The following is a 72,089-nucleotide window of genomic DNA, read 5'->3' on the forward strand; positions in this document are numbered from 1 at the left end:
ATAAAGATTTGAAGTTAGGGCGAAACGCGGTACGGAGTGCGGCGGGGCGTCGAATTTTTCACGGGAAGCGAAATGTTTTTTTAAATTAACTTCTGCGCTAGCTGATTTAGTTTTTGTTTTTTTAAAACTTTTAATTTATTTTTGTGGAAATTTAAGATGTTTCGTGAGAGTAACTGTTTTAAAATAGCAGTTACCGGGAAGCCAACCCAGAAATCAGGACAACTCGCGGCACAGAACTTGTGACCTTACAGGTGAAATAATTTCATAATTACAAAACTCAAAAAAAGCATAGCGCTGATAATTCGATACATAAAAGTTTTTTTGGTGTGTTTTGATAGTTTGACTAAACTTCCTCATTGGAGTGTGTTTCTCTATTTAGTTTTTATGCCAAACATTAAAAAAATCGTTATTTTACATTGGTAGGATGTGGCAAATGGCACATATATTTTATTTAAAGTTCGTCTTCCCAGCCATGTGGCCTTGTGCCGTAACGAATTCATTTTGTAAATTCATTCGTATCGTATGAGAGAGAACGAGAGCGAAAAATAGTTTTGGTTTTGGTTGCGTTAGAATTAAATAGATATATGGCAAACGAACGAATTTACGAAACTAAATTGTGACAGAACAAGCCTCCTGGATATTTCTTTTCTCTTCACCCAGAAGACGTCATTTTTTTACGAATTAAATACTATTTTGCATACCGTAACCAGCAGGATCTAAAAAAAATATAAAATCTGTGGTTGACGACCCGCGGCATTCGCTTGTACCTTTCACTCAATTTTGAGATTAATAATTATATATGGGCATTACCTATTAAATATAGTTTTAATATAAAGAAAATTAATGATAACCATTATTGTTAACTCGTAAAACCCGTTGTCTCAAAGAAATACGTGCGTGGCGGTGTTGGGTCAAATGAGACTTAGTTTTTGATGTCGCCCTGAAGCTATTTTTTGGGGTTTTATAATATCATCCTTTCAGAACAATATGCTCTGAATAATGAAAAGACGCGTGGTTAAGTTTTATGTAAAATTTTACATGATTTTATTAAGGAAATTACTTTTCACATAGGTAGTCGATCATTTACAATAAGTTTAATCAGACGCGTCTCCGGTAAAATAAATTTATCAAGTAAAAATATTTAATAGCGCAGAGCTAATATTAACATACAAAATTTGTTTTTTTTTTTTTAAAAACAGTACTGAAATAACTAACATAACATAATTGATTTATTTTTAATATTTAAAAAAACCTTTTTTTTTTAAATAAACAAATGGCAAGGAATTAAAAAAATTTTTTTTACGGGAGATAAATAAAATTAATTCTTTAATTTTATTTGTCCTTATGGCGTTCTAAGCATTATTTGTATTCAATGCTTGAACAGGGGTTAATAAATACGCCTTCCTGGAAATTATTGATAAATGAGTAGTATAATAAAATAAGGGTTCATAGAGGTCATTTAATTTTAATAGGTTGGGAACACCGATCTTTATTATATTCTTGTAGATCTTAGCGGAATTTATTCAAAAGTACCTACTCAGAAAACATCATATTTTTGTTATTATATGGACATCCCCGAACACCACTACCAACAGTGAGAAAGAAGAAAAGAAAAATCAGTTTTCAGGTTCACCAACTTAACTACATAATTTCCAACGGATGTCTTCTGGTTTCTCTTTAGCCCGTCGCATATTAATTGTCAAAAAATAAGTAATTTATGCGGTACTACCTGTTCTACCAAGCCATATTTGTATTGAAATGAGTTTCACTCCAATTTCGGATACTTGAATGATATTGTTGAAACACTAAAGGAACAAAAGGATTAAGTTGTTACCAACCGGGTATTTTATAGTGTTTTTAGTTGCTCGGCCTGTAAGTTTTTCATTTTTTACTATTCAAAGTTAAAACTATTACCAGATACCTACCTATTACATATTACACTGTCAATACGGATCGTGGTGCTAGTAACGAGTATGTAAATAATCAATATCATATCGCAGATTTTCTAAACCTTCAAATTCACATCAATACCATCTAAATGGATCGCGATACTTCGTCGCTTCAGTTCGTTCTTGTCCAGCAGACCAAAACAAATCTGCAAAAGTAGAGCTATGAAGCTTTTTTTTACGAAATTGGCATAAATAATGACCACAACTTAAAATGAAAATCATTATAAAAAACCCTTAAACATTTAAAAAAAAATATGTTTTCATTTGAATTTTATAAGTGAAGGCTTTCTCAGAACTCCTGCGCACTCTTAACTCAATTTCGTAAAAAATGGTCTGTTGGACAAAAAAGAACTAAAGTGGCGACTTGTCGATCGCAAACAGTTGTACACACATTTTATAGACTACTATTTTTTTTTTTACAATAGAATGCTTTGCATTTTATATTACAGTAATAAACAAATATGATAATTTTTCTTTTGTCATTTCAGGTGCTAAAAAGTTATTTCTACAATGAGCAAGGACCAGAGGCATAATCGTGCTTTCCAATTTATTTCGAAGGATATAAAGAATATATCGAATGTATCGAGCCAATTAAAATCTTGGGAAGTGACTTCAGATTTTAATAAATATATTGTAACCGAGGTTCCTTATATGCAAAATCATACAAAATTCAAATTTAATTGTTTTTGTAAGCAATGTAATGCCTGTTATCACATGTATTCCTGCACTTGTCCAGATTACAAAAAAGGCAATATAACTTGTAAACATATTCACGCTTGCATTTTAAATTTGGCTAGCAAATTAGGACTGACTCGCGCACCACGCTATAGTTATGATTTTAATTATCGTTGGAGAGGAAGCTATGATGATGATGACTATTATTTTAACAGAGAAATGTACAATACACCTGAGATTGCAACACTCATAAGACATAAAAAAGGACGCTATTTAGATCCCTCAAACATACGCGCTCTTTCTTCAAAATCATGGTTAGTGGATTCCATGTCAGATGACGAAGTGTATTCTATCAAAGAATTTAAAAAGTCTTGTATGCTGGCTCTTCAGTGCGAATTTTATTGCTCGTCATGCAATGCTTGTCCTCACAGATTCAAATGTTCGTGTGACGATTATTCAAATGGCAATATGTGTAGGCATATCCACGCTTGTATTATCTTTTTCAAAGATGGTGGTAAATGCCAAGGTACTAAAAATGATCAGGTAATCACACTGCTCAAACAGTGTACTTCAGTAATAGCGGAGAAAAATTATAGAAAAAGGGACTTAGAAAAAATGAAAACCTTACTCCAAGAAGTTCTCCAAATGGCTTCAAGTTCTCATATTCGGCAAAGTCTTGTTCCACCTTGTGAAATTATAGACATCACAATCGAAGATACAATGTTCACTATAACAAAGATGCCTGTAGCTGATAAAAATGTAATTATTGATGTTTCCGGTCAAGTCAGTGATGTAAATTCTTTAAAAACTGAAGAGCCAATGTCAACTTATGCTAATCTTATCACTATAACCAGAGAGAATTTCAAAATGGAAGCTTCAAATAATGATCAAGTTACTAATGTTGATTCTATAAAAACAGAAGAGATTACGCCTAATTCAGAGATGCCGGAAACTATTTTGAATTTAAAAATGGAAACTTTTGGTACTCTAGTAAGCAATGTAAGAAAAGAAGATAATATGTCTAATGCGGAGATGCCTGAAGTTGGTGAGGTTTTAAAAATCGAAGCTTCAGACAATAATCGGCTTATTTACATAAATTTAATAAAAACAGAAGGGATACCCGGAGCTAATGAGAATTTAAAAATTGAACCATCACATAGTCATGTTTTTTCTACAGAAGGTGAGGTTTTAAAAATTGATGCTTCTTACAATAATTGGCTTAATAACATAAATTCTATAAAAACAGAAGGGATGTCCGGAGCTAATAAGAATTTAAAAATAGAACCATCAAATAGTAATGTTTTTTCTACAGAATCAGAAGAGATTATGTCTAATTCGGAGTTGCCTGTAAATAATGAGAATTTTAAAAAAGAAGCTTTGGATACTACCCAAGTAAGCAACGTAAAGATAGAAGAGGTTATATCGAATGAGAATTTAAAAATTGATGCATTTGATTCTGATTACATTAGAAATACAAATTCTACACCCGCTATCAAAAGGGAGTATGTAGAAGAAATAAAAGTCATGTCATTAAAAAAGGTAAAATTTGAAAACATGTAGTTTTTTTATGCATATTAATTTTATGTTGAGTAATAATGAGCATAAAATTTCTCGAATCTGCGGTCTTATATTTTAGAACTGTGTTCACCAGCTTATGTTTTAGTACTTTGTACACCAACAACGTTTTTTGTTGGATAATATTTTATTTGAAATATTGTTATGTGTAATAATCCAGTTATTACATTAAAATAAAGTTCAACAAAATCTTTAAAAGATAATAATCATGCATAGTATTTAAAGATAAAATAATTATTAAAAACAAGTGTTTTTTTTTAAATGAGTCATTTTATTTATTGAGTTCAAAGGATTCATTCCTGTTATTATATATATTTTAATAAAATTATATAAAATTCATTATTTAATTAAAATTCATTAGTTAGTTTTATTTTATGTTTTCACTTTTAAAATGCATTTTTTTAAAACTTTCTTTAAAAAAAAAATGTTCAATTGCGAACGGTCAGGGGAATATTGTTATTCATCTAATGTATGTACATAACTATAATTTTATTACTGTAGCAACTTACATTTTTTTATTTACAGTTATCACCAAAAATTCTGTTTCAAATTTTTCAAAAATATAAACAATCAATCGTCGTTTCATTATATCAAGCCGTTATCGTCAAAACATGTAACTGAGACAAACAATATTTTGCAGGAGAAAACTCCTTCCTCGCAATTAACAATACTAACAAACAAACCATCACGCTGTTTCCAGGTAGGGATAGGCAGAGATGATATAATGTCATGTCACTCTGTCTATGAATACAGACCTCTCTTCCTCTACATTCCGCGGTCCATCTTATGCACGCATGCCGATTATTGCAACTCTCGACATGCCCATCTTCAAGTATTTGATGGTGCCGTGTCTTCTCCGTTTTCTGCATCCATCAACATTCACATCGTAGATCCTTTTAGCTGTTTTTCCACGGTCCATTCGCTCTACATGTCCAAACTAACTTTCTTGATTTTGTCTATAATGATTGTCTCAGCCTTACAAATTGCACGGATCTCAACGTTGTGCACCTATAATATGTCATTTTACCATACATTCGCCTGAAAGCTCGCATTTCAACCTACTTTCAAAATTATTTTTCCAATTCCACAATTCATTAGGGTCGGCACCAGAACTCCATTGTGAACTGCTACACAAATTATTCTACCTGATTCAGAATATCTCCGTTCACACTGATCTCACATTTAGTTATACTTTCATCCCTCTCAAAAATCATTACTTTAACATTCATTAGCAAATCGCTTTTTCTTGCACACATCGTAGACTTTTGTTACCAAGAAATGCATGTTTTCTTTGCTGCTAGCAAGAAGCATGCCTCTTCCAAACGTTTCCACTCCTTTCTATCACCCGCATTTATCATCCATGTTCTACCGGCTATCAAGGTAATGCCGTCGACCCATCTTCTTAGTGGCCTTCTAACACCTCTTTTGTTTGCCAATGGTCTCCACTTTATTATTTTGGGTATCCACCTGTCATCATTTTGTCAATAAAATAAATAGTTGAAACAGAGCTTGATTATCAAAATATATTCCTTATTAGTTGAGAGATAGAAGTGTTCTGTAAAATATAGTTTTTCTCGGTTACGTTGTGTTGTGGCAATCAATAATTCTTCACTTCCAATAAGTGTTTGTATGTTTGTGTAATATAAGTGTTACTAGGCATAAATAAATATTTAATTGTATTATGTTGCTTTATGTTGAATAAAATTATTTATTAAAAAAAAAAATTAAGTACAAGTTACCCCCGTTAATTCAGATACGTTATAAAGCAATATTTTTCCCAATGTAGTGACGTTCGAAAAGAAACTAAAAATAATCAAAATGATTAATAATGGTGGTATAATTGCAGCCGTAGGTAGGGATTTCAAATTGCCTGAGTCTACAGTGTGTACAATTGAAAAAAAAGAGATGAGAAATTATTTTTATAGCAAGCAATCATTGGGTTGATCGCTTTAAATAATGATCAAACTTGTATTGCCTTAAAAGGATTGGCGGATCGGCTAATGCAAACATAGAATTAGCTGAAAAATATATAATAGAGGTTCGTGGAAAATACCTGGTTGATCGTGAAATATCGCTTATTGCTGCCATGTTCAGAACGTATCCCCTGTGATCAACTAGGGTTACCTGTACTTGGCAAATGTTTTGTTGCACATTTAAAAACAATTTTGATTTATTGTGAATCTTTGTTTTGTTATTCTGTAAGATAAATGTTCTTTCTTATTACTTTTCACTTTTAATAAGATAATATTATTTAATGTTTTTAAGTAGAACTTAAAATTTATTATGCATGTAGTTACCATTAAACTGGATTAAGAGAAATAATTTATTTTGAGTTAGTACACCCGAATGTACAATTATTTTATTTCATGTTGGATTATTAATTTTATATCTATTAAGAAGTTTTGTTGTTTGTCAAATTTATTTACGTATTTTTGAATGTACCAAACATTTATGTTAGTTCTTTTACCGTTTACTTCATTAAATAACTATAAATCAATGGTAAATAATTTGAAACTTTAAGTTTATTTTTTGCGTGATACTGTGTGTGTTGGATTTGTTCTGACATTTCAGCCACCCACAGTGTGACACAGTTTACCCTGAAAATGGCTCCTGCAATGGTAGCCGAAACGTCAGAACAAATCCAACGCACACGGTATCACCCAAAAAAGAAACATATTGATAACAGTGACCGTGAAAACCTTCGCACCTATTTAATTTGAAACTTTGTGTTTTGAGACTATTTGCAACTGGCCCTTCACAGAATTATCCATTGTTAAGTATAATTATTAAAAACTGCAAAATCTTGCCGGTCATGTACCGCACACCTCATCTGGAGTCTTCTTGGCGGAGCCCACATACAAGAAAAATTTCTCGTTGCTAAACAAGGAAAGCTGACGAATGAGCTCTCTGTAATTTGGTAGCCGTGACATCTTTGTGCTGAAAAAAGATAATCCAGAAATACATAATAATGTGTACTTCACTGGATTGTGGAAAAGAAGAAAGTAAATTCTTCACTGATCTGATTGATTGAACATGATCAATTCACCATAATGGCTACAAAACTTTTAATAGAACGAAATTACGTTTAGAAACTACCAGATCTGTATATCCGATGGGACCTTTTAAAAGGCCACCGATAGTAGCGAAAAGCTCCATTCAGTATTTATAGAGAGAGAGAAAGGGAAGAAACTAATTTGGTTAGGATATCCGCAGCAGCACAAAAGGGAATTAACAATATTAAAAACAAATCCTTTTTCATTCAATTTACCATGACCTGATAAAAATCTAGCTAGTCTAGTGATCAGGAATAACCCTAGGAGACTAAGTGCTGACGGGTTGAGGGAAAAAAAAAGGTCACCTACCCCGGAAGGGAAGATTCCCATCGCGATTGCCAAGCATTAAGAAGGAAGAGCATTTAAAAACTTTTTTTTTCTAAATTACACAATACAGTTATGAACTGCTCTTACATCAAATTATTCATCGATAGTTTAGTAGTTATTTTGTAAGTCAAATTATGATTATGGATAGTTGTTTTTATAATTCCTGTAATTATTTTACAATAATGAAGTTTCAAAATGTTTACCATTAATTCAATGAGGTAATTGTGAAGAATATGTGTTTTGTTTTAAATAACACAACATAAATTACCAAATATTTTGTTCCATGTTTATATTTTTAACGAAAATAATTCATAAATAAGTTTATTTTTATGTTCTTTATAACATTCTCAATAAATACATCCTTGGATTTTTGTATTTCAGTTTTTCATTGTAATACATATATTTTTTCCTTGTGTTATCCTGACGCGTTTGTTAAAATGACTTCATTTACAGATATTGCAATTTACACACAAAAGATACTATGAGAAATCAATTCTCGCTTGTTTGTTTCCTTCATATTTACATATGTTATTTATTACCTATGTATAAATTTATTCTGGCAAAAAGCACCTAGTCAGCACCGTGCAAAATAACTACTAAAGGGGTACTTGCAACGGTTTGCTTTCGACCTAATGAAACTTTTCCGAATCCAAGTTAGGGTCAAACCAAGTGAACTCCACGCCCCACCTGTAAGAAGGCTGGCCATATAGTTCCTCTCTCCAACTCATTCATGTATGTTCCAAATTGTTACTATTAACATTGAGTTACTTTTTATAAGTTGTCAATGTGTACATAATATTTTGAACAAAAGGTGAAAAAATAAAACTATTTTATAGTATTGAGTTAAGTCAGACAATTTATTATTATGGATGCTTGTACGGTGTGGAGTGTTGGACACTGAGGGAACCTGAAAAGAAAAAAATCGAAGCTTTCGAGATGTGGTGTTGGCGGCGAGTGCTGCGGATTCCGTGGACGGCCAGACGTACGAATGCATCTATTCTCCAGCAACTGGACATAGGAAAAAGACTGATATCCATGTGCGAGAAAAGAATCCTGCAGTTCTTTGGGCATATTTTCAGGGTAGATTCTGATAGTTTGGAGAAAACTATTCTCCTGGGAAGTGTCGAAGGGACAAGGTCGCGTGGACATCAACCGACAAGATGGAGCGGCACAGTCACTGAGTTATTAGAATCATCACTGACGAATGCCTATAGAAGAGCACAAGACCGTTCCAGATGGAAGGAGACTGTCCACAGACGAGCCATGCCTGGAGTCAGGCATAATCACCATCCTCAGACATGAGGCACGGATTGAAGAGAGATTCTAAACTAAAATATGGGAAAAGTAGTAAGATCATAAAAATTTAGAAAAGTTTAAGAATCTATCTGTGACTCAGAAATGCCCAAATTTATCTATCTGGAACACTACCTGTCGTAATAAATTATTATTAGTGCTAATATATCGAGGACATTATTACTTTAAGTAAACATATTATGTTTGTTTATAAATGCACAACATACAAAATGATAAAAATATATCACTGACCCTCATCTTTCAGAATGAGAATAATACCTATACATATAAAACACGACAAATGGCTTATATGCAGTGGAGTCCTTTGTAAACAGGTTTGGCCGTTCTAGGAACATAATAATATAACAGTGCCCTAGTAATTAAAATAAAAGACTGAATTCATTACGACGCCGCAATCCTAAAAGATATTTTTATTTTAGCCATCACTGCCTGAGTTAAGTAAAAAATTTAACTTCCCTGATTACTGATCCAAAAACATACCTTGACTTTTTGTAAAAACTCTATTTTTTATCATTACTAGGTTCATTGTCCTGTTCTTCCTGAACACCTGTCTTATGTGTCTTCAAATATCCAAGAGGATCCAGGTGAGGGGTGGATGCATGCTACTATCTACCTCTTTCCAACAGTCATTTAATTATAAATAAATTGATAGGTACCCAATAAATTTAGTTTTCCACTCTTCTGGCGCTTGATTGTTTGACTTACGTCATAAAAAAAATCATGTTGACATTTCAAACTTCACTCCCAGCTCTTTTTGAAAACTGCTGTTTTCCATTACATATACATACTCCCAGTTACTTAAAACTCTTACCCTTTCAATGTACTTTACAAAATTGAACAGTTATTTTAGAACAGATATTTTTACGAAACAACTAAGGCAGTTTCACAAAATATTAAACTGTTTCTGAGTGAAAAAATGAAAATTTTCATTTCAAAAACAGCGGTCACAGTGTCATAAGAAAATTAAGCTTTTACTGTAAAGAAAAATTTTAACTGTTTTAAAAAATAAGTTTAAAGGTGCATGGGCAAAACCGTAGTCCCCTTTTTGTGAAAATGTTCCAGATTTTTAGCCCACGCTGATCTAAGCTGTAAATTATAAATAATTTAATTTGTGAAACGATAACTGTTACTGCTACTTCTTATAAATAACCGAAACGCCCATCTCTAATTGGCATACTCTAGGTGGCAAAGTTTTTGAAAGGAAGAGATGGATATCTCTCAATCTAGTGGAATGAGGAAGTTCAGTGTCTTTTTATATTTGTTAATGGAATATTAAACTAAGCCAAAAAAAATATTTTTGGATATCGTATTATCAGTGCTATATTTTAAAGCTTTGTATTTCTGAAATAACTTTGCGTGTGACGTCAGAGGTTGTTCTATGACAGTTCTTCCGATTGGTTCGTTTACGGTGACCAAACCGGATATCCTTCAAAGCTCTCATATCATTGGACAGTTCATATGAACCAGTGATGTCATGCAGAAAGTGAGTTTTTAATAATAAAAAAAAAAATTTTCGTACATTTTTAAGAAATTTCCCCGTACAATTTAATGCTCTAATTTTTATCACGCGCAGAAAACATTTTTTGTATCCAATTTCCCGTAGGGCTGAAGTTCCTCATTGACTTCCGTAGGGTGAAATTCATAAAAATTGGGGAAAAAAACGATGCAAGGACCCCATCAGCCATCAAAAAAACCCTTAAAATTAAAATATGTATTATTTCTTTATCAATTAAATTATATTTTATGTTCCTTCACGAGACAATATTTGATGTTTTAACATTTTTTATACCTACAGTAGATTGCGTCTCTTATTAGTAAAAGTTTCAAAATTATTTTTCCCGTTTTGCAGTTTTTGTTATACCATAGTTTTTTATTTTCGTTTAACTTTTTTTACTGTACAACTTCTGTACAGTAAAGATAAAGCAAATAAAAACGGTAATTATTATTACAATCCACGTCGATCATAATATTATGGGCCACACTTTATATATTTTTAAATTGCAATAATATTTTTGTTTTCAATGTGTGATTTTGTTCCCTGGCAACACAAGAATTGGCGAAATGTCAAATTTTTTGTGTTGAAGTCTCAAAGTAAAAATCAATTTTTTTGACGTTTGATACATAGGCGGTAATTAGCGTAATTTCCTCCATCCTGAGAGTATTTTGCACCGAGAAAATAATCGAAATGAAACACGATAGTTAGTGGTGACATGATTCTAACTTTATTGTTAAACAATAAATTTCGCTTTAAATGTGACGTCGATTGTTAGGGTGATGTCATGTTTTCAAACAAGATGTGCACTACGTAATAGCATCTTCGGCTTCAATGTAACAATTATATATTGTTACCTGTCTTTCTAACCTGATCTCTTAAAACCTATTGCACGTGTCTGAATCTTATTTGTTCAAAATGGATGGCTCAAGTTCTGGAGATTCGCCGGTGGATTCCAATCACGAGATTGCAGAACATCCTTCTGAAATAGGCCTTCGAAGGCGTAAGATGATAGCTAATGTCGCGAAGGATACTATTGATAGTGGTAAGAATTAAATTTATTTGTTCTCCAAAACAAGATTTCGTTTTTGAAAAAAATGTAAACAAAAAAATTCCAATTAATTTTTTTTGGGTAGGTACCTACCAACCTAGACAGTTTTTATTTGGAAAACTTTTTGTTTGAGTGTTCTATTTTCAAATTTTAATTTGGTTTTGTCATTTGTTTCAAGCCGGCCGATTACTGAGAAGAAAATTACCAATAGGAGGCCATTTGCTAACTCCCCGTCGTTTATGGTTGCAGTCAGTCGCCACAAGACAGTGTGATGTTGTTATTACATTTCCTAAAGGTTAGTGTCCCAAGTTTAAAATAATTATCTTCTAAAATTTCTACAGAAAGATGAGAGATGGGCAGCAACTCAATCTTGCATAGTACACAGCAGTGGATCTAACGAGATTAAAGGGATGGGTATAATATATACATATACACCATAGAATTAAGAATAGTCCAGAAGGAGCATAGAATCATATTTGAATACATCAGACTGTGTCCAATAATTCCCCCACTTAGACACACTTTTGCATACATTAAGTCGCCAGGTAATGTTGCTTGATGGGAAAAAAAATTATCATAACTCAAATGTAAGGTAAAAAAAAAGCAATCTGTTAATTTCTCTAAAATTTTATTGTGCACGCGGAAACATTGATTGACACAACAGATTAGATAAATAAAGGGTCATTTAATAAGAGTAATTGAATTTATGAACTTTAAACTTAAAATATAAAACAAATATTATTTTACATAAAACAAATGTTTTTATATCATGTTAAATAATATTTGATGTTTTGAAGGTAATGTCGGTCTAATGTGGTGGAACCACAGAGTTGTTTAATCCGAGGTCTAATTTTCATTAGTTCTTTTATTAAATGAGCAAAGTCGGGTAAAACAAAGTTCTACCCTGGCAACACTAACGAAATTTTAATTTTGTTTCTTTGACAATCTGACAGATGGAAAAATAATTCAATTTTAAGTAATTCCTTTGCTACTTAAACATTCGTTTGTTAATAACACACGAAATGTGATGCCATCCTGTTTCTTTAAGAAAAGGACACAACACGGCATAGTTGAATTCAAATCAGGAGTTGCGTATTGAGCGACGTCTACAAAGAAACTAATGGGGCAAAACGTAAACCTACTCATTTATGAGTAGTTGAGTCGCCTTCTGTTTGATGTGCGTATGCGGTTTCTGGACTATTCTTAATTCTATGATATACACATTTGTAAAACTGTTTCATAATATTTCTAGTTTTCTGCTAAATACATAATTTTGCGAGATATTATAGAGAATACTGTTGCGAGAAGATGCTGTATGACATTGTAATGCTCTCACTGTAACACATTGAACAGTACTTATCTAATGTTGTGTCACCCGTTAGCATGGCGGAACAGTTGGGAGTTGGGTTGGGGAATGTATGTAAAATGTAAAGTTCAAAATCCAGTTTTTTGTGGTTATGGCTGGAATAAAGTGACCAAACAGCAAAAAGTACACATGCAAACTGACCAACATATCAAAGATTATTAAACTGTGAAGGGATGAATTGTAATATTTGCTTTTTTCATGGGGGAAAGCAAAGACAAATGTGAATTATTATTGAAAGAATTCAGTAGAAAAATATTGTAATAATTTTGATGCATTTTGATGATTGACAAAAAAGATATTGAAAAAATATTAAGCCTATTATTAAATCTCAGGTCTGGAAGTTGATACAAGCATATTATTTTCCCTTCCCTTGTAAGCAAGTGTCTGGTTCTTTGTTGCAACTAAAACTGTGTTAAGTTGACATCAGGGGCATGCGGTGAGGTTTTCAATTAGGGAAAAAGTCACTTGGCAGGCAAGCAGGCACAATATAATTAATATAAGTGATGAAACGGATAGTCGTTTGGCCAGATACCGGATACCCGGCAAACCTCTAAGCCTGATAGCCAGATATCCAGCCTGTTGTAAAAAAAAACGTAAAATCACTTGGTACTTGACTTTCTCTCGTAGTTCAAAACAAAACTTTTGATGGGCATAAAATAATAAGGTTTTTACTCTAGAATATTTCATAGTCCCTGTACTGCCACTTGAAGCGTAAGACTGATCATCTTACCTTCACGTAACAAAAAAAAAACAAAAAGGCTTTGATTGGTGTACCAATGCAGTGCCCTATGCACCATTAGGTGCGGAAAGGGAATGATGATGATGATTAAATAAAAAGGGGTTAAAATATTTTTAATAATCGCTTATCGATTAACGAGTTGCATATAAATATGGTTTATAAGTTTATTAATTACTTGATTATAATGGTTCTGGGTAGTAGTTTCACCCCATGCGCTTTATTTTTTTCATGCAAATATTGTTTTAATGAAAAAAAAAATTTTTTTAAACATTTTTTGAGTGTAAACTAAACACTGACAAATGTTTTTTTATGAAATAAAGACAATTCTTCAAATAATGAGGGTTACTTCCTTTTTTCCACACACAGTCAATATCAATAAATCAGTTTAGTGGCATTGATTTAATACAATTTTTGCAGTTTAATGTATATTAGGTATTGTATTATATCGTATCCGTTTCATCTCTAATTAATATATAAAATATAATCACATTTCGCTTATGAATTAAACAGAGAACTAAAAAAATGATCAAATAACAGTGTGTCAAAAAAACGGTAGAAGTGCGACGAAACGAATCGTAAACGGATAGTAATGAATCAATCATTTGACCATTATTTTAATGACTCGTATCGCCATGAACATTTATAAAATGCAATAGTGGGCCGGTATACCAAATATTAGTTGAAAAATGATATCTAGTTTACTAATAGATGTTTATAAAACATGTCCTTGACCTCTTAATTATATTATGAATTTTTAAAAACAACATTTGGTCCATATAAGGGAATCACGATGATTGGTTTATTAACTCTGCTGTGCTGTTTATCACTTAATCTACATATAATATCATTAATAATATATTGGCCTCGAGAGGGGAGACTAAGCTTACGAAGAAATGGAGTCAATGTTAAAAATCTCAAGTCTACAAAACGTAGAAATAACATTGACTCCATATTTATGTTTAATTTACTGAGTGGCTTAATTGATGGACCATCGTTACTGGAACAAATGGCATTCAATGTTCCAATCCGCCATTTGCGAAATAATAATGTGCTGTTCCTCGATCAACACAACACAAACTATGGCTTGCATGTACCAATGTCCCGATTGTGTCGTATTGTAAACTCGAGACAAGATCTGGACTTTTTTGGTGTAAGTCTTTATAGATTTAAAAAATCACTAAGATAGACCGGATCTTGTCTTGAGGTAGTAATTTTTATTTTTTTGTCCTAGCTTTAATTTTATTTAGTTGTATTTTATTTTATTAGTGCCTGTATTTATTATAAGAAATTGTATTTACCATCGTTAGAATGGACTGCATAAGTCCGTAAAATAAATAAAGTATGCAGTAACTCCTTTAAAATGCTTGGATTTGTTCTTAGAAATGCCAAGATATTTTCAAGTTTTCAGGTTCTGAAAACATTGTATAATTCCTTGGTAAGAAGTCGCTTGGAATTTAGTTCCATCATTTGGTCGCCAAATGAAACCACGTATTCCTCAATGATAGAGGGTGGATATCACCCGTGGCTTTTCCCTACTGACTTCTTTACTGGGAATGCTGGGCTACCAATCATTGTTGGGGAGAAGGGATATTTATTTGGGTGTTCACTTTTTCCAACTTATTGGTAGTCGCAAACATAATTCTGATATTCTAAATGGATACGGTCTATTTGTCCTTGATAATTATCTTCGACAAAGGCAACACAGGTTGTTCTACCTACCACGATGCAGAACCAACCTGTCAATGGTTATGCCGGTGGGTAGAGCAATCGTGTTATTCAATCGTATCGCCTCGGATGTCGATATATTTCATGACAGTGGGATTTATCTTAGGAAGGCAATTTCCTAATTGTAATATATATGTCCATTTTACATGTTTTTTTTTTGTCTTTCCTATTTAATAAATCTGATGTGTATATTTTGTATTGTATTGAGAATGAATTGGATACTCTGTAATGTTCTCAATGTAAATAAAAAAGAAATAAATGAAATATAAATAAACGAAATGAAATATTGTAAGTTTTGGAATATTTTTGCAGGTGCCCTGGACTCAACATTACTATGGCTCCTACGTAAACTGCGTTCTGCTACTCCTCGCTTGACTGTTTGTGTCCGTCACCATCCGTCAACACAATCTACTGCTTTTTATCTTACAGCTAGTTTCCAAGTGTAAGTATTCATATCTTTTTGTCGGGATATGAACCGGTGTTTGATTATCCTGATTTAATATTATTTAATTGCAGTTTTTTATAATTATGTAGGTCAATAATTTACAATTTGGACCTTTAGAGATTCAATGTCACGTCACTTCGGAGGCTGTCAATGTGGAAAAGAGAACAGTTTCTCTTGGGTTCTTCTTTTATAATGCTTTTACAGCGCCCTCTGCCAGCCAGTCTCGCATATTGTGCGATGTTCAGGCACAGTAATTTCAAATAGTTTTTCATCTGTAGACTCCTGAAACCGAGTGACTTTTAGAAAGGTTTTTCTTATGCTTAATATCCAGAATACTAAAAATAGCATGACAATATAATTATATTTTTTTAGCTTATTGAGGGCTGCAGAAGAGGTGCATATGTCCAAAACACTCAAACCCGAATTTGGAGGAGGATTGAAGGAATTTTCTCTTAGGGATCTTCACTGTTTTCATAAGGTACTTGCTCTCTTACTTTATTTTTCTTCTTGTCCATTATAAAATCAATAGCACTCGTATTGAAAAAAAAACCCTTCCTCTGGTAAAACGAGTAATGCTTATAATGAGCAAATTCGATCGGTCCCTTTTTTCCTCGTATAACCATGTTTGATTGTAAAAGAATATATTGTTTTTTGGAAATTTGCTAAAGATATTTAACGAGTTGCTAAAAGAGATTAGGGAAGCTGAGTCTATCACATCTTTTCGTGGGATGGCAGTGGTTTCCTTTAAAAAGCAAACATGCATATAGGATAAATGATTAAGACTGACAATTCCCTTCTCAAAAATGTTTTCCCTCTCTGTTGCAACAAATTTAGATCTTAATAACTCCCTAGGGTGGAAATCCAGCCTGTCTACAAACATTTGGAACATATGTAGCTAGAGCGTCATCTGAATGAGTTTGAATTAATAACAATTTTGTAAAACTATATATAAATATAGGAATTAGTTAAGTTTCAACCCTAGAAGTGCACCTATGAAGTGGTATGCCTAAATTGGACATTTTGCAGGAGAGCACAAATAAACTTTTTTTAAATTTATTAATGCTCGTAACTTAAATGTATATTGGAATTATGATGCCCGGTATTTTTTGCGGTATTGTTCATTTGACTATTAAAATATGAGAATAACTCTAGAATTATAATTACTCCAGTGTTCTTCTTGATATTTTACTCAATTGATTTCAAAGAATATTGAAGTATGTGGTACGTGTTCTCCTAAAAAAGATAATTGAAAATTTGGTTTAACTTCATTCGTAACTCAAAACAGCCAAATTTAAACTTACAACAGTAGTAAATAATAAAGGTAAGAAATAACTAGTTGTTAAAATTTATATTAACATTATCTGAAATACAACTATCTAAAAAAAAATACATTTCATTATAAAATACTAGAAAGTAATACTTAGTATTAGCCTAAATATAACGTGGCCTCGAATAAAACGCACCCTTTATATTTGGAGTAAGAATTAAATGAAAAATTCATTAATCTTAACTCAGAATATAACGTGAATGTTGTTTTTTGAAAAATATTTTTATTAAAAAACATTGTTATATGCGAGCTAATACGATATATAACTGTATTTCACAAAATTCCTTTGAATACAAAATAAGGTGAATCTAGTTTTTTTTGTATCATTTGATCTGTGATGGGAAAAATGTTTCAGAGTGATTGCCCTGAAGAGTTCCTGTCATCCCTAGAGAGACAAGAACTTGTTCTCCACCTATTAGAAGCTGTTAGAGCCAGCCCGGGTGAACCAGCTCCTCCGCCATTGAAACTTAGACCAGGGCAGAGTATAGGTAAGTTTTTATAAAAATATTTATTTTTTTAAATATATTTTTTTACCACAACAGGTCTGAGGCCCAATTACAGTGTTAAATTACAGCACAAAACACCAGGGCTTGAGAAAAATTACATTTAATTTTTGTGTTCTCATCCGGAATCAAACCCGGAACCTCCCGTGCGTGAGTCAAATGTCTTAGCCATTATACCACCGAGGCTGCCATTTTTACTCGATTCTGCTACTACTACCATTACACCATGCGTAGGCAGAGAGGATGGACCGCCACACACGTCTATTCTGGCATACATTCTTAGCTTCTTTCACATTTATGCATCTGGTCATATTTGCCCTTCAATTATGTCTGCTTTTGACATGACCAGACTAGAGATTTTGGTTTATCTGATTATGCCATGTCGTTATTGATTGTCTTCGTCCTACGTTACCGGTCGTTCTCCCCATATATATATACTAGCGGACCTGACAGACGTTGTCCTGTCCGAACGTTGACTTGCCTGCTATTAGTTTGGAAAAAGACTTTTTATTGATAATTAGGTACCTAGGCACTTGTTTCTGGTTGAATTCCAAAACATAAAATAATAATTTTTCAAATATGGCATTTTTTTTGCAAACTTCAAACTCCGGTCTTCTCACCAACAGAGTGGTGTACTTATGTGAGAAAACGATTTTATATTTAATATTATTTTAGTATTACCTAAAATCTAGTAAAAAGAAATAAATGGGTAGAAATTATAAGGAATTTAAGGAAAGGATCTGATTAAGATCCCAAAAAAAACTTTTTTCCATTTTTTTGTAAATGCATTCTCTTCAAATGCATCCCTGGTAGATCAATGAATAAAACATTTATGCTTCTTGCTTCTTTTTTACAGATTAGATGAAATATTTTAATATCTACGAACACGCACAGTGCAAAGATATTTCTCTGAAAACCGCACGTAAATCGGTTAAGCCGTCTAGGAGGAGTTCGGTGACATCACACGTACAGAGGAATTATGTATATAAAGATATATATATTATTTTTTACCATTCATTGAAATAAACAATATTTTTTCCTGTCTAATTTTTAAATACAAATGATCGAATTTCAACCCCCGTCATCGCTTACTCTATGCCACAAATACAAAATACTGCAAAGACTTGACTTATTACCTCCATATGTATTTTTAGTTAGACACTGTTGAAATTATAAAATGGGATAATATTCATTACAAAATTAAAGCTTGACACGTAAGCCTTTGTAGTTCAAAGCCAATCAGTAATTTAAAAAAAAATATGCTTTTATTTTAATTATGTACTTTAGTTTAAAATAAAATACAAAATAATTTATTTCAGTTCCTGTTTGCGTAAGTGCTGGACTAATCGAACGAGTTTTTCCGATCCATGAAACTGATAGGCTTCATGAACTACGCGAAAAATGGGTCCGCGCTGTATTCTCCTCACAACCTTTAGGTGAAACATTAACCATTTCATTTATTTATGTACTGACGAATATAAAATACCTTAATCTGTGAAGATCTATTGTGACGGGTCCCCGTAAATAAGTTTTCGCCCTCCAAGACCAGGTCTTTGAAAAGCCTGGCTACTGTGTGGAGGGCGAGAGTTTTCATTTTGCTAAATCTCTCCATCCATTATACTCATATTTTACAATCAAATATTATTTTCATTGCATTTTCTCGTGTGCAATAATGTTTGTTTTCAACAGAAGAAATATGCAGATACTTTGGAGTAAAAGTAGCCATGTACTTTGCATGGCTCGGTCACTATACTTGTGCCCTCACTGTTCCTGCCATTTTGGGATTTATTTTCTGGGTAAGTTCATTATTTAAAATATACACTTTTATAAAAAGATTATGCAAATTTTTGACAGATGTAATAAAAAACATTTAAAGGGGTTCTTAGATAGTTTTTTCCCATGTTCGGGCAAAATGAAAAATATAGTTACGTGTGTAAAATAGAACCAGAACCCTGTTTTTGATTCGACACCTACAGTCCATTTAGATCTTTAATAACCTCTGCTTAATGTGTGCGTAACAATAAGATTTCATATAAATCATTATATTGTGCCTACTGACACAAACAAAATTTGTATGCTAACTTGGTTCAACGACAGGCACCAACACATTAACATAGGGTTGTTGAACATTCAAACGCACTGTACTCTCAAGTAAGAATCCAGAAAAAGGAAATTGAATGGAATTTAGTCTACCTCGTTATTAATTGGTTAGAGCGATTGCCTACCAAGCCAGAGGTCTCGAGTTTGATTCCTATCAGGGTCAGCTTTGATTTATTTTAAAAAGTAATTTTTAGTGTAACATTTCATAGATCTAAAAGTCCGTTTATTTGTGGACAGTACAATATTGTTTTGTCCCAAGACTCGACCATTGTCCACAGCAATTTGTAGGACAAAACATTGTTCCAAGGCATTGTCTCTTAGAGACGGGCAGGCTATCTACGTGGAACATTGATTACCCACACCGCCACGCGCACCCCCATTTTCCTCGGGTGAATGCGTACGGGTAAGACCCTATGACAATAGTGGTTTGACACGTGGGGGTCGTTCCTGCATATTTTTTCTACTGAAAATAGGGGCAGAAAAAAAACCCTTTTATTACCCATTATTTACCCATTATTTAGTTCATTCTTTAACATTTCCAATACATCTTGGTATAAATAAATAGTATTTTTCTAGATCTCGCTCGTAACAAACGCTGTATTTGATTTTGCAGCGCTCACGTGTGAACTGTGGCTGAATTTTCGTATTATCCCTTTGTTTTGTCTTACGCCGTCAAGGCTGTTTAAGGACACGACAATATTGTCATATCCATTGTATTGTCCACACGTGAACGATATTTTAATCAGAATTTTGGAATTGATTTTTGCTGTTGCTTTTACAGGTTTTCATGAGCAGTGTTAGGGATACGTGGCGTGATATGGCCTATACACTATTTTCAATTTTCAATATCCTCTGGGCGTGTATTTATCTTCAGTCGTGGAAAAGGTAAAATAACTATCTGTCTTATTTGATTATTAATGCGCAATTAAAAGTAAATTCCCGACAATGGTGCTTACTGAAATACTCAACTCTTGTCGCCAACGCATGACGATCGTCAATTGTTGAGTATGTCTAGTGGCACTATGTCAGCAAAAAAAAACAGCTGTCTAAAAAACCGCAGAAAGCGTAATTAAACCAATGAGGAAATTCAGTGCTACAGGAAAGTGGATATAATTTTTTTTTCTTACACGCGGTAAGAATTGGAGCATTTAATTGTACAGTGAAGTTCCTCAAAAATGAATGAAAAATGAATAAAAATTAACTACTTTCAACGATGTCACAAGTTCCTGTCCATCAACCAATCAATGATAGCAATGACATGTGACAAAGGTGTATTTTTTCAATGTTTGGTATATTTTTACTGCTACGGGGTTCTACTTTTAAGTGTCAGGACAACTGACTTATGAGAACTAGTGATGTCACGTGCGGAGTAATTACAAAACTTAAGTACATAAAAATATTTTTTTGAATTTTTGGCTTAGTTTAATCTAGTCTATTAACAAATAATAAAATGTTTAAAAAAATCACTGAACTTCCTCATTGTCAAATGTCGACATTTAACAACATTTGACAAAAAAGTTTATGAAAAAGTTATACTCTGCATTCTCTCCTTTTGCTCTAAATGCTCTACATCTCTGTTTTAATATATTTCCTCAATTAAATTAGATTGAAAAAACATATGAATCTGACTAATATTTTTTTTAGGTATTCCAATGAATTGGCTTATAGATGGGGAACCTTAGACCAGCGGGATGATCTTCTTATTGAGCCTAGACCCCTATATCAGGTAATCAATTATTTAGTATTTTGTGTAACGTCGGTGATGCTGCTATGCTGTGTTCCTATCATTTATTTTTTTTTGGACGGCAACCTAAAAAGTGTTCTTTTAATATATTACTTATGATTTTAACCAACCAAAAATACCGCTGGAGAATAAAAAAAAAACTATCATTATTTAAAATTAAAATTGCAATAATTTAAGACTAATGACTTTTATTCCTTATGACGAATTTATAGCAGTAAAACATTTTCATTAAAAAAAATACGGTGTATTGCAGTATCACTGGTGATATATCTCAAGTGTATTTAGACCATGCTTTTTTAAGCAAACAAAACAGGGTCTGTTCTGATATGTAAAGTGGAATCCACTTAATGTGATCACTATGGGACCTATAATTTTTTTTAAGAATAACCAGTTGATAACATAAAGTAAAGGATAAAAAAAAACCAGTAAAACATACCTTTATTTTTTACACAAAACAACAATCTTATCAACAGTTTTTAAAAATCATTAAATTTATTGGATTTTATTTGCCTTTTATTGGAGTTAAGTAAAAAATTTTTTTGCAAAATAGGATCATTTTGTAGGAATTCCTAAGAATTTACACCTCTTTATCTGTGTATAATTATTTTAAGTGATAACAGTAGGGGAAGTTTGATCACGATATGGGGATTATGTTTATATAGATGGTTTTGACGGACTGATGGATAATGTTATCCGAGATTCTAATATCCAGATTCCACTGTATTAAACATTGTTTTTTGCGACAAATACAATTTTCTGTAAGTTGTTTTATATTTTAGGGTGAAGTAGTGGTAAGTAGTGTGACAGGCCGGCCAGAACCAGTGTACCCGGCCTGGCGTAGAAGGGTCTGGAGACACCTTGTTAGTGCGCCCGCCATATGTCTGTGTCTCATCGCTGTTGCCTTCACTTCCTACACCATGCTTCTCATCCAGGTAGGAAACCTCCCCTCACTAATGCATTTAACCAATTGGTTAGTTGTTAGATCACTTGTCGCCTGTAGAAGAATTAGTAATAAGAACCAATTCAATACAATATTGTACAGGGTTGGGTTCGGCATTGCTATCTCCCTAGTTTTGTAGGTGGATAAATTAAAATCTTTTTTAGGTACAGCATACTTACTTTTATTTCTGAAAACTACAATATAATTAATTTTAGCTTCAAGTACATGCGTGACCATATGGTAACAGTGGATAATTTTTTTTTAGTAAATATGGTTGTGTTTTATATATTTTAGCCCCGAATGATATATTACGTTCTTTAGTATGTGGTGTGGCCACAATGAAATAAACTGTGTGTCGAATTAATGGCAAATTTTTAGTTGAAGAATAAGTTCATAAAAGGAAAAAAATCCTTTTCCTTGAAGGGAGAGTTTTTTTAAAAGAATGTCGACGCTTTATGCCCATTACTGTTAAAACACTCCTGCAAGAGATCTCTGAAGCGTCACACAACTCTCTGAAGCGTTTCTTGGGGTATACGGCGAATTTCAGGTTTTTGTTAGTTTCTTGGGGGATATTTTTTTACACACTTCGCCTTTGAGATAAAAAAAAAACAATGATTTATGTTTTGTTTAGTGAACTAACATACTCGGTAAAGACTACTTTAAAAATAAATAGTTTTTATCATTATTTAATTAGAAACAGTGTTTTATTTCAAGACAAGTTATAATAATAACTATTAAGAAAACATATATTGGTTCGCTAATAAATAATTAAATTTTATAAGTCAGTTTATCGACCGCTCGGCGAAGACCTGAAATAGCTGCTTGGATGCATTGTTTGATTTCTTGCAACTAGAGTTGGGGGTCGAGTCCTCAGGAATTCAGTTTTTTTTTTTTTAACATGTTTTTTAATGAATACATCTTTTTGTTAATAAAATGTTAATCTTAAATTAGAAAATATTTTAACTGTTGTAGTAACAAGCCGCTAGACCATTTGTTATAGATTGTTTATCAAATATAAAATAGACCTTTAGGATGCGCCATACTACCGCAATAGACATTATATCAGAATTTTTGCAGTTTACCAATCTAAAAACTCACTGCTCGCTACTGTCTTCTACGGAAAATACATACTTTTCATGCGTCCACGCCATGTTTGCAACTGACAGTACTGCTATGGAAACTTCCTAGCTGCCTGCCTATATCAACGCTATTCCCATCCTTCTATGACTGATCCTTACGTCACACAGTCCTTATTTGATATAGGGAGATAGCAATGCCACACCATGTATGAGATATCGTGGGGTAATGACTACAACTAGGTAACTTAAATTCGGCATTTTAGCGTTACCCACTGAAAATGCATGTTTGAATCTTCCTCCATTCATCATCAGTGGCGCTACAGCCCGCTGTAGGCCCTGGCCTCCTCCAGGATTTGTCTCCATTCGTCCCCGCACCTTGAGGCTCTTCTCCAATTCGCCAGGCCAATTTCTCTAATGTCACTTTCCACATTATCCAGCCATCTTAATTTCGGCCTGCCTCTGCTTCGTCTGCCTTCCGGAGTGGTAAAATAATCTTTTTTGGGGTGCCGTTATCATTCATTTTGTGCACATGGCCCAACCATTGTAATCTTCTTATTTTGATGAATTGTGCAATGTTGGGTTCGCCATACAATGCCTCAATTCATGATTAAACCGTCTCCTCCATTAATGCTATAAATAGGTAAGCTGTGATTCATTCAGATCATATTATGATTATTTGAATGCATGACTGGTCTATTTGTAGCATTCATGGAGGAGAACAGAAAAATGAGTTTTTAGTGAGTTACTCACAAATTCTGATTTTGAAGTTACCTAGATGTAGTAATTACCTCGCAATATAGTCCCAATCATAGGTCATTTCAAAATAACTTCTTTTACCATTTGTCCCTTTTAAGGTTAAGCATAATACCTTATTTACAGTGCCCGGCAGTAAATAAAATACATCAGACTTAAGAATGAGACTGCTGACTTTGTAGAGTTCGGCATCTGTATGCATTTATGTATGACAAAGTCAACACTTTACAAAGCCGCAGTTTGCGGATTGCGCCGGCAGTCTCTTTCTTAAGCCCGATGTACTTTATTTAATGCCGGCTACTGTAGAACAGTATGTAATTTTTTTTGTAATTAGGATTGGTGGGATCAGCGTGTGAAATCTCGTGCCTTCGTCTCCTGGTTAGCGGTCGCGCCCCGTCTCATTCTGGCTGTAATGATTGCCGCTATGGACCATTGCTACTTTAGAGTTGCCACGTGGCTCAATGACAAAGGTAAAAATATCATCCCTATGCGCCACTTTGTCTCGCATGTGATTTATCTTTAAAAATCACCGATTTATATCACATTTTTACTTTGTTTAAAAGTTTAACATTTTTAAAAACATTTTTTGCATTTGTCATCACCGTATCTGCACCTGAAGGTGCATAAGGCACTGCATTGGTACACTAAATGCAGCGTGTCTAAATCTAAGTCATAATTATAGTATTTTAATTTGTACCGGAGCAATAATTTTACACAACCAAACACATGACAGCTCTACTCAAAACTGATAATTTTTTGAAACTAATTTCTTCAAAACGGCCTAAACTACTCAAAAACATCTTATATGTACCGAAAGTAATTAATTACATCAAATGCATTCTCATATAAGAGATACATGAGTTATTTTTTACCGGGATAAATTTGTACCGTCAGTGAGCAAAGGGTTCAATTGTGGTTTTTACGCAGCAATATTTCACGACACCTGAAACATCAGACTGTTCACCTAACCTTCATGTAACAAAAGATCGAGTAACACTATATATATGGTATACCAACACAGTGCCCTATGCACCATGAAGTGCGGATCAGGTTGTGATGATTAAAAGTACTAAAACATTTTTGATGCAAAAATTTATTGTTGCATTAAAAAAGGGCAATATTTTATTAAAATACTTTTCATAAACAAAGTTTGTACTCAATTTATACCATTATTCTCTTGAATACTTTTATTTTTTACTTTTGTATTTATTTTCACTAAATAACAAAACACGTTATATAAATGCTTGATTTTTTATTTAAATTAATATTATGTAAATATTTAAATTGTACAGCAACAGATGACAGAGTGTGATTGTGTGAATTTGTTAAGGCTGTAGTCTGATTTTAACTGTCTGTAAGCAAATAAATTAAAAAAAACACCGAACTTCCTCGTTGGAAATCCAATGTCAACAATATTTTGAATTTGTCCAAATATTGATGCCATAAAATATGCTAAATCCCAATGTGTTTACTGATCAACTACCGTGTGAGTTGTTTGAGTGTGATGATTTTATTTTGACAATAATCACCAGTGAAATCAGCCTTGTTCTTTTTTATTTCATTGCTTTCAATCGCGTGGAACACAATGAGAAGAAAACTACCGCCTTGACACCAAATATGAGAACCACCTTATTGTCAAAGTCACTCTGGTTTGTATGTCTCCTACCGGGAAGGCCAATTGGCTTTCTGTATACCCAGCTTGCTCTTCTGTGCACCCTTTCCTTGTTTAATAATTGCACATACGCTTATGTAATATGATAAATTTTTATTTTATTTATAAATTTATTGCACATACATATGTACATATTTATTACCAGGAAACCTACATATATAACACTAGAGAATTTTTACTCTCTCGTCCCGGTGATGTGTAGCTAATACACATTGCATCTAATAAATTTAATATCTCCATAAATATAATGAATTATGGGTTAAGATTTTAAGTATTCGTCCGTTATACATTTACATATCAGTTCATTTTTATGTCTCACTCTCGATAATACTGATATATTCTGGAGTGAGAGAAACAATTTCGCGTGTCGCACGCGCGAAAAGCAAAGTTTCTAGTACTTCTGCCAGACGCCAGTCAGTAGCTCGCCGACTTTCGTCAGGGGTTGTTCTTTCGCCCGCGCTGCGAGCATGAGCTAATGGTATTTTCATGGTTTTAGCAATTAGATTAAAAATTACTTTTTTATCATTTACATTATTTTTTAATTTGACCAAAAAAAACTAATTTATAAAAAATAGAAGTTAGATTAAAAGTCTTCCAGCTACTGAGTGCATGGATGGTTGGAATTCTAGACCCCATTTACAAAATTTAGGTATTTGATAGTTGATAACATTTACATATTGAAGCTAGATTATCAATCGTCTCGCAGCCAAAAAAACGCTTGGAGGAGGGGAATTCTAGCAACTTAAAATTATATCAATAAGTTTACAAAAAAATAAACATTTAGCAGAATAGTAAATTTGTCAAAAGTTCATGCTTCGTCCCTCAAAAAACTTCATCTAATATTTGTTTCGTTTATGTCAAATTTACATCCTGGAGTTTTGTTTCCATAACATTTTTGTTTCCAAAACATTTCTTTTTAAAAAATATCATAGTGTTGTTTTCATGCCAACATTTCAAACAATTTTTTTGCACAATTTATTCATACAAAATTTTATAGTGATTGTAAGACACATTGAATATTAGGCGCACCTGGAATTCAAATATGCCAAAATAGGAAAAGAACATGCGTCTGTCTTATAATCGAAGAAATATAGTAATAAACAAAACTAACTACTTGTTTAAATTCCATATCACATAACAATTTGTAAAACATATTTATACATCTTCAACATTTACGATATTTCAACTGCATATTTTTTAATGCATGAAAACATAACAGTTACCTACAATTGAAAAACGGTTACATAACATTTACACAATGATGCATAGATTTTCACGGTCGTTGTTATCAATACGTATCGTCTTATTTGGGTGATTATAGCTTGGATTCGTTCCGGTGTTTCGGCTACCGTTGTAGGAGCCATCATAGTTTATCCTGAATATGGTTCTTGTAACGGTAGCAGAAACGTCAGAATAAATCCCACAAATAGATGATATATATTGAATTGTGTAACAACACAACCGTTACATAACAGCATTAACATTTCATAACAACTTATCAGTTACATAACAATTATATGACATAACACTACCGATGTTTATAATGTTTACATTTCCTGGGCAGCTTATAGCATATGCTAAATAAACAATTTCTGAATATTGTTAATCATCCTATTTAAAAACAAATCTTCGATTTTTACCTTGTGCATTTCAAAATCTTGCCAGAATTGTAACCACAAAATTCTTTCCAGATTAATAAAATAAAATATTATGAACTCAACTGTGGTTAATATTATAACCACAATTGAACACTTGTATGCTAGTTATAAAAATATAGTAAATAAATAAATTTATTTTTCATGTACCCAAAGTACTTATTCTAAATATTTTTTTAATATTAGCAAATTAATTTTTTTCTTGTTTTAACTAAAAATGCTTTCTCATTAAATATGTGTAGGTATGGAATTTCATTTTGTACTGAAATTCTTGTTTGAAATATTATTCCTCAAATAAATTTCGTTTTTTTTTACAGTTTCAATTTGTGAACTCATTTTTGAGTTTGTTCTACATCGCCTTCTACTTACAAGATCAGGAAAAATTGAAAGAGGTTTGTATAAACATAATCACTGTTAAGTATTCATAAAATATACACGGTCTCAGGGCCAGACCTTGAAACTTCAGAGAAACATTCCACATGGTAAACAAAATCCTAATAATTTTTTTCCAAACCTCTTTTTAATTTTTTTTTTTGATGTTTTAAAAAAGTAGTAAATCTTAAATTTATCTGACTAGCACCCTTCCGAAACCCCTACTTCTTCCCTACAAAAAAAAGATAAAAAACGCATTTGTCCAACAAAGCGATACGCTCCGTGGACAATGGAAGGATTTTTAAAAAGTGTACCATTCTGAATGTTCTTCTGGAGTTTCACGGTTTGGTCCTGAAAACCGTGTATATTATTTATTGAATCTGCATCAACTTTGTGGAATAACATGATTGAATGGATGGTGTTAGGAAAAAATTAGCCAACCTCAAAGTGAGATAATTGATGTTTATCATCAGGGGCATTAAAAAAAAAAGAAGTATAAAAAGGACTTAACCCTTACTGGTCCAATGTCGAATCTCATTCGACATAGATATTTTCCATATATCATACTTTGGAAAATTAAAGAAACTAATTTTTTAATTTAAAAAAATTTAAACTCGATTTGTAGTAAAAACGAGATTTATTTTTGAAATGTACATAGTAATGGCCTATTATCTATATTTTGTAATTTTCTAAAGTATGATATATGGAAGAAATCGATGTCAAATGAGATTCGACATTGGACCGGTAAGGGTTAATAAAATTTTTACGTTTATTATTTTTTAATATAAACATGTAACGAAAATGGGGGATAACACATTTTTACAAAACACCTTAAAAACCTTTGTAATAACAATAATGCCAAAAATGTTTTTAAATTATCTTACTTCCCAAAAATTATATATAATTCTATAATTTTTATTTTTTATTGCGATGGAAAATTTGAGTAAAAAATAAATCAAATTGAAATAAAAGTTCTAAATGCTCATGTTCTAAACCATGCATTAAAAATACCTTGGGGTTTACTTCCAATATGAATCCCCAAATTACGAAAGAGTTTGCTGCCATTTGTAATAAACAAAACTAGTCGGCAATTTGGAAAACAAAGCGTCTTTTGTAGGGTTAAAACATTTTTGCACTATTGTTATCATATTAGCCACATATTGATCTTAATTGGCAACAATATGTTGAACATCTTAAAGCAGTGTTATATTGATTTTAGTCCAGTAGCATGGTTTTTGGTCAACACATCTAGGTATTACAGAGAATCTGTTAGTCAAACTCAAACTTATAAATTCTCATATATAAATATAAAGGCAGATTAACAAGACAGACTGCTACAAGGTACAAATCCTAAGCGCATAATATAACACGATATCTATACAATTAGCATCAACCCTGATAATGGACACTGGAATGCGATCTGAAACTTCGGAAAAGAGTGCGAAAGACTCACCGTAATATAACCCAGAAAAACTTGCTGTGTATTTTATTTTATTCGATTATTGATTAAACTTACCAACAAGTTGGTACGATGATAGAGACTCACTTCAGACTCTTATGCTGTCAGTTTTCAGTGGGGATTGCAATATTTTCGGACCAACAAGTTGGTATAATGATTGGAGACGAACTTCAGACTCAAGTTGAGTTGACTTGAGTTGTCAAAAATGCAAAAATGGCGAAAATAAATGTTTGCAAAACACATTAAATTGTCTTTAAAGATACAAAGTTCTATTAAAACGTTGGTATAATATAATGATAGGAGCTAACTTCAGACTCTCAAGCTGTAAGTTTTCAGTGCGGATTGCAAATTACTTCGATGTTAATTGCGGGAAAGAAATGTCAATCGCTGGAAAACGCTAATTGCGGGGACGTTATTTTGGGGTTTCACTGTAATTGTAATAAAACAGTTTGTTTTGTATTTTAGCAATTGGCAGCTCTTCTAATAGCCCGTCAAGTGCTGGGAAACTTGAGAGAATCAGCCTGGCCATATCTGCTGGAACACTTGCGACTCGCTAGACTTAGTCTCGCACTGTGGGGAGCGTTGAGCCCTAGCCAAGGTATAATCAAATATCATATTCTTTATATCACGAGGATCGATTGATATGATTCACTCCCTAACCTAATAAATACAAAAAAATATTTCCAGTTTATTTGCTTTATTTATTACCGAATAAAAGGACTAAGGTCCCGTCAGATATATAGATCTAGTGGCTTCCAAAAATAACTTCAATTCTTTTCAAAAGTTTTGTTATCATTTCTGCTAATTAAATATAAATATAAAATAACAATATCAGTCTTAAGCTTCAGGTACCAGTCTAAGGCCTATGAAATATTCTGGTGTGAAAACACCCTTTTAAATATTTCATATAAACCATGTCGGGAATCAAGCCCGAGACCTCTTGCATGGTAGATAATTGCGCTGACCATTACACCACGAGGCCGAAAATATACATTTGCATATTTATTTCTCGTAGAATATCTTAATCTAGCATACGTATTATTGTACCCGCAAAGCCGAGGCCTGTCTACGGGTTAAATTAAATACATTTTAAAAATTATATATTGTTAATTGAATATGTTTAACGAGTCCTTTGAGCATCATGTAGGGCACCTGTACGGAGACTTAAGTCCTCATATGCGGTGTGCGGTATGTGGTGGGCTAAATTCAAACAATTTACATTAAAAAAAATTAAAGCAGAGGCTTAAAGTTTTTAATTTCAATTGGCTAGTTATGTATAGATAATTTGGTTAAATTGTACTAATGCAACTATGCTTTGTTTATATATTTTTTTACCTTTTGTATCCGACAGAAAAACCTCCCGGTCCTTTTGAAAAGACCAATAGCAAGGAAGGTACTCCATCCAAGGGAACTCCTACCCACACTGGTCATGATGCCATCTTGCCTGATGACGGGACCGATGGTGGAAAGGAGCCACATGAAGTGAAGCAGCGCAATATAAGCCAGGCTGAACTGGAATCACAGTTGTTCAAAGTAAGTTCAGTATTCACCAAAAAATATTCCCATTCTTCAGGTCCCGAGTTCGATTCCTGGCAGGGTCGAAGTGAAATGTTTGTTTTAATTATGGTTTAACATGACAGTATTTCACTATCTTTGGGCTGGTACCTGAAACATAATACTGATTACCTTTCCTCCCATGTAACAAAAATGATAAAGATACGCTGCTGCGATTGGAGTGCAATTGCAGTGCCCTATGCACCACTGGGTGATGATATTTAAGGAAATAGATTTTAATATGTAGTAGTAATATTATTTTACATGTAGAATCACAAAGTTTGTTCGTCAAATATTAATTTTAATGCACAATACGTTTTTCTGGTTTTTTATGCCGTTTGTACTATTTACAGATGTTTCGGATCGCATTACAGCGTCCATCATCAGGGTTGATGTGAACATGATCAATTAATTTTAATGTTTTTGGGGTTTTTGTTTTGTGTACATTTGTATATTTAAATGCACTTGGGCATAAATATTGAGAAATAAAAAAGTGATTTTATTTTATTTTTCAGTCCGATGGTACCTTTGCCGAACACCTCGAGATGGTGATGCAGTTAGGATATGTGGTCTTGTTTTCTTCTGCATTCCCCCTGGCTGGACTTTGCGCCCTTATTAACAACCTTATCGAGATTAGAGGGGACGCATTCAAACTGTGTTTTGTCACACAGCGACCTTTCGGGAGAAGAGTCAATAGCATCGGATCCTGGCAGGTAACCTGATTTATTTATTTTCGCATAATTATTATTCAAACATGTTAATACAACCACTTTGTATCAATAAACATTACCATGACTTAATTGATTTTAGTTAAAATATTCTGCTCACACATTGAGAACGAATTGAGTGTTTCAAAATATGATAATTTATCAAATGCTATTGAACTGAGAGTGTCAAAATATGATGAGACATCAAAATATGATGAGATATCAAAGCTTGTTAAACCAAAAGTAACAAAATATGATAAGACATACCTTATGCTTAAATTCTTTTAATTTAAACTCTTTTCTACCCATAATTATATAAAATCATGATTTACGACCCCTGCTTGCACTTCTATAAAACATAGAAATTTGTTTAGTCAATAAAAGTGGAATAAAACTATATATGTATGTACTAAATGTTATTACATATTTGTATATAACCACTTACTCACTTTTCTATGTCTACCGGTTTCGAGACATACCCGTCTCTTCATCATGACACCAATTAAACCAACATCCAAAACCCACTGTACACCTCCACCATAGTTCTTGCACAAAAATATAAAACCAACACGACATGCATTTTAATAAGCAACCCTTACATGCACTGATTAGGTTATGAAAATATTTTATGTTGTCGGTGAAATAAATTATTAGGTATAGGGTGACCATTACAATCGAACATTGTATAACGGTCTATATTTAACATATCCCACCATCGCTCGAACAAGGGTGAATGGATCCATCCTGCAGTGGCTTGAAAGGTTAATTATAAATCAAAGGAACATAATTTTTTGAAGCTTTCCTAAAGTGAAATATTTCCATATTATTTTCTTTTAACCCTTTATTATTTGTAGGTAAAATTTTGACTTTTCCATCAAATACTTGTTGGATTTGGTCATGCCATATCTTTCTTGGTCTTGCTCTATTTCTGCAACTTGTCTCCTTTTCTTGATTTTGTCGATAATGCAAATTACAAATTTACTTAGAGTAAAAAATATAACATAAACTATACATTCTGTATTCGTCTCGAAGCAAATTCACTAATATTTTATTTGAAATCCATGCACAATAAATGCTTAAAATGATTGTCATATTGAATTGATTGGTTACCATATTTGTTAGACCATAAGGCGCACTTTTTTACTTTGAAAATTCAACCAAAAATGTGTATGCGTCTTATGATCCGATGCGTCTTATCGTCCGCAAAATACGGTAGATGCATATTTTCTAGATTTATGAAAAAGCGCAAATTATGAATTAAAGCTTGTTTTTTATCTTACAGAGTGCGATGGAAGTTATGGTTGGAATAGCTGTTCTAGTGAACTGTGCGCTGATCGGTCTCTCTGGAACTGTCCACAGAATGTTTCCTGAAGCCACTTCCATTCAGACTATTCTTGTTATTGTGGCTCTGGAGGTAAATATTATCAACTGGTACATAGATCTTAACTCAGCTAGCCCAAAGCAACAGTGAGATAAACCCGAAATTTCTGATTTTGAGATACACATGCAGATATAAATGTTAATAACTTAAATAGATTTTTGTTTTTAATTAATTAAATATTGATGTTAGATAGTTAACCTATTTGAAAATACAGTCTTCATAATCTAATAATTGAATTACGTCAGACCCTTCGTACCCCTCTAAGTCCGATTATCTGAGAAAAGGTTCTTCAGAGATATCTCACTGTTGCTTTGGGTTAGCGATATCGCACATCCAATAAAATAGTAATTACTAAAAAAAAAAAAGAATTTTAGCTATAATTTATTAAATAACACTTACATTAACTCTTATTTGAACACCGCCATTCTCAAACAGTGTCATATTTTAACTATTTTATCCGTGACAACTGAGATTTTCTTTCAAAAATCTTATAGCATTTTTAAGTACAAATCTAAATATATATGACGCATCGGCATTGCTTCAAAGGTTGAAACAAAAAATCTCAATAAGAAATACATGGTTTTAAGATCATGTGTTTATTTTGTTTTTAGAATTTCCTGGAAATTCTGATATTTTTTTGATTGGATGTCCGATATTATGATGTGCATGCACAAATTTAACTCAACAACAGGTTGTATCTTTTTGGTGTGGTATTGTATTTGGATAGAGAGGGGTTCGAACCTTGGATCTCTGATCCGTGAGTCCGCAACACTAGCCACGGGACCACAACCCGATACCAACTTCTTCTCAGACCAGTTGGTTTAATCAACAATATGTTGAGTTTTGAAGGCGAGCACTAGATTCAACCTCCGAGGGCAGTGGTAGATAACCATTTTAGCTCAGCGATTGTCACATCTAGGAATATTAATAATTTTTTCAGCTCTAGTAAATTAAAGAAACTAAGGAAGCCTAGTAAACAAAGAAAGGGCATCACTTGTTCTTGGGTGAAGATTGTCCGTAAACGATGCGTGTCACCTTTGACGTGCATGTCATAGGTTACCCATCACTGCAGTTATTAATACAGTAAAACCCCTGTTTTATGTTTTTCAAGGGAGCAGCAAAAAAAGTGTTAAACTGAGGAAAACGCCAAAGTGAGGAAATGAAAATTTACGTACTTTGAATTTAGTGAGACAATTATTTACACATTTTTTTATTTACCTCGATTTTATTCTCCATTCACGCGGCCGTGCGCAGCTCAGTGTCTCGTCAGATCTAATGAGTATCGAAAAAATTTCAACGTAAAACCGAGGTTATGAAAAATGTAAAAAACTTTGATTCTGGGGGATGTTTGAATGAGAATGTATGGAAAAAAAATGGGACCTAAACATTTCGGCGTAAAAATGTAAAATTGAGGAATGTAAAAACGAGGTTTTATTGTATTTTTATTTGATTTATGAAATATTTCAGCACGTGATGTTAGCCACCGTAATAATGGTGAAGTTGGTAGTGCCAGAATTACCTTCCTGGCTTGCCACAGAGATGGCCAAGGTAGAGTTCCAGAGAAGAGAAGCATCTCGGACTATGCACACCCCCCTCCAGGTCTGTCTTATTATTAGTTTCTCTGTTATCTCTCCAATTTCTCCCATCTCTCCCATCTCCCGGCTTCCATCCACACAAATCCTTTAATCATTATCTTAGGTCTGCTTTGGCGTTTGATACCCTTTTTATTTGTGTTTCTTTTTTCAAAATGAAAAATCAATGACAGGCATGAAAACATTGACTTTTTAGGACATCGGATTAAAGGCATTTTAAAGTATATTTTATAGACACAATGTTCTGATGTCAAATTCACACAAAGTTTACTAAGTACTCGTATTATCCTTAATTCAAATAAATATCTTTATAAAATTAATTTTTGAAGCACTAACTTTGTGGCATTTCTAATATTAAATCACATTCTACACTACACTGGGATCAGGTGGGATGTTTTGGCTGTGGTCCGTTTAGGAGCTTCTCTGCATTTTCTCCAATGACTAAGAAACCACAGAAAATTTGCCAGGAGAAAGCGGGCTGTTGTCTTTTGTCAACAGACCTTCCGATGCACTTGAAGAATGTTCGGCATTTGGTGTCCTGCTTTCATTCATATCTTTTATTGCCTTAACTATTACTATCTGTCATGTATAACATAACCTCTCTTTACAAGTCTTTGCGACTTATCACTAAATTAATATCTGTAAACTGAAAAAATGGCAATACATCAACTGATGAAAGACATCTTGGGGAGTAACATCATCACATGGCCAGATGTTGATGTTGGATGGCCCAGCCCAATTGGCATAAAAATAATAAAAATAAAATAAATATGTATTGATATTCACACAGATGCAACATTCATCATTCTTCATTTCTTTGGTAGTTTGGAGTTTGTCTTAAATAAATAAATTATATAATAAATCCCTTTTCTTCTAGTTGGAAAGCGGCGGCAACTCAAGTGGAACAAGCCAGGAGGATCTGCTGGGTATAGATCAGGCTACCAGAACTTCTGTGTCTGACGAAGTCACCATTACCCCCGAGGAGAGGCTCCTGATTGGCCGCTTCACTGTTCAGCCGTCTGCCCTGCCTGACCCGGACAAAATGGCAGAAGGAGATAACGATGTATTCGAATCGGAGAGCTCAGAACCGATCTTGGCATCCAGGGCAGCCAGTCGAAGAGTGTCGGAAAAAGAAGGTATTCTTTGTTATAGGCAGCTAATTAACATTATTATCTAATATAAAGTTTATATTTGAAGCACTAACTTTGTGGTTATTCATTATAATAAAATAAATAAAACAACTTTGTTTTTAAGCACTAATTTTCATAATAAGAAAACAATAATTAATAACCAAATAAACAATATTTCTTTTAGTCCTCTCCTGGCTTACTTCGAAAATAATGATATCAAATTACCACCCGTGTAATAAAAAACCACTTGATTTATTGGATTCACGTGTAGTATTTAGTGAACATGATAGAAATAAAATAAAAAGGGATCAATTCATTAGTTACGTAAACCTTGACAAAGAAGCTTGTTTGCTTTGAAACCGGTCAGTGAAAAATAAAAATTAGTGGTTAAAAACAAAGTTGTTTTATTTATTTTATTAACATTATTATCATTTCCCTATCCACACTTAGTAATGCAGAAGGCACTGCATTTTGAAATATACCAGAAACTGGTAACAATATATCTGTACCTCAGAGGCAGACGGATGCAAATCCAGAATTTGATGAAATGACATTTCGATTTTCGTAGCCAGTTTATGACCATGTCCATTGATTTTGAAGAAATGCAAGTTTTATTATGAAAGAACCAATGTATTGAGATACTAAAAATACAAATAAATGTTATAAGTTATTAGAAATCACTTAAAGAAGGTAGATTATTTAGGCTCGTGTTTAACATTTGACGTTTGGATTTGCATCCGTCTGCTTCTGAGATACAGATATGTATATATGAAATTGATTATTTATTATTTATGACGTGAAAAGCATATTCTAAAACTGTTATTTGTGTAAAAAATATTAGGAAGCTGAATAAGTTCACAACAATGTATTCTTCTTAATTATTTTACTACAAATTAGTCAATAATTCATAACTTCTTCACGATACACTGTGCAAATATCGCAAGCAGCTTTGGCAGATTTATTCTCTCAATTGAGCGCTAACAGAAGGTGTCGAAGATGCTCACTTTCGTCTATTTGACATTACATTTTGAAGGCTTGTAATCAAATGAAATAATATATTCAAAATAATGGCAAACACAATGTCTTGTAGAGCAGAAAATTTTCTGTTGAATGGCATATAACCTTAACCATTTTGTCTCACTTTTAAATTTGGAAAATAATGGACAGAACTTATAATAATATGCATATTTATTTATTCATATTTTCTTTTACAAGCTATAATTAATAATCAAAATAATGTGACCTCACTGGGGTTACCCGTGCTAAGGACACTTAACAGTGCACTTTTTAAAAATGTTTTTACACTTGAGAATAAACAAAAAAGATTTACTACACTATTTATCCATAGTTACCCATAATGTTTCAAAATATTATTAAATTTTTAACCTTTATAAATTATAATGTTACAAAACTTAAAAGTTTAATTCCTGACGATGAGGTAGTAACCTCAAAGCCGGTCGAAGTATAACTCTAAATTAAAGTGGTTTATACAAATTTATAAACATATAAGTATAAAATGTCATACCCCAAAGTGAAAAATGTTTTTGATAACAATAATAACTTTTATATATTTAAGTGCCTACATGTTATTACATATTTTATCCTGCAAAAAGCCTCGAGCCCTCTAAAAGTAAAATAAATTGTCCAAAAAAATTCATCCTTACTCCCAAATAAAATAGTTTTTCAATAAATTAATAAATAAAAAAATATTGTAGGCGATGAAAGGTCCAGACAGGGCAGTATCGGCACACCCCCTTCCCTCACCCCCCGCCGCCCCCTGATCCCTGAAATACCGCCATTCCGAGTGAGGAATACACCTTCACCCACCCATCATTTGCCCCAGGTGAGTCTAATACAGTAAAATTTCATTTTTACATTCTTCGATTTTACATTTTCCTGCTTTTTACGCCGAAATTTTCAGTGCACATTTTTTTTCATACATTATCATTCAAATATTTACATATGTACGCATCTTTATAGACCAGTTCAAGCAGTGGCGAGACTGTTACCCCAGCCAGAAGTCCTCTAGTTGCTGAGATTCCTCCCTTTCGGCCCAAAAAGACTCCTTCACCCACAAGACACTGGCCTCACGTAAGTCCATCATAACATATAATGTATAAATCGATCGTCCAAGTTAGGATGGGTTGGGCTAAGTTTTACTTTACTTAATTTAACCTAACCTAACCTAACCTAACCCGGCAGCTTTTGGTTCAACCATTTCCAAAGGGTTGGCTTACAACCTATCTTAGTTAAGTTGTGCTATCTTAATTCACTTAAGCAAGTTCTTTTTGATGATGATTTAGGAAGCCGAACATCCAGGGGTGCACCTAACTGTAGGAACTGGCGGCGCAGAGTGGATCCCCCGCCCACTGAGAGCTGCAGCTCTAGCCGCTAAGGAACCCCTCCATCGCTCTACACATTGCATTCCCCCACTCCCCACACTTAAACTGGAAAAGAAGGTATTTAGCCGCAGAATGTAATTATATACATTATAAAAAAAAATTATTACATAAACAAAAATTTTAATTTACATCTCGACAACACCCTTAGTAGTACTAAATCTATGCAATGTCTCGCAGTAGTCTCCTGCAATGGTCATTTCCCTTAGACAAAATTCAAACTTGTACACTTTTTCTGAAAATGGCTTTCGTTTTGGAGAACTTAATACGTTCATCCGGGACATTAAATACTCTTGGGGCCACAAAAGATACATTTCTCCGCGCAAAAGATGCATGCGTTTTTGGTATTAAATAACTGTTATTTACATATTGCAACTAAGATAGAGAACATTTTAGAGAAGGGAATATGGAAGCCAACATCCCTATTTCTTCAATTCTTCCATCTGTTGATTTTTGTGAAGTTATATTTTTGATGCGGGGAGATTCATCTGACTGAATTATTTCACCTGCATGCTAGGCAACGCCTGAAAATATTTTGATTTTTTTACTTCTGGGATCAATTGTTTAATCAGCAATATATCGAGTTTTATCTTCTACCTACAATGTGTAAGTATTTTTTCAAAGCAAATGGTTTGGCCTTACCAGATCTTATATGTATACAGCGTGTATGGTAAACCCTGTCCCATTGGCATAAAAAAATCTCAATTTTCCTCTTTTTAACTCATCTTACTTGATTTCCTTTTTTTTCTTCTTTCTTTTTTTTTTAGAATTAATTACATGTTGAGTTTAATAGTTATGATTGTATTTTATGTTATTTTCTATACTGCTTTATGTACTTTTTACTCTATATTCTTAGAGCCCTCTGGGCGTTTATTAAATAAACAAATAATAATCATAATTAGCGTTTCAAAATAAAAAACCAAGTGGTTGCTTACTTCTGCAGAGCGCAGAGCTAGCTACCCCCTCCGAACTCTTGTTTTCTCCTCTGCAAAAGTAAGCAATCATTTGCTTTTTTTTTGTTTTAAAATGCTTTTAAATGTTTTTTTTATTTAATGCCAATCATCGTGGTTTTGGATGTGACAGGGTTTACATACACATAATATAAAGTGTTTAAATTGATCTATTTATTTATTCATACAAATATATATACATATTACAAAATAATAATAACGTATCCCTGACTTAATGTGGCCAAGAGCTCTGTGTTGAGTTGGGATACAACATAGTAGAAAGTAGAAGCATACATATTATTAAACAATACCAAAAATAAAAATTATTAAATAAACATATATTTTAATAAACGTCTTTTATCTCATCTTTTTTAAATAAGAAATTCTATTAAGTTCTGCCATAGGATTCATCAGTTCAAATCACCAAAGTAATATTTGCAGGAAATATCTGCTGGAAGCAGTGGCTCCGATCCTGAACTCCTGGGAGCCAGGAGTGTGACTCCGACGAGCGCCAGCACCACCACGAACCAGCCCGTCACCGCCCCGACTACGTCCACAGCTAATACCGAGTCAGCGGCTTCCGCCTCTTCCGGAGAGGAAGAAAAACCCAAAGGTTCTTATCCATTTTTCTCCCAGTAACATTCAGCGATTAAGGTGGAATGTCCGGTGATAAAATCTGATCTTGAAAATAACGTTATTTATTATTTTATCAGTCAAGAAGCAAAGTCCAGCTACCGCAGCTCTGGTGAAGCGCGCCAGGTCTGTCGCGGTGTTCTCGCTGCGGTTGCGTAAAGCTAGAGAGGCCGCCGCTGCCAAGAGTGCCGCCCAAGCCGAGGCGCAACCTCCGGCTAAGGTATTATTTAGCTTAAAATATATGTTTTAGCATTATTTCATTCAACACAATTATATCCTGACGATCAACAGCAAAGCTAGACGAGTGTTAGGGTTTGTCAAAAGAAACTCATGTGATTTTTGACGAGGCCGATTTTGATAAGACATGAAATAAAAAATCAACGCTCTACGGGTCCTTAGAATAGTAGCTTATCTTACTGAGGAGGACTCTAAAATCGATTTTGTATATAATTTTTCCTTAAATTATACTAAAAATAAATAATCACGTTTTTATATATTTCAGGTTCTTCCTCCTCCAATATACGGTGGGGAATTAAGTCTAATACCAATAGAAAAACTGATTCAAGTTGAAGATGTGATGCCACGATCAAACTCTTGAATCTCGACACCAAACTTCAAGTCACTTTATGATTGTTGATATATGTATTTTAGTTTTCATAACTCCTTACTCTGCATTTTACCACATTCCATTCAAAATACCAGTATTATTTTGTGTACCTTAATTTTAAATACTCACAATAATTTTAAAAGGTACAATTTACCTTAAGTTTTTTTTAGTGGGTTTATCTTCTAACCCAATGCAAATTGATTTATTACAAATTTTATTTTACAATAATGCTTTTAATCTTAATCATTCATTGTTATATTTAGTTATTTTATAGTTACTGTTAGTAAAGCAATACTTAGTTCCCTACTAAAGGATTTTTTTATATTGCTTTTTTAGATAAACCTAGAGCGCACTTTTATATATTTATATGTAGATTATATCTTGTTATTCCCTCGTAACGTATGCCAGAAGCAAACCTAATAATCCTTTTTTTTAATAACCCGTTGCTGTTCAAAATTTTATTTTTCACGCCAGGTGGCCCAATTACAGTAGTGAATTATAGCTCAGAACACCTAGGCTTGAGAGAAATCAATTTTTATTTTTGTCTCTTACCGGGAATCGAACCTGGGACCTTCAGTGTCTGAGTCTAGCGTCTTAGTCGTTAGAACACGCAGGTCGCTGAAAATTTTGTTTTTTTATGACACAAAACACTTTTTTGAATGTATTAATTTTTTTTACATTTTTTATGTTAATTACACAGCAATTTAGTCTTTCCAATGACATTTTAATTAAAATACATTTTTTAGTTTCAACCGTTTTTTTTAAAAATAGTTTACCAGTGACAGGGTTTGACAATGTCAGTCACCGTGAAACCCAGTTATCGGTGAAATTTTAAAATTGTAGTGCTCAAAACTAAATTTTTTTTTTTTTTTACATATGGTACATTTGTGCTTTTTCTGTACATCATCCGTAACTGGTACTACAAAATATGTAGGTAATACAATAATTATTGTATCATGATCTATAATAGTTGCGCATCTGTGCAATTAAACAATCGCAATAACACAATAAAATCCGGTAAATGTTAGTGTAAAAAAAATTTACGAGGGTTGATTGATATGTTCCACCCCTGACCTATTTCAAAGTGGACGAGGAAATGTTTTTGTAACTTATTTTTTTAAATAGTCCTTCTGGACTTGCGTGTGCTTCTTCTAGCGATGCTTCAACATTTGTATAGCTTCCTAGTACAACATTTGTCCGACCCCTGTCAACCGCTCATCTGCACACCGCGTGACCTCATTGTCGTCCAGAAATTTCTTTCCGTGTGAATATTTCGTGAGTTTTGGGAACAGCCAGTAGTCCCTGGGGGCTAGATCAGGTGAATGTACGGGATGTTCAGCCAATTCAAACCCAGCTTCGTGAATAGCAGGCGCTAATGCCTTGTACGCTTGAGCATTGTTCTACTGAAACAGCACCTTGCAGCATTTCGCAGTGTACAGTGGCCTGTTGTAACTATACTGTTGCAGGCAACTTGGCATATTAGGCTACATAGTAGAATACACATCAGCTCAACTAGTCACCTCGAAGTAGGTCAGGGGTAAAGTATATGAATCACTCCTCGTGTATGGCCCGATGGAAGGTGTTAATTTATTTTGTGCAATCTTTTCTACCCTTTTTCTAGAATTGTTCATGTTCTAAGTGTTGTGAACTTATTATACATTCCACTTTTTATTATGCCTTGATTCTAAATGTTTCCTCATCAAACACTTACCTGTAGTTATAAATAATTATATGTATTTGTAGTTGTTAAAATTATCATTGACCCTTTTGTCAATTCATTGTATATGCATTTATTTTATGTTTAATGATTCGAAACTTTTAATTCGTATTTTACTCACTTATCACAAAACTACCGTGGTCATTATGGGTAACGTTGGAATTTGATACAACATCAAACAAAAAACTAAGTAAAACCCAGTTGCACTTAAAAAATGGAACTTAAAAATGAAAATTGGTGTCTTTATCGAGATGAGTTCTTATGATATTCTTTTTCCACATAATCCATACTGTCAATTTGTAATAAATATTTTACAGTGAAACCTTTTTAATTGTCGTTAATCTGTTCTGGGGGTCTAACAAATATAGATTCTGACAAATAAAAAAACAAATTTCTCATAAGAAATAACTGAAATTCAATGAATCTGTTTCCAACTCCTAAAATTGGTAATTTAAAAAAAAAAAATGTTTTTTACACGTTGACTTAATTGTACTAAATAGATAAATATTGATAGAAGTGGAAGAGAAAAAAAGTTTATGTTAAGAACGAGAGTTGCTATCTTGGGTTTGCAGTGCCAGTGCCGATGGCGAGAGTGATGACTGATATTGAAAATACTAACCAACATGGAGTAAAATTGTCATCAAAATGTGACATAACTGATTATTTCTCCTAAAAGCTATCACAAAAAACATCTAAATGTGATCCAAAGTTACCCAAAATAACTATATATTATGTCGGTATATTTTTTTTTGTTTACTCAAGGTAATAGACGAGTACAATTCGCCATAATTCTGGCATGATTTGATATGATTCAAGCTGTTGCTGGCATAACTTTAGTTTCTTCAATAACATTAACTCACTACAAATATCTGATCTTCCTTGTTAAAAGCAATCATTTTAAAGTGAAATCTCTTAATTTTTATATTAATTTACGAACAAAACGTTGCCAAGAATATTTTTTCTAAACCTTACTATCGTTCTCCAGATAAATTTATGTTTGTATATCTCAATGTTTGTTAGTTAACTCATGAGCAATAATCTGCACACCACCGCTTATAGAGATGCCATTTTACTCTTTTACGTAGAACAAAAATTTTGCAAAATTTTGATTAGCGACAATTTAATTCTGCTTCTGACCATTGTTAATTGATATGACAATGGACACTTTCGTCGCTGTGCTTGGCTTTGTTTATAAATGACAAAAAATTCCTTATTGCAATTAAAAATTGACAACTGTGAATTGCAGTATATTTGATTGTATACCTTTTAAGGAAATAAATACACATAAATATCGATTCGGCGATTCTCGACCTGAGTACGGCCTGTTGTTTTGCTGCAAATTGTTGCTAACTTCGCGTTTGACCAAAAGCGTACATTAAATTGTGTGCATTTGGGTGGCTCTATATGTGGTAGTGCACGCGCTATTACTCTGAGGTTAACTATTAATTTGTTTTACTCTTGAATAAAATTATTTCAATTAAATGAGGTTAAAGCAGTTCTCGTGAGAGCTTAAATGATAAGTTGTTAAGTTTGCGAACTTTACATAATATGGCAAAAGTGTAACAAGTGTTAAAACATATATTTTTCTAGTGAATTAACTGCGGTTGTTAGTTACGTAGTTAAAAGTATTTTGACGTGTTGTAATAATTAGCTACATAAATAATAAAAAATAAGTGTTTATTATTTTTTTATTTTCACAATTTATAATGCCAGTGTGTCTTGTTTTAATACCCTTTGTAAAAAGCAATCACATTTCTACACCCCATTAGTTTTTAAAATTATTTTTTTGTTGGATGTATTATAGTTATTTTCATGAGCTGACATGACATGGTAAATAGCTTAATATAGGGCGATTTCTATGGGAATCTAAAAAATCTTTTTTGTATATTGTTGGTGTAAAAGTTAGCTTCTAAACAATTGAGTTAGTAAAACAGAATTCTTACCAAAAGTTGTTAGAAAAGATTTAAAAAAAATAAAATATATAAATAATATTTGTTATAAACACCGTAAAAGACTTCTGTTGATTCAAACATTTAAATTGATTTTTCTCAAAATGGGCAATAATGCATTTACCAGTTTATCGACGATATAGAAATCGTATTGTGTTCATAACTGTGAAATAAATTTAAAATATAGTAGGTATGTATTTACTTCAATATACAATCTAGCCAATGTACACATTATTGTAATGTTGTATTTGTGTGATTTTTCCAAGAGTCCTAAATCAAAATTTATGAATTTTAATGCAAAAATATCATTGTAGTCACAATTAAAAGCTGCATAAAACAGCGAGAAAATTTGTTCACCAACTGTCGCTAAATCCGATATCATAAGGCTTACATATTGTAAACAAATCATGATCTTTTGTAATTACATTTTTTTTCCATATTTATATTTACATAGAATTTTAATTACAAAAATACACTTTAAAAATACATCTTAAAATTAAGCTAAAACATAATTTGGAATAAATGCCCACAAAGATTTTTTTTTTGCACCACAACAGGCCAGGAGGCCTAATTACAGTGGTGAATAACATCACAGAGCACCCAGGATTGAGAAAAATCACATTTTAATTTTTGTGTTCTCACCGGGAATCGAACCCGGAACCTCCCGTGCGTGAGTCAAGCGTCTTGACCACTACACCACGGAGGCCGCCGACTTCAACGTCTGAGCGTGCCCCATTTCTTTTTTAATGATTTAAAAGTTTATAGCATATAAATATGGTATGACATAACCATGAAGAAAGAAAAAAAAAAACGAAAGACAGGATTTATTTGCAGTATTTCATTATAAATTATTTTTTATTTTTTTTAAAGAAGGTGCCCATCTATTCCTTCCAAGCCAATCCAAGACCTCAAACCTACTTTAAACAGTATCAGTGATTTTATGTTTTGTAATTCTTTAGGTAGAAGATTGAAAGATCTTGGACCAACATGTAAGGAGTGCCTCTTAACTTAACTTTATATTAACTATATCCTCATTAACTTCATATTAACTATATACCATGTCAGGTCACCATAAAAACCTGCCTACATACACCGATAGTCCAAATATTAATGATGTGTAGATGTGCGTTTTTGTTTAGAAAATATTTACGTAAATTGTTTGCTTTTATAAAAACATGTTTGAAGAAATAGGACGTTGTAAAGGGAAACATTTAGATTTGTGTTTCATATACTAATTTACAGTAAAATAAACTAACAAATATACATCAGTAATAAACTACTAGTCTGCTAGATATAAAAGTAGTTTTTTAGTATGTTAAATAACTACGAATATCAATAATTTGATTACAGTTTTACTGCTAAGTATGTGCTGCTTAAAATATTAGGTGCTAAGAAAGCCAGCCAGATACAAATAGACAGTCGTAATGTTGTTGTATAGATTACCATTTAATATTTGTATTTATTTATTTTATATTTTTAATGTTAGAATAACAGTGGAGTCCCAAATAGGCAAATGAATGCCCATTCTAGGAGCCTCATTTTAAAAAAATAATAACTCCGTACTTAACAAACTCCGAAGTGTGTTTTTCTGTATTGAAAAAGTTGCTATTACCTACTATTATTAACAATCAATTCGGTTTAGCGCTCTTTATATATTGATGTGTTTATAATTCACCTTTATTCCTGTTTAATTTATTGTTAACTTATTTATCATACGAAATATTTATGAGCTTTTTGAATCCTTAGACTTGCGATGCCTTTTATATGAAATATTCTAACATAAGATTATTAAATAAATAACTGTCATTGAAAATTTTCTGGTTAAGTATATTTATTTGATATTTTAAATTTATTATTATTGTTAGTTGTTAAATTACAAACTGAAGGTTGCTTTGAAATCATTTAAGGAACTTTAAAAAGTGAAAGATTAAAACATAAAATAGACTATAATTTATTTTTTATATGTATCACAATCCAAATATTTTTTCATAAGAATTCATTCAGAGAGTGCAAATTTTTGTTCTCTCCTGAGTATTTTAAATTTAATGTGTTCGCGGTTATGCCGACTTAGCCGTCAAAATCGGGTCTCTCATTCATTAAAGAAATGACAGATGTTAGTCCAAATGACATTGGTACTGAAAAGACAGCTATAGGCTATGTGAAACTGAATTAATTATATGGTAGGAGATATTGTGTACCTATAAACAGTCAGCAACGAAAGTGTCTCAGTATATTAATCAAATAAGATTTACTTCTAACCATCAACTACGGTCCAATCGGAAGTGAAATACTCCAATAAATAAGTAAGTTATGATATGTGTTTATGTGAGTGGATCATATGAGAAAAAAGTGTCCGCGATCTTTTTAAATATAATGCAAATTCATCAGAAAAACTAAATTCTTTTATTTAAAATTTGATCCATTACATTTTTATCGCCACAAAGTCTTTAATGTTTATTTGTCATTTTTATTAGACAATTTATTATAGCATACAATTATTTGAAAACAGTATAACAATTTCCACCTCCGTAATAAGATTAAATGAACTTATTTTCATTAAACGAAAATCGGAACTAAAGCTTAAGTATTAAATAAAGATACATCCATTTTGTAATGAGGTACTTGAGACATATGAAACATTTCATGGGTACTTCTTACACATACATGCAAAAAAAAATATCTTACAATTAAAAAAAAAAGTTCTCCATAACATTCGTATTTTTATTGCTGTACGCCGATTACAATGGGAAGTTGACATAGTTATCTTTAATTGTCTAAAAAGTAAAATCAAATTTTCTTCATGAAAATATTTATATTTTTATGATATTCTATTTAAAACATGTTCAATCACATGTCATCAACAAGATACTTCAAATTTTTATACAAATATTCATATTTTCATTCACGACATTCGAAGATTACACTCTTAATTTCTCATTGTAATTGGAACCCGGAGACTGCTCCAATTCGAGTCCTATCACAGTTATTTATGACTAACAGAAAATGCATTTAAAAATTAAAATAATGTGTTAATCATGAAATGCTATTTAATTAAATATTATACATAATTATGACATTGGTTGCTATTTTGAATCCAAAAGTCTGTGAATCCCATCAGCGTTAAAAAATGCAAAAGCTAATCAATTCATGTTTGTTAGTGAAAATTCTTGGTGGAAGTTCATTGTAATTTATTATAGAAATCAAAGATGAGTGATACTAAAATCCACAAATTTGGAATAATCAGTGACTAGTTTCATCAGGCGCTAGATTTATCCCGATTCAATATTATATTAAATAGTTATGGTTATTGAATGATATGGATTTTTTTTACACTTTATTTACAAATGGCAGAAATAATTTTACAATCCAGAGCTTTAGAGTCGGCGAGGAAAAGAGAATGATCTTTCTTATGTTTTTCTTTTATAATTTTTTTCAGCGCTCTTTGTTATCGTCATGGCACAGTTTTATTATAAAATTCGATATATAAAAAAAACAGCAACGATTGAGAATTCAAAATTGTATTATAGTAATTGAATTGAAATGTTTTTGTCTGAAGGAGCTTTTCAAAGGAGCTTCACAAAATGTTTCGAGATAAATACTACAGTTTAAATAATGAAATTAAGTACATATCATCGCCGTTCAGGCAAAAGTCACTATAACCCAAAAAACAAAATTTTGAGAAATCGCAATTTGAAATTTCAGATACCAAGGAAAAATCAGGTTTCTGTGTTTTAGAGGTTTTATGTACACAACGTAATTTATCAATGTCTTTTTAATAAATTTTGTTGATAAGTTTTTCCTTTCGGTACATTAAAAAATATCTAGAAGGTTTTTAATGAGGCGCGGTGGCTAAAATTTTGTTAAGTGACTTTTGTAATAATTTTAAAGAAAATAATTTTGCGCTTCGAATGGCATATTTAACTCAAAACTGTCATTTTTAGGGTAAGTGAATTTTGCCTGACAATAGAGAGCTATACGATATCTACCGAGCCCCCGATGTTATCAGCTCCATCAAGGTGGGACATCCATATAATTATAATGGACAACGAAAACCCCATAAAACGCCTAATTCTCTCTGTGCCGCAAGGACAACGAAGACCGGGAAGGCCTAAAATGCGATGGATGGACTGCATCAGCGCAGATATGATATTGTTGGAAGCGTTGAACTGAAGAGGAAGGGCAGCAGACCTGCTCAGCCAAGACCCACCCACCCAGAGCTGTCAAGATGATTATTTTTATTGAACGACAAAAATATTATATTGTTGTGGCTTAAGTTCCTGATTGTCGTATCCTGGTGAATCTGATGACTAATTAGGATATCTGAAATATAAAGTATTAAAAAAAGTAAATGTGTTACAATGGATTAAGTTATTCTTCTACATCATCAAATAATAAAGCTACCAGTCTCGACGATGTTGCGAAAAAGATCAAATTAGTCACTGATTATTCCAAATTTGTGAATTGAAGTATAACTCGTATTTTATTTCTAATCAATTCCATAAAAAAATACAAAATTATTGAAAAATCTAATTCACAAAAACAAGGTATATATAAATATATGTATATGTATATAATTACTATCTAATAAAAATAAATAAATGTTTTCTTTGTCAATTCATAAATGCTTTATCATACAAAATAATACTTTTTGAATTTAGGTGTTGCTTTAAAATTTAATACCCGTCCGTTAAAGTAATAATTTTCGAAATGGCTTCATATTTTTTTTATTTTTTTTAGATCTATAGAACAACAGTATGACTGCAAAAGGCCTACAATAAATAATATATATTATGTAACTTAATATTAAACCTATGTTAAAGTGTGAAAATTAGTCTGTAAAGAATATATTTAATAATTGCATGTGTTTTGACAAATATAGATATGTCAGGAACTTTTATTTTACTTAATCACATATCAATTATTGTATACCGTTTCACTTTTAAAATATTTATGTTTTGGAGTTTCAAATATATGATTTTTATTTTAGTATATGTATTTTTTTTAATTGGATGCACAATGGAAATAAAATGATTTTCAAATTCAAATTCATTTTTATTGCACCAAAATAATGTTACAAATAAATAAAAATGTATTTAAGGCGTTCAATTAGGACGACATATCAGGCCAGGAACTGTAATATTCTCCAAAAGCAATAGTATTTGCCTCTTAAACATAATTTCACCGATGTGAAAGATGTCTATCTCCGAAGTGATCGTGTTCAGGGGCCTGACTTTTCTTCCTGTCGGCATAACTAGAGGCAGGTCGGTTCTGGAAGCCGGGAGGTAAAACAGTCAGTGCTGACGCTGTTTGAGATCAGGAACATAGAAATTTTAACTTCAAAATGGCTGAGTTATCGATGTAACCTCTTATCAGTCTGAAAAACGGGTCAGTGTGAATCCATTGCTTCTAATTTGCAAAATGCCCAATAGGAATGCATTGGGATAGAGCTTTGAATTATGCATTCTCAACCTTTAAAAGTTGTCAGTGTCATCGTTCCCTTTCTGCACCGAATGGTGCATAGAGCACTGCATGGTACACCAACTGTGTATCTTGATATTTTTTTTACATGAAGGTAAGATGATCAGTCTTTCGCCTTAGGGATTATGAAATATTCCAGTGTAAAAACACATTTTTAATACATATTTCATGTCAACTGTGTCGCAATCGAACCCGAGACCTCTTGCATGGTAGGGAAACATGCTAACTATTAGAATATGAGGAGGACATTCCTTAATTTACATTTTTTTATTTAGTTTCACTCAGACTACTCTAAATGTGTTAATTATGTGTACGGGCTAGGAAACTAATTGAATTCACGACCTTATTTTAAAAACACCCAATGTCCAATTTTTTCTGTTTTTATTTTACGATTCTCTGTCATGACTCCATGAAATGGTTCTTTCCAAAAAAAAACTGATAAAAATCTATGCGCCAAAAATGATTTTTTTGCAGTAATTTTGTTTTTTTTAGTATAAAAAAGAAATATTAGTGTTCTTTTAATTTACCCAAATATTTCAATTTTGATGGCCATTTTCAACGAGTTGTAAATAACTCACTATTAGAAAATGGAAATCAAGTTGGGGTAGAGTGGGGTTCGAACCTCGGATCTCTGATCCGCGAGTCCACACTAGCTACGGGACCACAACCTGATTCATGACCTGATTGATTGTGCACCTGATTTAATTACTGAGAGTTGTTTTGTTTTATATGTATGAATGGTTATTTTGATATTCCGGCCCGCAACTCTGAGGAAAATTAGCAATCTGGCCCAGACCAGAAAAAAGTTCCCCGTGCCTGTTCATACAATGCTTTCGAGGAATATCTATGACTTCATTTCAGTATAAGATATAATAACCTCAGTAAAGCAGTATATCATAACCTCAGTGTTAAAACTCTCCTGAAAAATTGTTGGTTTTCAAAATTTGGGGTTTTTAAAATGAGGTCTTAAATTGAGATTGATTGAATATGTTTCAAAAAATATTTTTGTTATTTTTTATATCATGTTATAAATCGCTACAGATATGATTTAAACATTACCAATGTTAGTATTATGATTAATAATGATAAGTCGTGTAAATCATTGTATTATGATTATGGGAAAGAAATATTGTTTAAAATTGTAATGAAAGTGCTCTTATGGTAGATATATTTGGTGGTTTGAAAGTCGCATGACTTGCCACTCTGTTTAGGAAATGAATCGTGATGATCGGAATAATGTATGTAATCGTCCTGGCTATTGCTTTTTTCGGCTGATATTTTATCCTTTAATATATATTTGATGGGCGGACATAAGAGTATAACTCCATTTTTATTCATTTTGTAATTTATATGCGAAAATGTTCCTTGTACACGCCTATATCAATGGTATTAACAGTACACTTCTATGACTACTCAAAACATAAATAAACAACTTTGTGCTTATTAAACTTTGGTTGTAATAAAATAAGTATGTGCATTTATGTCATATTTTCAGCGGCACGAAAAGTACACGATGGTCTCAGTAATATAAGTAAACTCATTTCTATCATTCATTGAGTACCTATAGTCCTTAAAATATAGCTTAATTAGAATGACAGTTGTCAGCAAAAGTGAGGACATAACTTTGTAGTAACGTCTAAGAAGTGATTTATACAGACACACGAAAAATCATTCATATCTGGGATGTTAATTTATTTTTTTAATACAATGCTTGACATATAAATTACCATAATTATATGATATCAGCTTTAAAACAAACAAAAAAACAAACAAAAAAACAATCTGCCTGCTTTAAACCATTGTAAAAAAAATTGTTCGTCGTTAAAAAAGTTAAATAAACAAAATAAATAAAAGTCACAATCTTCACTATCTAATTGTCATGATTCAAAAATATTTAGCATTATTTCTTTCACATAAGAAGTGTTGTGTGATTATCGAAGTTTGAGTGTGTGGCCATAGTGGCGAGCGTTTTGCGGCGCGGGCGCGGTGAACTCAATGAGGAACTTCAGCCCTACAGGAAATCGGATACAACAAATGTTTTCGTGCGCTCGGTCAAAATTGGAGCATTAAATTGTACTGCAAAGTTTCCTGAAAATGTATGAAAAAAATAATAAAATCGAACTACTTTGAATGACGTCACTGGTTCATATAACCGACCTATGATATGAGAGTTATGGAAGATTTCCGGTTTGCTCGCCGTGGATGGACCAATGGGAAGAACTAATCGAGAATAACCGGAAAAGAAACTCTGACGTCAAACGCAGAGTTATTTCAGAAATACAAAACTTTAAAGAATCGTTGCGTTGATAATAAATACGAAATATAATAATTGAAAAAAAACGTTTTGGGCATTGTTTAATAGTTGTTAACAAATAAAAAAAATTAAACCACTGAACTTCCTCATTGAAACAAGTGTAGTATCCATAGTGACCGCGCGGGCGTACCGTGCCCGCGCCTCAAAACGCTGCCACTATGGCCAAGCACTAAGGCTATAGTCTATTTAATAAAATGTAAGAAAATCATACGATTTTACCACTTTGAAACGTTCTTTCAAAATCGAGCAATGTAATAAAAACAACTTTAGATTAAAACAATTATTTTCTACGTATTTTTTTATTTTTAAAATATTTATTTATTATTAATAAAACATACAATACATATAGTACATATTATACTCCTAGGAGTTATTTAAAATAAACTCATTTGGGACCGTACATAAAAGTAAAACATTTTTGTGGCAATACATAATATCATACATAGTTAATTCATCCGAAATAGTAAGAAAACATTATATAAGAAACATTAAAACACATTACTTTCCACCATCTACATAAATTACATTAAAAACTATCACTGTCAAAAAGATTTCAGTATTATTTTTTAATTACGACACTTGGATTTTCTATTCGAGTTTTCGTGTTTTAGCTCATCGGGCAGTTTATTAAATTCGGAATGGACAGTATTTTCCAGAGAATTTCTGCCGAACTTCGTTGAGCGAAACTTGAATACATGAAGATTCCCCGAGTAACGCGTATTGTAATTGTGAATATCAAGACCAAATGTGTATTTTAAATTTGTGTGAGCAGAAAAGTTTATGATATTCAAAATAGTATTGGTATTGTTTAATATTTCTAAATGTTCGTATCTGCCATTCGACGGCATCAAAATTTTGATAAAAAATATACTATAGTAATTAAATCTGTACCTTTCTGTGATTTGAAGGATAAATCATAGGAGTCACATTGAACGGCATGTTCAGGCAACAAGATTTTGTCATTGTGCGATTTACAAAACATAACTTTTGAACCAAATTAGTTAATTTCAAAGTATAACATAAAAAACTTTTAACGTAAAATAATAATTATTTTGATGATAATGATACATATAAAAATAGCATAACTGGCACTACTGATGTTTTTCGCATTAAAACAAAGCGAACTTCAGATTTTTATTTCAACTTTCTATAATTTCGATTATGTCTTCATTTTTACCTTCAAAACGGTAAAAAGTTAATTCCCATGTTTTATCCTCTAAGAAATTGAAAAAAAAAACATTCTTCATATTAAATACGCGCAGTAAAGAGTTTTTATTTAAATTGATTTAAAAAAGAAGATCAATTAGGGTTCTAAAAAAAATTCGGAACCACAGATCAGAAATATTTACAACCAAATTATTATTTTAAAAAAAAAGAAATCATGAAATTCCATAAAAAGCGTAAACTAAAATACTGTAACTTTATTTTTTTTAAATGATTATTGAAGGCTTAATTTAATTTAAAATTTAATAAAATGCCACACGTAATTTAATAAATTTGTATCTTTTCAAAAACGAAAATTTTAGATTTTGCTTAGATCACTTTTTCATTTAATCTAAATCTTCATATCATTAGAACAAATTTGACACATATACCTCGTCTTTACATGACTACCAATGTAGGTACCCACGTTTAGTCCAAATTTATTATATTTAACTATACTTTTGTTGTACACAACTTTTAAGAGTATTTTTTATCAGAAATACTTTAGGAAATGGTTATTACATTTTTGATGGCGTGATTTTGAAAGAACTGCGCTTTAAAATGTGCAAAATCGTATGATTTTCATCGTTTTATCAGACAACCTTAGTTTTAGAATTGATTGTATATATTTTTTGTGAATCTGTTAATATTAAATAACTCTATAGCCTTTGGATTGTAGCTGCTGATTATAATTATAAATCAATCGTGCATACTTTTACCCTAAACAATACTTAAATGTAGGGGTGACCTAATTTGCAATATTTATTTTTCAATTCTAATTTGATTATTTAATGTATACGATGCCTAATTTTAGATGTTAAACATAAATTCATCCGAAAATCCGTCTTTATAAATTTTAATTAATAAAATTAACCGATAAAATAACGCAACTAAAATTGGCCTATTGATATCTTAATGTTTGGCCTAAAATATTTATTTAAATTTTTTTAGTTATAAAAAATAATTGTACTTTCGAAATCTTTTTTGTTTATATTTATTTTTCATTTCAAATCATTGCAAAATATTGAACTTGATAATGTGTCATTGTATGATTTTAGTTTAAAACAAAAACAATCTTCTTTGTCTTTTTATTATTTTCTTTCCACTTTTAACCCGTCTTCTCATACTGAACAGTTTGGGGAGGCAATGATAAATTGCCTAAAGCCAATAAACCCGCCATTACATATATGTATAATACAAATCAAAGGCCATGTAAACATCTTTATTGTCTTCTTAAAAATGTTTTTTCCTCTGTTACAATAATTTTCAATCTTAATAATTCCCCAAGGCGTGAAATTCAACAGTGTAACAAGTTGAATATTTTGTTTTGACGATACAGTAATTTTGAAATGTTCTAACATATCTCTTTTATTAATGGTCCAAAAGGAAACATTCAGTGAATTTTAAGTATTAGTTGTATGAACTTTCTATGTACCATAGTGCTTTGTGTTTAAATAACGCTTTCTTGTTAAATATTTAAGGTAACCTATGTTAAAGTAAGCGTATGCACAAGTTGTCGGGGCAAGATTGTAGTATTCAGTCGCCTTCACGCGTAATTTATATGAAACTATTATTTTTCTTTCGATTTGATATGAAAGTTTTAATTGGAAATGTTAATGCTTTTTAATAATAAATGTGTTTAATAATACCCTGTTTTTTAATAAACATTACCCATCGACAAAATCAAGAAAAAATTGCTGCGTTGGTTTGGGCTTGCAGAGCGAATGGACGGTGAAAAAACGGCTTAAAAGATTTACAATGCGAATATTGATGGATGCAGAAAACGAGGAAGACCGAATAACATGGCATGACCAAATCTTAAATTATTTGTTGGATTTGTTCATGGCATGTCTTTCTCGGTCTTTCTCAATTTCTGCATCCATCCACATTCGCATGGTAAATCTTTTATTTATTTCGACGGCTTACGGCTTTGACAAAATATAAAATAATATTGAAAAACAATTATAATGAAACAAAACACCCGAACACAGTACCAAGAAACATGAAATAAAATCAGCAGAAAATAAGGAAATAATAAAGAAAAATTAAATAAGAAATAGGTAAGCAGACTTCACAGTTTTACTGACCATTCACTCTAGAACTCCTTTCTTGATTTTGCCAATAACTCATCTCAGCCTTACATAATGTGCGGATATTGACATTTGTGCACCTATCGTACATAGTTTAGCCACACATTCGCCTGAGAGACCGCATTTTGACAGCATTCAGTATACTTTCATCCTTGTTTTTCCCATTTCATACTTCGCTTCCATACATTAGGGTCGGCACCAGGACTCCATTGTGAGCAGCTAATTTTGCCTCCTGCAACTAAACATTTATTTAACAAATTACAACAGGGATGGAGAATACCTTAAATAAAGGAATATGGAAGTCAAGGCATTTACAGGGCTTATGACCTGTCATTGGCTGGTTTAAGTGGCCACTTTACACACTGTGTAACATTCACCATTTTGCCTATGTTTGAACATCCATATTTCTTCAATTCTTCCATCTGTTGAGTTTAGAGAAGTTAAAGAGCTGAAACCTTTATTGTTGTAAAGATATTCATCTGACTGAATTATTTCACATACTAGGCAACGCCTGAAAACAATTTTTCAATTTGAACATTCTATGAACATTTGGACAAACTCAAATATTGTAAACATTTATTTGCCAAAGTTGATTTTAGTGCACCGTTAACCCTGTTCAAATTCAATTAACTTTTTAAATAATTAAAAATATAAACTTATACCATAAATATGTAAATGTTAATAATAATTTGAGTATGCCCAAATCATTATAGACTAAATAGGATTGTATCTATTTAGTTTAGATACTAGATTTAGATTTGAATATACAAATATATTAACAGAGATGATAGAATTGTTAGCGAATATGAAAGTCTTTATATTTACAAGACTTAACACATATCATTTAACCGGTTCTGTCCAACAACTATTAGAAGATAGACATGTCAACAGTCAGAATGATCGGCGCGCGTGGATGAGAAGATGGATGAATGTAGAGGAAGCGAGATATGTATGCAAAGATGGGGTGATGTGGCGTTCTATCCTCTCTGCCTACCCTTACGGCGAAACGGCGTGATGGTTTGTTTTATTTACTCATTTGATGTTCAAAAAAATATGTTATATTATTTTTGTACGGTGTTATTTCGAAGCCGTGTAAACAAAACGTGGAAAACGGGGTTCCAGTGTATTATACATTATTGGGAATGTCATTGCCATCGGTGAATATTACTTGATACACGAATGTATGAAAGAAGATAAATTAATATTTCCATAACGGCGTACCTACCTGGTATATTTGACCTATTTGTAATTCTCTGGCAACCCTATGCACGACAGACATTGCATTTCCCGCCGAATGCGTGCAACTGTCACCTGAATGGAAGTTTAGTCCGCCCAGAATCATAATATTGTTTTGTGTTTTATTCATCCCCGTGCATCCCCCACACAACCCACCCTTCTCCAATCAAAGTCTGACCCGTCAATTCATATTACTCATGCTACAAATTACAAATTATCATGTTTGTTTGTTATATTCGCTTGTGAAAATCCACAGAAATTAACTATTAACACATCCCACGAATTTAATACACGCCAGTTTAAATCTAAATGTAGCCGAATTATTAAAAAACCTAATGAGGAATTTCAGTGCTTTTTTATTATTTGTTAATAAACTTAAAATAAGCCTAAAAAAGTTTTGTATTTCTGAAATGACTCCATGTGTGACGTCAGGGGTTCTTCTCTGTCAGTTCTTCCGATTGGTTTGTTCGCGGTAAGCAAACCTGATATCCTTTCAGCTCTCATATCATTGATTGGTTCACATGAACCAGCAACGTCGTGCAAAGTAGTGTGTTTTTATTTTTTTTAAAAATTTTCGTACATTTTCAAGAAATTTTGCAGTACAATTTAATGCTTTCATTTTTACCGCGCCCAAAAAAACATTTTTTGTTTTCAATTTCCCGTAGGGCTGAAGTTCCTCACTAACCTAGCCGGACCGAAGAGGGGGACTCAAATCCCCCAGAAATTACATTTAATTTAATAACTTGAGTATTTGTGGAGCAAATTATTTCATATTTTCTGTTATCCTTAGAAAAATATTTTATGTTTTTTCGTAATTTCAATTTTTCAATAACTTAATTAAATAAAATAATATAAAATAAAATAGATAAATTAGACAGCTAAAATTCATCTTGCACCCGGTAAACTCCTGGAAATGTTAAAGCTAATACACGATACGTTGTGAAATAGACCATGTACAAGTACCTACATTTCGATGAGTGTTCCGGCTACCAAATAGACTTGTTACAAAAGTAAGTTTTTTGCGACATTTGCACTGATTTTCGTTTCACTCTAACATATGCAGTGTAGCTATTGGCAAAGTGGCGACAGAACAAGACAGACATATTGCACCGAATTTATTATCTGTTTGGCTAACTCTGACCGGACATCTGTCTTAGCTTTCCGGCCGCGGTTAGAGGAGATCGAGGAGGATTGAAACAGTTTTTACATTATCTAGTATATCTCAGCCTAAAATGAACTACCTCAATGAACGTTATATTATAACGTAGCCAATTTTATACATTATTTAATCTATACAAAATAATTGGGGTCAATGAGAAAATCGGCCAAAACTAAAAAAATCCCTGTGTTACAACTTGAAGTCAAGGCAAATTGTGACAGTTTGGTATTTTTGGGGATTATAATATTTTTTTTTTAAAAAAACTTTCCTTTTTTTACAATAAGAAAATTTATTTAGAAAAATACGGGTGAAACAAATTTAACGGCTGTAATCAATTGTTAGTATGTTCATTAATAAAAATATGTTGGTTGGGCACTATCGTGCAGTAATTTTAAAGTATAGCAATAGTCTTTCGTACATACTGATTGGGCATTTCAAAACAAGAACAATCAACAATAGGGTATTATCATAAACTGGGGATATGATTTTTAATGTATTGAGTATTTAAAGAATATTTTTATGATTGCGAACATTTTACTATTAACATCTAAAACGAATGTTTTCATTTATAATTTTCTATTTTAAATTTGAATAAAATAAAACGGCCCGTAATTGGCTAAAAGGTTTATGACGTCACGCGTGACTTATGGATTCTACGTTCACTCAATTCCTATACAAAGATCGTGTGGCGCGGGCGACTTGTAGCTGTTTATTTGTTTTTTGTAGTTAAATTTCGTCTTTTCCTTTGATTTTTTAAGTTATAATTTATAAACTTACATAGCATCATGACTGACATTGGTTTTTTACAAGGAAAATCCGATAACTTGCCTAAAATAGACATAGTTATGATGGGTATTTTTTTCTCATCAAATACAAACTTTTTAAGTTCCGAGTATGGAAATGTAAAGGCCGCAAGGTAAGTAAATATATTATTGTTGTTTCCAGAATGTATTCATTTAAATAGTTGTGTTATTTGCATGTACTATTAATATATTGTTTTGCGTATATTGAAGGCAAAAGGAAAGTAACGTGACTTTGACACAACATAACCTATAAAATGTCATTGCTTGTAAACATCTCTGTTGCGCGAGTGCGTGTTAATGCCTTTTATTAAATGTGATTTGCTTATTTACAGATCAGCTAGGGAAAATTACGGAGACAATGCCATAGGCTACATCCAAGTCAAACGGACGGGTGATATTTGCATTGTAAAAGGACGAGTCACCCCAGAACATAGAGTTAGAACCAAAGCGTACTCGGTGACATTGATTTGTGATGAAGTTCAGGAAATAATAGATTCCTGCAAGTGTGAAGACTGTCCAGCATCTCAAGGTCAGTTAGCATTTTGTAAATACAATAAATTTCACAAATAAATAAGGTAGGTGTTCATACAGCAATTTTTTAGTAATTTTTATTTAGAAAACCAACAGTTCTACATATTTAAAGTTGACATTTAAGAATTATTGCATAGGCTCAAAACCAATAATAGGTAAAAAAGCACAGAAATATAAATAAAATATAATTTAAACAATAATCAACATTCAAATGCTAAATAATTTTAGTGTTGTAGTACCCGTTAAGCTGAATAAGTGCTGATTTCAGTGCTGACAGTATATTTGTATCATTAAATTTAGTTTTGTGTACTAACAAGAACTATGGAAAAAAGTATTTTTGACATAAAATGTTTTACTTATTAGTATTAAAAATAGGTGGAATAAATAAAAACACATAATTGTTTATTATATAGTTTGCTTTATTATTTATTTATTTTAAAGATCTTTTATCAATATCGAGCCTTGTCAGAGTGTTGATGGTAATCGAGTTAAACTTATGATACATTTAAAAAAAACAATTATTACATGTTAATTTTACATTTCCTATTATCAAATAATATTGAATGAAAGAACATCACATAATATCATATTTTGCTTAAAGAATGTGTAATGTTATTTTCCAGTCTTAAACTACTTTTATAACATTTAAGTTTGTAAGTGAAAATTCTTGATGGAAGTGTTAGAATGAGATATTAGAATAACTGGATATTCCAAATTTGTGTATTAAAGTATCACTCGTTTTTTATTTATATAATAAATTACTTTTTAAACAATTTTTTATCTGTTCTGAATAATGCGCTCTAATTCTACCGTCATCCTTATTTCAGGAGGTTGTAAACACGCTCTCGCTTTCTTGTCGTGGCTCCATAGGCGGAGTGAAGAACCCGCAAAAACGTCTGTCCAATGTTATTGGAAAAGATCAAAGATGGCAGGGATCGGCTCAACCACGAAATTTATAAAAGCGAAAGATATGGGGACAACACCTCACATCGAATTATCCGGAGACAGTGGAGGATTCGTCAATAAATTGCTGGAGCAAAGCATCAACCTCGGTGCCGTGAACACTCAGTTCACAAAGTATTACGTAACTCCAACACCAGTTGAAAATTTGTCCATTCATTGTATGTTGTGTGATTTTTTTGACAATGATGTGGGTTCGAGCAGTGTTGAATTCATCGAGTACTGTAAGAAATCAATGACATCAAAGGCCTGTGAAAAAGCAGCCAATGACACAGCGGGACAGTCCAACTGTTCTTTGTGGCATAATTTGCGTTACGCAAGAGTGACTGCTTCCAAATTTTATGAAGCAGCTCATTGCAAAACGCTAGAAGGATCGCTCGTCGAAAGCCTCCTCGGTGCCAAACTGATAGACACTAAGGCTATTCAGCGCGGCAAATTACTCGAGGAACAAGTTTTAAAAGTCGTAGAGACAAGAAATAAAATAAAATTTAAAAAATGTGGACTCCTCCTGTCGAAGGAGTATCCAATTTTTGGTGCTTCGCCAGATGCTTTAGGAGAAGGTTTTATAGTTGAAGTCAAATGTCCCATGAAGGAAACGACAATAAAAAATTATTTAACTGATAGTATGGAACCTACTCCTAAAGTAATGGCACAGATGCAGTTGCAGATGCATTTTGCTCAGAAAAATACTGCGCTGTTCTGTGTTGCTAAACCAGACTTCGAAATGTCTAAAAGTGTCATTCAAAGTGTTGTAAAATATGATGAAGATTTGTGTAAAAAATTAATTATAAAATGTACAGAGTTTTGGTCTAAGGCTGTTTTTCAGAAAATTAGTATTAAATGATTTTAAGTAAATAACATGAGTGTAATTATTTCTAATTTAATTTCTCCTACATTGAACTCATAATTTTAAGCTTTTAATAAAAGTGTATTTTTTATTTCATTTTATTAACATATACAGCAAAAATGCATTTTACAAAAACTTATAATATGAACATAGTTAGTTTAGTTATTTTTAAAAAATACATAAAATACCTAAAATTTAGAAACAAAAATCACACCTAAAAATTATATAACACATACAGTAGAAGTTTAAAACCATTTAAAAATGGATGTAAAAATCAAATTAAATAATAAAATATTTGGAAGGTTGAATACAATATAATTTTAAGGATTAATATAGGTGTATGCAGGCATATTATGTGTTTTCAAATGACATATAGTGGGTAGGAATTAAAACATATAAAGTAATTAACCATTTTAACGGGGGTTAGGCAGAGGATTCAATGCTATAACCACTCTATCCAAGTACAACTTTTGCTTCTTCTATGTCCATGCTTCTCATATATGCGTCATCATTCCCCCACTACACAAGGTGGATTTATCTCCACTCGATATCCTTATTCAGGATTTTTACTTTAAAGCAGCCATTGAGACAAAAACACTCGTTCAGGGTTCTGGCTGCATACATACATTTATATTTACACAGCCTTCTCTTCTCATAGGTTCGTACAACGTGTACATGCATGCGATATCACCATAATCTCACATTCGGTCATTTTACATCTAATCTTATAAAAAGTTAATTTATAGAAAACAATTACAAATAAATTAATTAAACTTTTATTAACACGTCTTGTAGATTAATTAAACCACACACGATTCTAACAATTTCATCCATGATAGGTATGTGGTTGTGGTGCGTGGAAGCGTGCATTCTACACATTGCAAATTCTCTTATTCTACTTATTACCCTCTCGACGTGTATCCGCAATGCAGCTATCCTTTTAGCCTGCTTTACTTCTTCTGGACTACTTAGGACATTAGCATATACACTGGGTGGACGTACGAGATTGCAATGCCTGATGTGAAGCAGATTTGCGATATTCTTGAATCCCCTATCAGCCATGACAGACATACCCGGCTTCAAGTTATCAAGATAACCGCAATCCTCAATGATGACAGCGTCTGAGGCACGCCCACCATATCCGCAGGATATATAATTTACTAATCCATCTGGAGTGCATGAGACTAGGTATTTCAAAGTATTGCAACTCTTGTACTCCGACCAGGATAGGGCTTGGTGTACTGGATTGTTCGGTTTCTTTATTTGTATTTCGAAGCAGTCAATTATCGAACATACTTTGGAATACCTAGATCTAAAACTAATAGGCAAGTGCCGCCTTATTTTTTCAGAGGATGGCCAAATTATTAAGGTCTTCAAAAACTTATCAATAAGTAGCGCAGTTTTTACAAATATTCTGCTCACTGATGATATAGACACACCAAATTGTAACGCGAGGATAGAAAAAGAATCATCTAGTCTAATTTTTTTAAATGTGATTAAAATGTTAATAGTTAAAGTGGGTATGTTAGTTGTTAGTAGGGAAATAATATGAAACATTTTTTTTGGGATACCTAAGCATAGTCTAGGACTAATCTCAAGGGACATAATAGTGGTCTTTTGTATGGCCATATTGAAATGATTCCTAGCACCATCTTTAAATGGTGAATCCGGGCAAACGTTCTCTTGAGGATAGATATAATCAGAATCTGATTCTGACGAATCGAGATTCATTGGTACGGGAGAATGAATAGCTTGGGAACCCGCAGTTAACTTTGCACTATGTAATTTCACTGGTGAGCAAGCAGCATTGCTTTGTGACGAAACTGTTGAAGTTCCCTTACTTCGAATCGGACACCTGATATATACTTGGACAGCTTTATCCAATATTCTTCTGACTGGAGAAATTTGAGTAGCGACGCTACTGAATTCCCCAGAAACTTGCTCCTCTGCTGAAGTTGAGGGTTGTGGTTCTAGCTCAGTCTCTGTAAATTCTTTGATGGCACTTGCAATAATTTCTTGACGCTGCCGTATCAATCCTGTTTGCCTCGGAGTGGAAATTCTTTTCTTTTGGCAATTAAATTTATGAGGTATTATATTTTTCTTCAGTACAAAGGTACCGCCCATCAATTTAACTCTCATAAAATTTATAGCATCTTCTTCGAGCTGTAATATAATTATAAATTTAGTAACTAAATAACAAAGTAAAATTAAGCTATAACTCGAGTAAAAAAATGTAAATGATTTATTTGCATTGAAGGGAAACTTTTAAGTGTTTGCAAACAAACTGTCAGGATCAAAACACATAAATAGACAGACAAACATTCTTAATAAAAATACATTTTAGGGGTTTTTAAGTTAGAACACATGTATGTACTCACGTCAAAATGATCTTCGCAACAATAAAGACGACTGTTGGATGATATTGGTCTGTTTTTTTTAACATCTCTCTTCATAATGTTCAACCATTTTTTCCGCATTTTTTCATTATTGGGAAAGGCCAAAAAAGCTTTATTTGGCGTCTTCACCGTAGTGTTTTTGCACATCGGAACTAAACAGTACTTATATCTTATAACTGAAGACATTTTATGCGCGTTAACTAGTTAAAAAAGTGTAAAACAATCGATCACAACATAAACAACACGCCGGCTATATAAATTTGTATGGACTCGTTTGAACTGTCAGTTGGAATCGTAACGCGTGACGTCACACGCCGATTCGCAATCCAAGTGGTCGTTTTGGCGCCGATTCAAAATACACGTTTTTAAATCGCTCTAAAAAATTAATGTTTCGACATAAAAAAAAAAAAATTGTACAGTCACCATCGTAATTTTTTTCTTAATTTTTTTCCGAAATAAAAAAAAAATGTGATAATACCCTATTCGGTGTCCAAATTTACTGCACAAAACATTTTAGAAATAAAAGAGGATAGTTAAAACAAGCCGTTTTAACTCTCCTAGGCCCAAAAAATCAGGTCTTGTTCAGAATAATGGCTTTTAACCTCTTAACTAGCGAGGCGAGCTATTTAAAACAGTATCACGCTTTTAAATTTGAATAATCAGAGCATATTGGAAATAATATCCCGTCAGCGTTCACGTAATACGTATCGAATAACAGGCTATCAAAATCCGTATTTTTTCCGTCCAGATGTCGCATGCATACAACCACTCCCTGTAGACTGCTGTTGTCGACTTCATCAATTAGCACGTTGAAAAAACAATAAATGCGTGATGTTGCCAGTTCGCCAACGATCATAGATTTCTCGAAATCGCCATTGTTTGTCCTTTGTTACAACTCTCCTCGGTCTCCCCTACAAACGTTTATTATCGGTACATATTGATACGGTTTAAGTAAAATTTATATTTATATGCAAAAATGTGTATATTTGTACAAAAATTTTAAGTATCTTCGTCGGTAACCTTATAATTGAAAATATTAAGAAAAAAGATCTTTACATATTCTATTTTTCATGCAGGAAACTTAATTTTACTTTGTAGAAAAAAAATAAGGTAAATGTTAACTTCCCATTGTAACACGGGACTGACCGTGATCACCCTCTCAAAATTGGGCAGATGATCGAGAAAGTTGACAGCTTAAAATACTTGGGACTCCACATAACTAAGGGTGGTGGCACGAGGAAGAAGCTCGCAACCCGTCTAGGAATTCTGGAGCGACTTTTAACACGATGAGTTCTTATTAACACATTAAAACAGAAATGAAGAACATTTTAGAGAAGGTAATATATAAGTCTAGGCATCTACAGGGCATATGACCAGACTTCTATATTACCTTCTCTAAAATGTTCTTTATTTCTGTTGTAATATGTTAATGTTAACAGCTCCCCAGGAAGTTGAATCCAGTCCTTGTCTTCAAAAATTTGGAAAAAACTTAAAATATTGTTGACGATGAGTTCTGTCTGAAACCCCAGACATATTGATGGTTGAACTCTTGTAATAATACCAGTATTTCTATACAAGTGGGAATCCTGGTACTAAACCAAAACTCAAAGCACCACACTTCTAAGTTTTGGGAGTAAGTACTTGAGGCGATTCAATTTAATTACCACTATTGAAGTCCGAGAATAGACCCAGCACCCTCTTATAACGAGCGTTTTGAGGGTGCGGAGGTGGACCTGACTTAGACACATAGACACGCGATGCGGATGCCTTAGGAGAGCGATAACTCAAGTTGCCTTTTTTTCACACCTGCGGATTCCCGCTGTCCTGGAAGGGCGCCGATGACGATATTTCGGCTCTATTCGGCGGGACTTAGGGATGTGAGATTGACTTTGGAGGAGGCGAGAGTGCTGGCTGGCGATAGGGTCTCCTGAAAGCGTCTGGTGATGTCCACAAGCTCCACTTAGGAGCGGTTTTGGAATTAGAAGAATAAGTTATTACAGACTGTTCCGATTATGCATCGGTCACTACGAAACTCGCTCCGTAAAAATTATAAGTAAAAATGCATAGGTTTATATTATATTTTTATTACTATATTTTTTATTTTTTTTTACAGAAACAAACAGTCAACAATGATATAATAACATAAAAAAGATACGGTTTAAAGATAGACCAGCGATGTTTCTTTATAAAAATCTCATATTATAATTGATGAAAATGAACGGCGCACTAAACGCAGTAATTGCTAATAAAAATATGTCAATCGAAGCTAAACTGGCAGTGCTCAACGGAGTTTTAGTCCCAACATTTATGTATGGAAGTGAAACATGGAACTGGCAGAGGAAGGATGAAAGCCGAGTAAACGCGGTTGAAATGCGATATCTTAGACGAATGTGTGGGAAATCAATGAATGACAGGGTTACTAATGATGAAATCAGGCGAAAATGTAAATCTGAGTCAATTATAATTGATAATATTAAGAAAGGGTCCCTGCGATGGTTTGCTCATGTAGAACGAATGATAAAACAAGTATACCTAATATGGCTAAAATGATCGGTAACATGAGACGAAGAAGACCAACGAAGATTTGGCATGTTGAAAGCAGACAGAACCGAAGGGCATGTATGACAAGATGTATGAATATGGAAGAACCTAGGAATGTATGCCAGATGCCAGGATAGACGTGTGTGGCGGTCCATTCTCTCTGCCTATCCTTACGGGGAAATGACGTGATGGTAGTAGTAGTAGAAAAAGTAGTAGTAGTAGTAGTAGTATATTATAATTAAAATAAATCAGTGATTCCTTCTGAATTGCGTTTGAAGAAACATCTCCTTTCTCTTCCTAAATATCTTCTTCTTTTCGTCTCTCGTTACACATTAGAAGTTCTATTTTTGTATAATTTATTATTTTATTTTTTCTCACATACAATAGCAACTTTTGCTTTTTTTATTCAGATACCAATTATAAATACAATATTACTACTTAATACAATTTTTACATTGATTAAATACGTATATTTACATTAGCGTTTCATATTACGTATAAGAAAAAAACAATTCTTGTGTACATAGCGGGGAGTGACGTCTTACAATAGTTTGTTTATTTTATTTTTGAATTATTAATATTTTTAAGGATGACATATTATATAAATTACAAAAAAATAATAAACGGTTTTTTAATCAGTGCTGCACAAATAATAATTATAAATGTACATAACGTTTCACTTCTTTCTTAAATATATTGTATTTCTGACTGTACTTCTTATTTTCATTGTTCATTGCATTAAAGAAAAATATTCCTCTAATGATGTTGTGCTGTAGTTGTTATTAATTTGGCAAACATATTATGTGGTTAGAAGAAATTGCTATTAGGCAAAAAGCTTGCCAAATATGCACATTCAAGAAGTTAAATAAATAAATAGAAACTAACAATAATAATTCAAGTATTTTTTTAAAACTCTTAATTTATCATTCTGTTGCACCGGTACCTAAATCCATGGAACGAGTTATGTGAACAATGTGGCAGTCCAAACCACTAATCACTTTGTCAATTTATCCGGATAATATTATAAGTTTATAGTTTATGCCATAAACGACGACCCGTCCGCGTCCCGTCAGGGTACCTTTGTACGTATTGAATCTAAGCACTTTGTTCAAATTAGGGATGAACTAAATTTATTTCAATATGTTTCTTTTTTGGGTGATATCGTGTGTGTTGGATTTGTTTTGACGTTTCGGCTACCATTGCAGGAGCCATCTTCAGGTTAAACTGAGAAACGTTGGAACAAATCCAACACACACGGTATCACCCAAAAAAGAAACATATTACTGACAGTGACCGTGAAAACCTTCGCACTTATTTAAATTTATTTCATTTTGTAAAAATGGTGTATAAAAAATTCAGACAATTTTCAAGTTTGTCCTAATATTTTTATTTAGCAATTGTATCAAATCTACTTATTTTTTACTTTTTTATTTATTTATTTTTGAACCACAACAGGTCAGGAGACAATATTACAGAGGTTAATTACAGCATAGAACACCCAGGCTTGAGAAAATTCACATTCAATTTTTGCGTATTCACCGATAATCAAATCCGGAACCTTCTGTGCGTGAGTCCACAACACACCAACAACTGGCTGGTTTTACACATTTTTTAACATTCACAATTCTGCCAACATTTAAACACCTATATTTCGTCCACAACAAAGGTTTCAGCTCTTTTACTTCACAAGTCAAAAGGTGGAAGAATTTAGGAAATATTGATGTTTCAACATAAACCGAATGGTGAATGGTAAATAGTGTGTTTAACCAGTCAACGACATGTCATAAGCCCAGTAAATGCCTAGACTTTCATATATCCTACGAAAAAAATCCCTCTTTATTGCAATAAATTTCGATCTAATTTAGGCCTGTCACGGCAAAATAAATTAAAAATCATAAATACGCCGGTCATATAACTAACGTGCACTCCCGTTTACTGACAATAACTGACTGATTGTACGAACCACTTCCTTGTTATGAGTTCTATTCTCTTACTCTTTCTTAAACAGCAAAACAGGTTTTTTGTGTTGGCATAACTTTCATCCGGATAATTTTTCTTCGCATAGTAAAGATAAATATTTTTTGTGTTGAAATCCAGCATATTAATACACATTTTACTTTCCAAATCCGATGTGAAAATGTCAATTTGAAGATTACAAAAAATACATAAATAAGAGAGATATATCAAGTCTTGTATCCCATGTAGATTCGTGTTACACCACAGCCACACAAGAGTTTACTCTTGTGCGGCTGTGATGTCACATTAGTCGTCATAGGACACACTACTTGATATATATTTCTTATTTTTTTTAATGATGAACTCGTATTTTTTGTAATCTTCAAATGTACATTTCCACACCGGATTTTCAAAGTAAAATTCTTATAACTATGCTGGATGTTTATACAAAACATATTTATCCTTGCTACGCGAAGAATGAATGTCCGCTAATTCACCAACACATCTGTATAAGAGAGAGCACGAAGATAGAACTCAAACAAGAAAGACAGATACGCTGTTCTATGGCGAGTGTTGTGTAAGACAGATTCAGTCTTCAGTTAGTTGATGACATTGATAGGGGACGCACGTGCTTACGCACATGTAACCATGAGCGGAGTATTTTGATTTTAAATTTATTTTGATAAAACAGGGCTAAGTTTTATGTTTGTTTGCAAAAAATATGGAAACGGCATAATTAAATAGAATGTCTCCATGTTTTTTTTTCAAATGTCTGAACTTTAGAATATTCCGTCTTTTATTAATGGTTTTACTTTGGTGCAACTCAATTTGTCAGCATGCGTCGCACTCCGAGTATAAACACAAGTTGGTACATGATTACAACTCCAGGTTTACTAGTATAGAAGGGCTTGCTGTTCCTAGATATTGCAGTAAATATGCAAAAGAACCTGTATACCTAAAATATTAAAAATACTGAGTTAAATACAGGAGTGAGACGTTTGCTCAAATTATGGTTTTTCGAAACAATATTTTTGTATTAGTGATAGTTTTTAGTTTTTGATAGTGTCTTAAAATATGGTTTTATATATTTTTTTGAAAAAAAGGGAGTAACCCGCTAAGCCTCTATTTTAGAGGCTTGTCAGCAGGTGGGAAAGAAGGAATATGAAAGGAGGTAATGAAAAATTCACCACAACACCCAGACCAATTGAGAAAAAAATATTTCATGGATTTTTTTCTTGCAACTGGCGGAAATTGAACCCGCGATGCCAGTTTCGTTACGTTTTTCAAGGTAAATTATTATTAATGTAGGTTAAGTATTTTATTTATTCATATTTTTTGCTTACAAACTATAATTAATAATAAAAATAATGTGACCTCACTGGGGTTTCCCGTGCCGAGGGCACTTAACAATGTACTTTTTAAAAATTACATTTGAGAATACACAAAGAAGACTTGATTAAAAAAAACGAAGATAATTAACAAATATTCAGACATTTTTGAAAACAAGGTATTTATGTATATTATTTATATTACAAAACACACAATGAAAATAACAAAAACCTAACATAAGCTATACACTTGTGGAGCAGTTGATTCAATATTGGTATGAGCGAATGAGACAATCCATTTTACTTCTACCTAGCTCCACTATCCATTTTTTATAGCCTTTTTAAACATTTTCTCGTTATTTATTGTTTTAATAGATAGTGGAAGTAGGTTATAGATTTAAATTGAATAATACTCAAAATCCCTTTGTCCGAAATAATCGAAGCAATTTATAAGAACATACTGACGAGTTGTATGTATGCAACTCAGCGGGACTTTAATTTAAGACTTTTATGTAAATATTTTTGAAAAAAAAATTACTAATAAATTGAAAAAACACGATGTTACATCATCGCGCATAAAGGGATTATTTACCAGTGTCTTTTAAGAGTTAAGGAACAAGGGTTACGATATTTATTGGGGTTGTCTTTATTTCTGGCGTGACAACCCTGTACTGTGCCAGTAACTGCACCGGAAACGCATTAACGCGTTCATACCTGAATTACTAGCAGAATTTCAGGCTTTGGTAACTGAAACTGAACGACGCCGACGCCGCTGCCAGTTTCCGTTTTGAATTAAGTCATTCGTAAATTTCTATTGTTTCTTTCATAAAGGAAGTTATCTGTTTGCAAGGACTGTCGAGCGATTTATAAAAGCTATCAATGTATGGAGACACCTAAATATTACGAAGTATGTTTTTTCGTCTCCTCGAAGCGTCTGTTTGATTATTATTTCAATCACACCTTCGCTTAAATGCATTTTGAAGTAATGCAATTGGACGCCAAACAGATTTAATAAATAACAGTTGAATAATATAATACTGTCAGGAGGGTAGCAGTGAGTTACCTAGACCTTGCTGGAGAGCGTGATCCTATAAAATGCTGCGAACTCCCAGTTGCATTCCACCGGCAACACTACTGACTTGTTAGCGTCCACGTCGTGAACCCTAGGCAATGCAATCACACTCATAACGGTGTGATCACAGCCGATAACGAGAGGATAAAAGGCGAGTTTCTGGCGCCTGCAAACCTGAACCAGCCAGCCAAGGGAAGGTAACCCCGACAGAAAAATCCACCAGAGAAGGCAACGGGAAACCACTCTGGTCATCTTTTCCCGGGAATCACATAGCGAGTACATCCAACAAGCAGTCGTCATGGCCTCGGAGCAGCGGAGAACCGAGATGCTTTCGCTGTAGTGATCGCCAACGTCGAGGAGACCTGACTAGGCACCGCAAACAAGAAGAAGATGTTATAATATTGTATTATAATGACATTCATACATATCCTATGTGAGGAAGTTCATTGATTTATTTTTTATTTTTTTATTTGAATTATCTATACAAATAAGCTAAAAAGTTGTTTTTTTTTCAATTTTATGTATCGTATTATCAGCGCTACGATTTTTTATAGTTTTTTATTTCCGCGTGTGACGTCTCAAGTTCTTCCGCTTCTTCTCGGTCAGTTCCGCCGATTGGTCAATCGACCTTCCGTAAACCGGAAATCTTTCACATCTCTCTTATCATCAGTTGATTCATATCAACTAGTGGTGTAGTTCAAAGTTTTATTGTTTTTTTTTTTTTTTTCATATATTTTCAAGAAACCTAGCCGAACAATTTAATGCACTAATTTTCATATCCAATTTCCCGTAGGGCTGAATTTCCTTATTCAAATGCAACGAAAAAGTATTTAATAATATTTTTAGTTTGTCCAAACTTTAGAAGACATGGAGTGAATTTGATCACCTAGGGTATTATTAAGATCAACGTATTACAACAGAGAAGGAGAACATTTTAGAGTAGTGAATATGGAAGTCTAGGCATTTATATGGCTTAAGACCTGTCATTGTCTGGTTAAGTGACCAACATTCACCTGCATATGTTTGAACACCCATATTTCTTCTAATGTAATGAAAGAGAGAATGCAATTTATTTCTTATGTACATTGCAAACAAAACAAATAAACCAACATGCCATTTCCCCGTAGGTGTAGGCAGACAGGACAAATCGCTATATCACTCTGTCTTTGCATACATACCTCGCTTCCTCTACATTCATAACAGGTACGTTGCCTGGTTTAAATTATCACTTTACACGCTCTATAATATTTTACATTGTGCCTAATGTTAATTTTAATCGGTCATGTCAGAATCCCTGTTAGTCATAATTTGAACATTCTTAAATAATTCCTTCATCTCCATCGAAATATCTGTAAAAGTGATTTCCTTAACATCTTATCGTTGATATATTAATTTGTCTCTTTAACCCTTCAATGCCCGTTTTTTTCTAATTTTACCTTAAAACATATTTTTATGTTTGTTTTTTTTTTATCCAAATACAGCAATTTTTTTTAATAAAAGTTTTTTTTTTCAGTTTTAATTTCATATTTGAATTTATGTGGACAATACGCTACATCGGGCATTAAAATGTTAAAAACTACAAGAATGTAAGGAAATCGAGAAATAACAATTCTTATATAATAATAAAATTTACTAAAACAATTAATTTAGTGATTATATTGTTTGTATGCGATGTATTGTAGGGGTTATGTCTTTCACTTCAGTAAGAGTAGTCTGAATATTTTTCTAAGTATCTCTGTTTATTAAGTTAGTCTTCTTTGTTTATTCTCAAATGTAAAAACATTTCAAAAAAGTATATCGTTAAGTGTCCTCGGCACGGGTAACTCCAGTGAGGTCACATTATTTTTATTATTTATTTAGTTGAGAGAAAAATATGAATAAATAAAATAAATAAATTATAACTTCAAATTAAAAAAAAAAAAACGCAGAAATCACCCTTTCAACTTTAGCTAAACTACATTTTTGACAGAATACGAGCAAATTACTTTTTGTTTCAAATTTTATCGAAAATGTTTACCCTAGTGGCGACTTTTCAAAATAAATTACATAATAAATAATATAATAAACTAGTCTCCAAGGGATAAACATAGTTGAAATGTTTTTACTGATAATATTTCATTGATTTCAGACTTTCAAAATTTTCAACTATCCTGGATTCAAACTAAAGATATGAACTCTTTTTTTCTATGATTTATTTTGTTGCCCTTTAATAAAAAGGAATATTTTTGTGTTTTTTTAAAT

General features: G+C 32.6%; 3 protein-coding genes across 3 annotated transcripts; 2 read left to right on the plus strand and 1 right to left on the minus strand.

The window, feature by feature from the left end:
* The first annotated feature begins 10,926 nt into the window (after positions 1–10,926).
* On the plus strand, positions 10,927–40,357 carry wwk (anoctamin 8 white walker). The gene is made up of 25 exons (XM_088243865.1): positions 10,927–11,430; positions 11,615–11,731; positions 15,579–15,708; positions 16,084–16,189; positions 17,394–17,526; positions 18,861–18,977; positions 19,231–19,337; positions 20,423–20,526; positions 21,286–21,367; positions 22,165–22,317; positions 24,492–24,627; positions 25,751–25,806; positions 27,802–27,876; positions 29,781–29,913; positions 30,667–30,848; positions 31,385–31,582; positions 32,859–32,990; positions 34,425–34,556; positions 35,427–35,685; positions 37,395–37,522; positions 37,660–37,770; positions 37,983–38,138; positions 39,470–39,641; positions 39,742–39,881; positions 40,164–40,357. Exons 1-25 carry the CDS (start codon positions 11,304–11,306, stop codon positions 40,257–40,259), a joined length of 3,282 nt encoding a protein of 1,093 aa, XP_088099991.1. The 5' UTR covers positions 10,927–11,303; the 3' UTR covers positions 40,260–40,357.
* Positions 40,358–58,111: 17,754 nt separating this feature from the next.
* Positions 58,112–60,552, plus strand: LOC148283427 (uncharacterized). Its single transcript, XM_088243866.1, has 3 exons — positions 58,112–58,330; positions 58,550–58,746; positions 59,576–60,552. The coding sequence occupies exons 1-3, from the start codon at positions 58,200–58,202 to the stop codon at positions 60,550–60,552; spliced, it is 1,305 nt and encodes a 434-aa protein (XP_088099992.1). The 5' UTR covers positions 58,112–58,199.
* Positions 60,553–61,323: 771 nt separating this feature from the next.
* LOC148283428 (uncharacterized) lies at positions 61,324–62,311 on the minus strand. The gene has a single exon (XM_088223543.1). It carries the CDS (start codon positions 62,284–62,286, stop codon positions 61,324–61,326), a length of 963 nt encoding a protein of 320 aa, XP_088079669.1. The 5' UTR covers positions 62,287–62,311.
* Between the last annotated feature and the right edge of the window lie 9,778 nt (positions 62,312–72,089).

The sequence above is a fragment of the Micrasema longulum genome, unplaced genomic scaffold, assembly GCF_059751315.1.
Source record: "Micrasema longulum isolate JH-2025_06_02 unplaced genomic scaffold, ASM5975131v1 h1tg000239l, whole genome shotgun sequence".
In the NCBI taxonomy this organism is placed as follows: Eukaryota; Metazoa; Arthropoda; class Insecta; order Trichoptera; family Brachycentridae; genus Micrasema; species Micrasema longulum.

Coding starts and splice junctions, on each gene's coding strand:
- wwk (XM_088243865.1), top strand. CDS start 11,304: ATGGATGGCTCAAGTTCTGGAGATTCGCCGGTGGATTCCAATCACGAG. Junction 25,807..27,801: donor TTATTGTCAAAGTCACTCTG/GTTTGTATGTCT, acceptor TTTTTTTTACAG/TTTCAATTTGTGAACTCATT. Junction 32,991..34,424: donor TTGTTATTGTGGCTCTGGAG/GTAAATATTATC, acceptor GAAATATTTCAG/CACGTGATGTTAGCCACCGT.
- LOC148283428 (XM_088223543.1), bottom strand. CDS start 62,286: ATGAATCTCGATTCGTCAGAATCAGATTCTGATTATATCTATCCTCAA.
- LOC148283427 (XM_088243866.1), top strand. CDS start 58,200: ATGACTGACATTGGTTTTTTACAAGGAAAATCCGATAACTTGCCTAAA. Junction 58,331..58,549: donor GGAAATGTAAAGGCCGCAAG/GTAAGTAAATAT, acceptor GCTTATTTACAG/ATCAGCTAGGGAAAATTACG. Junction 58,747..59,575: donor AGACTGTCCAGCATCTCAAG/GTCAGTTAGCAT, acceptor TCCTTATTTCAG/GAGGTTGTAAACACGCTCTC.